Below are 72,089 nucleotides of genomic sequence, written 5' to 3'. Positions count from 1 at the left end.
ATTGGCAATTTTTCAGTTGCATGTGTTTTGTCCCTGTTAGTTGGCTTTAAAAACAAATATTTATGTCAGGAATGGTGCCAGTGGCATAAAAAATATGCACTTTCACACTCATAAGGCTGCCTCCCCATCTCTGTACTCACAGTGTTTCATCAGTTGGAAGCATCCCAGGCCAGTATTTTTTATCTTATTCTCCATAAATCTGGGTTTTGTGTCTCTGTGTGACACCAGACAGAATGCCTCTATATCAGATGTCAGCATATGCACCTAAAGTTGTCCAAAATTGGGCTTTGTAGGAAGATAAATCTATTTTACTTCTGTGGAAATCCTCATTCCATCTAAGGCAAATATCTAAACTATGTTTGCTGGTTAAACTCACAGAGGTTTAGTCTCTCTCCTTCTGTAGGCTAATGAGAGAATTTAAGTTTCTGAATTTCATGCCACAGAAGCACAGAACTCTGGAGTACCTGCCAGGGTGATCTCACAGCCACCTCAAGCTGCATTGTGGCCACAATGCTGGAGGCTGCAGAGCAAGTCAATGCCCCCTCATCATCCATGCCCTGGCTTTGCAGGGAGAGAGCTCAGGCAGGCAGCAAGGGAGCTGCCATCCTCTCCTGCAGATCTCAAGACCTTGACAGCAGGACATCAATCTCTAGAGAGAGCTTGCCTCTGTTAATCTGAGACACCCTAATTTAAATCCCTGGCATTGTGCAACACAAATGTTCAAGAACCCCATCCTTCTTCCTGCCTGTAGTTTCTTTCTTTCCTAACATTCCCTCTGGAATTGCACACTGTCACCAATATTACTTTGTTTTGTTTAAATAAGATGTAAATCAATAGGCCTGTTATTCCCTTTGTGCTCATTTGTTAGACCGTGTGGGAAGTTATGGCACACTACTGAAATCACAATCAGAAGCTGATTTGTGTCTGCAGGTTTTATCAACATATATAAAACTGACATTCAAAAGTGTGTCTCACTCTTCCATTACAAAAATTTACCTATCTTCTCCCTTCCTCCCACATCCAACAACAACAACAGGGAAGAAGTTTTCTTAGTCAAACAACATTTGATACTCCAAAGTGCAAAATGAGCTTGTGAATGATACTAATTTACCCAACCATCACAGCTCAGGCAGTTTTACTTGCCAAGCGTGACAAAGAAAATGCAATTGATCAGGGAATTGTGCAAGCAATAAAATGTTATTTTACTGTAGTTAAAGAAAATTAGCAAGAGCAGGCATAAAATAGTTACACTTATGTCTTTAAAATTACCTAAGTGAAATAAGTGAACAAAGATTGATATCAAGAAAAGGATTCTTTAAACTTGATTACTCTGATGAGCAATTTTGTTCTTCAGCCCATTTGTTTTGGATAAAATGTCTGTGTCTTCTCTGTGTTTCACTTTCCCATATTACAGAGGTACAGCAATTCCCTACACTCATTTGTGAGGACATGCTTTGGAGGATGTTAGATGTACCAGGGTCTTGCTTTTCAAAATGCATTGCTCAGCTTAACAGCCCAGTGCCCAGATTTCAAATGTCTCACCTTCATCCCCGATATAGGCTTTTCTGTTTGTCAATAAAGTGTATGCAAGGAAAGAAAAATCCAGATGCCAAAGCAAAGCCAACCACTATCAGTGAGGATGGCTGCCTCTCAGAGGCTCAGCCCATGCTTCTGTTTAGCTCAACAGGCAAAGATTCCAAGAGCACGTGTGTACAGCAGAGTAACCCTCTTGTTTGCTTCCACGTCTGTCAATACACTGTTCTGACACTGCCTATTTGTCACTCACTTCTCCTGATAACAGCTAACCACTAAATACCCCAGATACCCACATGCTGGCTACAAAACCTGTGATCTGCTGGCCTAACAGTCACACCACATCTGTATGAGTGCCTGTTCCAGAAGAAATTATTATTTAATTTAGGTGAAAAAAGTTTTGATTGCACCCAGACCTGATTTTCATGTATAATTTTAATGTATTTTTTCCTTTCCCTTCCCTTCCCTCCTCTGGTAATGATATAAATAGCAAATATCTTCCTGTTTGAAGGATAAGATTTAAAAGGTGAATCTCGCCCATGTTGTATTCCTTATCTTCACTGGACATACCCTTAAATCACTTCTGTCATTCAGATGAGTGGATTTATGCTAAGTATTACTGAATTTTCTATTTCCAAAGCCAAAGCAATTCTTCAGCATGTAATAACCAGCCTTTTTCAGCCAGAAGCCACTTTGGTGGCTGAAAGAAATTAAGTGCTTTTGTAAATATAAAGGGCAAAAAATTGAGACATGACCTCTACATTCTGATTTTCCTAAACCTGAAAGGCTGCCTGCTGACTCCAGGTTGCAGTCAGATCTCACAGCCTGGACAAATATATTCCCTTTCAATTGATTGTCTCTGAAAAAGGACAAAATGCTCAAATTCTTTAAAAACATGTATGTATGTATGTATATATATATATATATATATATATATATATACAAATAACCTCTGACAAAAAGAACTGACAGCTATTATTTTCCAGGTGTCAGCATTTCATATATGGCAGGCTGCAGGGCTCCCATTCTCTTTCAGACAAGGCAGAGAAGTTACCCCAGTATTTGTAGAAGTGTCTTTATCTCCGTGCTCACACTGTCTGATACTGTAGATCTTGGAACAGTTATGTAAAACATGATACAGCTACAATCTGTATCCCCCACACTATATATATATATATATATTTACATCTCTGGCATGTTTCCTGGCTGCTCAGTTTTGTTTTGCCTCATGAATTGCAAACACTATTCAAGGATTTGCTGCAGAGAATACAGAACTTCTTGGCCTTTATTGATGGCACAGGTGTTTCCCTTTCTGAGGGACTTTCTTGTCTATTAAAGTCTCCAATCTCTCCCCAAGAAGGAGATGCATGTAAAGGTATAGTTCAGTTCTTCAGTTTCATTCCCATTACTCTCCATACTGGACACGTTTCCTCACATGAAGATACACTGGAACACATTTCTACCCACCAGTCCTGGAAACACCTAAAGGTGAAAGGCTCTGTGCTCTGCTCACCAACAGATCTGTCATGTTATGGGAAACCATGGAAAGTGGAAAACTGCTATGTGGAGTCTGAGATGACTTAAGTTATCTTAGAGTATCTTAAGTTAAGTTTGATAAACTATCAAAGCTATCAAAGGAGAAGGGGCCCAAGCAAATTTGCAGAAGGAGGGACATCCAGCTGGACTTACAGAAGAGTGGCCAGTGCTCTACTCCCATAGTGACCCCATGGGCAAACCCCCTGTGGGGTGGCAATGGACACAAGCCAACTGGCAGCACAGAGGTTAATCCACAGGGTTAACCAGCACATCAACATGTTATCAGCATGTTATCAGCATGTTATGTGATGCCAGCACATCAGTGCCTGCTAGATATGATGCAAGTGATCTGCAGTGAGGGCTGGAGACTGTACTGGGTCAGCCTGCCTTTGTTCCCAGCAGTCAGTATGATGCTGTGCTTTGGATCTGTGGCTGAAGCAGTCCTGGTAACACATCAGTGTTTGGGCTGCTGCTGAAACAGTGCTTGCACAGTGTCAAGGCTCTCTTCTCCTTCTCTCCAAAGCGAGCAGGCTGAGTGGGCAAGAGGCTGAGAGAGGGCACAGGTAGGACTGCTGGCATGAAATGGCCAAAGGAATATTTCACACCATATGGCTGCATTCCCAGTAATAAAAGCTCAAGAAAGAAAGGACAAAGGGAAGACATTTGTTGTTACATTTTTCATGTTACTAAACAAACAATTGCGTATGCTGAAGACCTGTGTTTCTCAGAATGACCGGACATCTGTGTGCCTGTGGAAAGTCCTGAATGAATTCCTCCTTTTGCTTTGCTTGTGCACTCAGCTTTTCTTCTCCCTGTTAACATCTTGGCCCATGGGTCTTCTGACCTTCCTTGTGTTTCCCCTCTCCCCCACCCTAACCCCATGAGACAGAAGATTAAGAGAGATGTCAGGTGGGTATTTGTCTGCTGGCCAGAGTCAACCCACCCTAGGAAGAGTAGTAAAAATTGTTGAGTCTGGCCCCTTATGATCTAGGAAAATTCATACATGGGAAAGATGCTGCTGACAGATTATTAAGCAGCATGAAGCCTGAATTCTTCAACCAAGTGATCAACCATGCCAACTCTCTCTTGTCAATACTTTAACCCAAGGCACAGAAGCTGTCCCACAAGATCAATCAAACCACCACCCTAGGGTAGTAACTGCAAGGTACATAAAAGATACTCAAAGTACAGAAATCTTCTAGGAGTATTTCATTCAACCTCCTAGGAGTATTTCATTTCAAAGAGGGGAGAATGAGAAGGCTACACAGCAGGTAGTTCAATGGACTGGCAGAGGCACAAAACATAGGCAAGAATTCTTTACAGATTGCCCATTATAGACTCAAAATGCACTGCCATGAGAAAAGATAAAAGATTACCATCCAACCACAGTGAAAGGCAAGAGTATTCAATGGCAGAGTAAAATGCTGCCATTAGAGAAAAAAAGCAATCTCTAAAAAAAAATAAAAAGGCCTAAATGAGAAAAATTTAAAAACAGCTTGACTGTTAAGAAGTTGTCTGTAAAACCTTATACATGTCTAAATTACTGGGAAAAAGGATTTTTTTTTTTTTAAAGTAAAAAATACTAACTTTCCCAAACAACTTTACCTGGAAATCTGGCAGGGAAGCCAGGCTGAAAAGTCCTACTTATATCTAAAAGGAGCATGCAGGGAAGATGAATCTGAAGGAAAAAAAGCCTAATTAATTCTTCCCCAGAGTGTCCCTCCTATAGGAGCCATGAGACTCACTGACAACAAAGCCTTTCCTCATGAGGATGAGACCAGGGAACAATCCCAACCCACAGTGGGATGAAGAAATTGAAAGAATCATAAGAAATTGAGAGGATCAGATGGTTTCCAGGGTGAAGGAGCAGAGGTACAACACTGCTAAACTCTGAAGCTTGGTATTTAATCTTTGGTTTAGAAGGTTATCTGTAGAGAAGAGAGAAAAGGCGCAGCATGGGACTGTGATTTCTGAGGGCTGTGCTGATGGTGATAGCTCCTGTGCACTGAGCCTGAATGGCACAGTGAACTGAATAGAGGTAGTTTTGTCATTAATAGCACATAGATATATTGGAGAAAAGTCAGATACAACATGGCTTTTTATGGGAAAGAGGTACTTCAAAAAGCTAGAGATGCTCTGTTAAGAAATCAATGAGCATGTGGTGAGGAGTGACATGGTTATATCACACACATGAATTTCCCAAAAGCTTTTGAAAGTTTGGACACTTCACACTCTTAAAGATATTAAGCTGTCACGGAAGAAAAGAGAGAGAAATTCTACTAATTAATAATTGTTACTTTGAAAGCTGAGCAGTCAAAAATTGTGGCTGGTCAGTTCTTACAGTGGAGGGAGGCTCACCCACAGGGAGTCAGGGCTATAGCCAGCTCTGTTCACTCTTTATTCACAAATGAACTGTAGAAGTCTGTTCATCACTGTTAATGCAATTAATCTCTTTTAGTGTGGTGGCAAATACTCAGCTGCTAAAAAAGCATTCAGAAAAATCAAACATAAGACTGACCTCAAATACTTGCAGAAAGCTCTCATGGTGGAGTAATAAATGGCAGAAGAGATTCAATGTCAATAAATGCAAAGTAATGCACATGGCAAAATAATGATCCTAACTATACATATGCAATGATGGGCTCTACATTAACAATTCATGAAAGAGGTCTCAGAATAACTCTGGATAATTTCCTGAAATGTCAGCTCAATGTTCAGTAGACAGAAAGGCAAAAAAGACAGTAAGGAATAGGAGGAAGAGAATGAAAGCAAGCAGAAAATATCATTACAGCACAGCACAAAACCACTGTGCACCTACAGCTTTCCCAACCACTCCATCTCAAATCAAATGGGGCAGATCCATGAGGCACAGACACTACAGACCATCAGCTGCATCTTGAAGGACAAGTCTTTGCTTCATGCCTGGGCCATCCCAGCTGAGCTGCTTCTTTCTGCTTCCCGTGACAAAGAAACTCATCTGCTGTGTTCAAAGCAAGGGCAAAATAGTCAAATCATTAAACTTAACAGCAATTGCTCCTGGTTTTAGTGCCCTCCAGAGCTGTGTTGTAAAATATAAATCATCCACCAAAAATATAAGCATTTAAGAGTCACTTTCACTTGATGAACCTGCTATTCTCATTTAGTCCTTCATAATCATTCATGTTGAAATGGAAAAAAAAAGGGGCAAAGATCAGAGAAGATGTAATATGAATTGCAAGTTAATGGGAGAGGAGAACAAGATAGGGAAAACATTTATATGATGCATAGTTTTGAAACTGTAAGGCCTTTCCTTGTTTTAACTAACATAATGCTTAAATTACATTTTGGCACCCTTGAAGTAGTTCTGAAGTTATCTGCAAGCTATGAGTTAATCTTGTACCTTTGCTCTGACCTCCTCCTACTACAAACACTCACAAGATATTAGTTGACTGAGTGACTGAAAAGGCATAACATAAGCATAATCTGAAGTTGTCCTTTGTTGAATATATGTGACAGTAGAATGCAAACCAGAAAGCTGATCTTGAGAAATATCTTTGATCAAAGAAGATGTACCTGGACAGTCCATAAAAATTGCAACACATACAACTATATGAGATGGACCAATGAGGAAAATATCTGTTGTTGAACTCTCTAAGTGCTGTTACTAGAGATGGCAGTGTTGGTAGGCATGGTCAACCTATACACAGAAGATCATCATGGAACTGCCTCCATCAACATTGCAGAAAAATAGGGCCAGAGACAGTGAGGAAAAGGATTAAATTGTCTCTGCTACATAACAATTTGTTTTTCAGGTTTACAAATGCATTTCTTTTCACTTCATGTATGCCTTCTGTCACATGTGAGTATCAGCTCTTTTGATACTGAAAATAAGAGGGCTCTATCAGTGTGGGCAGCAGAGAAATTATTGTCGCTCTACACTCAGCACCTATAAGGCTGTAGCTCAAATCCTGTGTCCAGTTTTCAGCCCCACACCACAAGGAAGACACTGAGGTGCTGGAACATGTCTGGGGAGGGCAATGGAGCTGCTGTAGGGTCTGGAGAATGAGTTTTATGAAGAGCAGCTGAGGGAGCTGGGGATGCTTAGCTGGGAGAAAAGGCAGCTCAGGGGGACCTTACTGCTCTGTACAGTTGCCTGAAAGGAGGGGCAGTCTCTTCTCCCAAATAACAAGCAATAGGACAAGGGGAACCAGCCTTAAGTTGCACCCAAGAAGATTTAGACAGGGAATTAGGAAAAATTTATTCACAAACATGGTTGTCAAGCATTGAAACAGGCTGCTCAGGGAACTGATGGAGTCACCATCCCTGGAAGTGTTCAAAAAACACGTGGATGTAGTATTTGGGGCCATGGTTTAGAGGTAGATTTGGCAGTGCTGGGTTAACAGTTGGACTTGATGACCCTACAAGTCTTTTCCAAACTAAAATATTTTATGATTCTTTGAATCATGATTTCTGCATACCTGTCAGCCTCATTTCTACAAATTAATCTTTGTTCAGCCAAACAGTCTTTGTGTGCTTGCAATTCAGGTAGCACCATACTGCTGCACAGTTTCTGGGTTTACCTAGCCCACAGGTTTGCCTAACCCTTCAAGAAAAAAATAAAAGCTTGACTTCTGGAGACTGAGCAAATAACCTACCCTTGAATATGAGAACATTAGCACTCTATTCATTTCCACATGACATTTAAGTCTGTAATCCATGCTGTGCAGAGTCTGGGGGATCCTCCTTTCCCCATGACTCATTTTACTTCCTGCTTGGCCTCTGAATCTAATTGACTCTTCTAGTTAATTTCATTTGGATTGTCATTATGATTATGACATTTAACAAGATTCCTTTCATGTTTAATACATTTAAATAGTAAATTAAAACAAGAGCTAGCCACTACTGACATTTGCAGAATGTAGGCATTTGCAGTCATATTTTCCATGTACTATGAATTCAATTGGAGAAGAGTTTTTTGGCAGAGGAATAGTATTTTTTTTGTTTGTTTCCTTTCTTATTTACTTTCCCTTTGTAAAGAACTTATAGACAGTGCAGGAGTCTAAAGCTGAGATGACCCACATACAATTTCTTGATCTCATTAATCACTGAATTAAGTGATTGAATCTATTTGATTGCAATTACAGACTCTACCTCTCTCTCATTAATCATGGCAATAAGACCATGATTTTCAAAGTTATGTGGGTGACTGACTTTTTCTAAAATCAGTGACGAGTCTTTTCCTATGTAATTTATTTGAATAACTTTCAGTCATTGTTTTGTTTCCACACAATTCACATATAAACCTAACAGACAGAGGGGTTTAGCTATGGCTTACTGCACAGTTGTGACTCTGCACAGTTCAAGAAATCCGAGGATTTAGTCTGTGTATAGATGAGAGGCTGAAACAGAGAAAGAGAATAACTACACAAAACGCACATCCTAAAATTGCTTCCTCTCAGGAATAACATTTTGACTGCTAGATAAATTACATTGTGTTTGTACTTTTGTGGAGCAATCATGACATCCAGTGGGCATCCCCCTTACTGCAGGGTACCAGTACCTTGGCTTCACTACAGGACAGGTGATGGGTCATAAGAAGAAAATACCAAGAAAATTTCCAGGGAAATAATGTTTTCAATTCTTTTTTTTCTTTTTTATTCCTCTCTCTTTTTTTTTTTTTTTTTTTTTTGTGAATGCTTTTCAAGCATTTCTAATTATTAGTCTTGCTAATTATACTAGGCATTTTAAACAGTATTTCAAGACCTTAGGACCACAGCACAGCACAGAATGCTGCTTGGCATGCTGATCCATACAGTCCAGTAGTTTTGTCACAAGTTCAGGGTAAAGGGCAGCCAGGTTCTGCCCAGAAACTCATTCAGCCTTCACAGGACTGTAACAAGTGCTCTGTGATATTCCAGTCTGCTGTGAGTTGGATGTAATAGCTGCAGACTCTTTGAGGTATTTCTTGTCTTTCGCAAAACTACTTTTGTGAGCTTGCTAACCTTTATGAAGGGTGAGATAAAGAAGGAGGACAGAGTCCAGGCCTCAGACAAAGAGGCACCTTCATCATACACCATAATGAGGAATCCATCATATATGGTGGCTGGCATTGTTGTAACAGAGGGATCAATTAAATTGCTGTGGGTGCAATGATGAATTTAAAGGCCTTTAAACCTTAAGTTTCTGCTTTTGTAATTTGCAGCAGCATTTAATATGTGTACACATTTTTCTATCTACAGCTGTTGCTACATCCATCACTTCCTATTCATTTCCCATCCAGAAGTCCACAGTTGCTATACCTGTGCCTTTGCCAGATGTTCTGCAGCACACAGGTAGCCTTTAGCCTACTCACCATTTTTCAACAGATTTCTCCTTGGAGACAAACATGGCCAACTCACTCCCCAGTTTTTATATTATTGTTTTGGTCAAGATCAGGTGTGGAGCAAAGCACCAGACTCAGCTTGAGTCCTCAAGTCTGACTGGCACCCTTTGAAGTGACTATGACTATGCTGGGTAAAGTTATTTCTTACATACTCATCATCAGGTTTCAGCTTTGATGCTGAAGGCAAAAGGACTGGGTACACTTCCCAGATCCAGATCAAAGTAAATTCCCAGGCTTGATCCCACTGATTACTCAGGGCAGACTTTGAGTCATCTTTCTGCCATCTAGCAGATACCCAGTGTGGCTACACTGTACAGCTTCTCATTCAGAAGTTTATCTTCCCAACCAGTCTTAGGCAGTCTGCTACAAATATTATAGTGTAAATCCTGAAGAAACTGCTGGGTGCACCTGGGAGATGTTGGTAGGAATCACTGAGCACTGGCTCAAGCCAATCCCTGCAAACAAACCAGCATACAGGATACTGAGTAAGGGAAGTGACAGTGTGAACTAAAACATAAATTCCAGGTTGTCATTCCGTTAGTAACTGAGCAGCAACAGCAAGAGACACCATCCCTCCTCTCCATTCACACTGGATTAAATGACTGTACACCTTTCCAGCACACAAAAAAGCCTTTGGATGAAAATTAGAGTAACCTTTTCTTCAGCCTGCCAAGGGACTATGTAACCTTGTAATTATCCAGCTTTAGATAGAAGAGATATATTGTAATTTTGTACAAAAAAGGTCACAGGTTTATGCATCCTCTGACAGACTGCAGGAAGAGAACTATGGCAAAACCTCTCCAACAGACCTTTTAAATTTATTTTTTCCCAAGTGCATTAAATTTTAATGTCATCTTTCTGACCTGAATGTTACAGTATTTATGAACATGTGATTAACCGATACCACTGCAGAAAGCCAAAAGTGTCAAAAATTGTTTGGTTTTAATTGACTTTGGCTTCCTCTTTTAAAAAATTATCAGTATTGTACTAAGAAAAACAGATTGCAGTGCTGAGAAGGAAGACAAACTTAGATAAACTCATATTAGTGACTGACATTCAATAAAAACAGACTGTGGTTAAAAACCTACCAGCTGCCCTGTCAGTAAAACAAAGCTGTTATTTTTGTTTTACAGGCCCAGGTTTTGAGGAAGATGTACAGTACAAACACAAAGCAAAAGAGGTGTCTTGCAAGAAAGAACAATAACACAACAGAGACCACGCCTGTCATGTGGTGAGTGGGATCATCCCAGGCAGTACATACCCTATGTTGGTCCCCACCAAGTTTTGGTAGGTACCCAGCATGTGGGAGTTAGAGGGAAGCTGGAGGTGCCTACTGTGGTGGTCTGAGATGACGCAGGAGAAGCTGATGGCTCTCCAAACTCAGTACGTTTCTGTTGGCGTAGCAAGGAGCAATGAACTGTCTGCTCATAGCTTAAACTCTGTCTTCACCACAGAAGGTGGTGATCCTCTTCTAGTCCACGGTGAAGACTTCTCTTGCCTGTAAAGCTATGGTATTTCTTATTCCCCAGGAAAGAACCAAGTCCTTCCTTTACTAAGCTTGCTTCTTGTAACAGCTCGGTGTAGCCTCTTCAGATTCCTGCTGAAATGGCCCCGCCTGGAACTTTGCTTCCAGCAGCGCCAGGCTAAGGACCAACGCCACACCATTTGAAGAATAAAGTGACCTTTACCAGTGCACTCTCCTAAGTAGGAAATGGCCTGCTCTGTGCTTGTGTGAGCTGTTCAGAACATTATTCTTAGCAGATATTGACAGCAGAGGAAAAATAGCTTAAGAACACTTAAGAAAGCTGTTAAATGTGTAACTGGAGCACCAAGAAACCTCAGACAGCAAATACGTACCCCAGCCAGGCACAGACCAGAATCCAGTTTGTTTGGGAAGAGAAGCTCTTAGTGCAAGTCACATATTGGACAACTAAAGTGCTGCTATCCTTCTTCAGTCCAATTTTAAACCCTCTCATGCCACCTATGAAGTTGATGAATGTCCTGATGAGGCTGTAGATGAAACTTTGTTCAGTTACTTTTACGGATAACTGATGCCTAAGGAGATATTTCATTCAAGTTAACAATCTCTTAGTAAGAGCAACAAAAACTTTAAAATTCTGATCCTTTTGCTTTTTCTGGGACTCAGGGCCTGAGACACTGACACTTTAGAATTTGTTATAAGACTAAATTAGGTTAAAAATCTGGAAGTTTAGTTTTGCTTCTAACAGAAATGTATTCCCCATTTTAACTGTGGAGCATCCTCCTCCCCATCCCCCTCCTCCTCCTCCACAGCCCTGACCTTTTTACCCCTTCCCAGGTAGGAAACATGATGGACCAGGCATTGCCCACAGCTCTCCATGTGCTGCCCTGCAACTCCCAAAGCACAGAAAGAAGATGTTTTTAATTATCGTGGTTTGACACGGAAAGAGAATTTTTTCCGGAAGGAAGAGGTCAATTTAGATATTGACCAATTGGAGGTGAACACGCCTCTGAGAACACAGAGGAGTTAAGAGCAGAATTCCCAGGGGAACTCGCTCTCTTTGGTTCCGGTCAGCGTGCAGTGCAAACCTCCCCTGCCCAGCCACGAGCTGGGTGGGGGAGGGGAAACCCCATGGCCTGATGGAGGTAATTCCAAAGGGTGGAGGGACTGGAACCGGGCTGGCCCCTGCAGATGGAAGGGTGGAAGAAATCTGGGATGTCTCCATTTCCTCCCTCCCTGGGGTTTCTCTCCCGAGGGGGAGAGAGAAAAGAGACGGCGGCGGTCCTGTCCTGTCAGCAATTCCACCGCGAGGAAGGAGGAGCGGGGGGAGCTGCAAGGTGCCCAGTGCGTGGGAGTTGCTGGATGTCCGGGCATCGAGCCATCCCTGGGAGTTCGGACTTTTAACCCTTCCTTGAGAAATGAAAGCTTTGTGAATTTTCCTTTCCCCTCCTCAGTTTGAAAGAGAGGAAGAGGGACACCTTGGACCCTGGGATGTTAGAAGGTGGAATCCTAGATGAGAGGGGGACAAGGAGTGGCTTTTGGCTGGACTTTTCCATGTTAGCCACAACCTGAACCAAATCTTCTCCTTCAAGAGGGACTGTGTTTTGGGAGGATGCCAGTGAGTCAAGAGACCTGCTTCAGCTGGGAAAAAGACAAAAGTGGAGTGAACAGAGAAAAGGTTAGGGGGTTTGTGGTGGCGCCCCTGTCCTGGAAAGGAAAGAGAAGAGAAGAAGATCTCTGTTCTTGAGCCCTCGGCCCCAGGGGGAAAATGGGGGGGACTGTGGTCCCAAACAATGAAAAACTGAGCTGTTGTTTTCTCCCCTCTTGGCAGGGCATCCTTGAAAGGAAAAATCCTAAAAGCAGTCTGTCCATCCATGCATTGGTGGTGAGAGCACTGTGCATGGAAAGGAGAAGGGTCACCATGGCAAACTTTTTCTCCGGGTGGTGCCATGTATGACATGGAAACACAGGATGTGGCAGCTGTGTTTCTTGGGGGGTCTGTGGCACAGGAGAGACTCTGTTCCCTCGATGGACTGAGTATCGATTGTTTGGAGGGTGGAAACCTGATTGGGGTCCAGATTGTGTCTCACTGTGGTTTGTTGGAGTTGGGTGGTGGGGGGAGGAATGCTTTGCAAGGTTTTCATTTGATCTTTGTGTAGTTTTTTTTCCTTTTTTCCCCTCTTTTTTTCCTTTTGTAGTAGTAGTTTAATAAAGTTTTTTTCTGTTATTAAGCTTGGGCCTGCTTTGCTCTGTTCTAGATTCCACTTCACAGCATTCAAGGGAGGGATCACATTTTCATGGGGGCACTGGCATTGTGCCAGTGTCAAACCATGACATTAATATACTTTATTTTTCCCTTGTAGGTATTTTTAAATTACCTTTAAACAGGTTGTAGAGGTCACAGATCTTTGCAAATTGGAAGACAAATTCTTTGCAAGCGGCTTTGGAATGCTCACAGTGGTGGACTGTTTCACTCCTCTCCCATTTCTGAATCTGGAGAGGAGCATCAGTTCATGGTGGAGAACTGGGAAACTTGGGTAAGATGATTAAACTCTGAGGACCACAGAGAGAGGCAGGCCTGGACTTAGGAAAGAAGTGAGCAAGAGCAGATAAATAACCTGTGAAGAAAAAAATCTAATTGCACAACACAGTCCAGGTTTGTCATGTCTCTTTTGTCATCCACTCCCTGCTGCCCCCAACATGGTTTGTTGGGGTGAGCTGTCGAGACAGCTATGGAGAGGTAGGAGAGGAGAGTAAAGGTGTTTAAACAATATGTAAAAGGCGTCTCTTGCTTGAAAAACCTGCTCTATAGCCTCGTACTTTTGACCATTCAGCTGCCCCTCCCAAGTTCCAGAGAGAAATTAGAGTTTAAATACACTTGCAGAAGACAGCCTGGTGTGCCCCCATACTCTGACTGACATGTTCTGCCATTGTGGAGTGAGGTCCTTGCTCCTTTGCCAGGTCTGTGCAGCAGGCATTATCAGATGTTCTTCAGCCAGCATCAGCCATTTCCCACACAGCTCACAGAAGATTTAGAAAAGCTAATCAGAGCACACATTTCCAGCTCCAAAGCACCCTTGGTCAAGGGGAAAACTTCTGACCCCTGTGTTATTTAGGGAGTTTGAATATAGCACAGAAGAAAGAGCTTCTCAGGAACATCTGGTTAGAAAACATAAGTGTTGGTAACAGCCCAGTATAAAGGAAATTGAATGAGTGGGCAGGACAGTCCACATTTCCTTTTGTGTCTAATCACTAATCAGAAGGAAATTTCTCCAGCACAATTTTCTCAGAATAAACAAGATTGAGAAGAATAAGCAATCATGATAGGGACAGGCAAAAAATGTATTATACCTCAGATTGGTCTGGTTACAGGAAGAGAATTGGCCTTCTTTCTTCACTTCTGTCTGCAAACCAATTTGGTCGTTTCATGGGAGATAATTTTGCTCTCCATTACACTCTTAAGCTGGTGAAAGAATGTAAAACTAATGCCTGAAAATGGAATGTCTCACACAAGGCATTTGAGGGAGTATGAAGATGAAGGGCATGAAAGGAAACATTTTGTTTCATCTGAGTCTCAGACAAACTTTGCTGCTTGTTGCTGGTCTTGGAGCCTCTGAGAGCTTGCTTTTCAGGCTTTCTTGTCTAAACTGAACTGTGAGAAATATGTTCTTTAAAGTTTTATGTCCTCTGTTAAAACTATTCACTTTAAAAGTCTCATTCTCACATAAAAAGTCTTAATATTTTTAACAAGAATTTTTTATTTAAAAATAAGCAAGGTGTATTTGAAAAATAGTTTTGCTTTTGACTTTAAGCCTTTATAACACAAACCAAGTCTGCTAAGGTCTCCTCTGTTAAAATATGGAAAGTGTTTCTACTTTTTTTCAACAATTTAATAAAAGTTTCTCTACCCTGCTGGGTGCATTTGGAAGTAAAAAAGAAATTATATAGACTATATTATTGATCATTCCTGGTGGAACACCAGCAATGATAAATCATATGGAACTGCACAGTTCATTAGACATTGACAGGGTGAGGTACTGTCCTTCTGGAACATGTGGTGCATACAGCAAGAAGATGCATTATAAAATGCCCTATTTTTATTTAACTCTTCAGGGGTCCTTAAAATTCAAAGGAATTGGTTTCAGAAAAGTTTCACTTTCTTTTAGTTTGATTAGGCATTTGTGGAATATACACTGAAGACTGGGGAGTAACTTTGCCTTCACAGGGAGTCCACCGAAAGGCCAAGAGCTTGCTTTTCTGGAAAAAGCAAACTGCCCTGTACCTACAATCTGGTTTCCTTCACATATAAATCCCATCTCTACCAAGTCTTCAAAGAAATAATGATGAAAGTTAGAAATTCAAAATCTGATGCTAGCATTGAAAATGGACAGACAGTTTTGGTTGTTATTATTTACACATCTGATGATGTCAGCATTACTGATGTTGTACTGATGTTATTGGTACTTGCTTTTCCTGCCACTAAACGAATAGTAGAAGCAGGCACAGGCTCCCATACATCACTGCAGCCTGTGATGCCCACAAATGGATTAATCAGCTCTCATTAGTTGCTAGGTAACAATGCCTTGACCTTAGTGTCTCTTCAGCCAAAGAGGGACAGGGATGTGAGACGTTTCCCGTGTGTGCTGCATGGCCAGACAAACATTTCACCACATCTGCTGCTGGCCAAGCTGCACAGCTCATCCCCCTGCAAGCTGCACTACACTGCTAAATAAATTAGAAAACAAGATGACTGTTCACCTCATGGCATTTCTTACTGTTTCTGTCAACACATCTTGTGCTTCTCTGAGTCAGATTGGGTGAGAAATGATCAGAAGAGTAGTTGCAAGGCTCCAGAAAAAATAGAGTCACTCTTCCTGTTAACTTCTGTTTATAAATAACTATGGATCCACAATATCTGGTATTGTCTGTGTAACACAGCTGCTGTTACTGATGTGCACCATACAGCCCTTCAAGATCCCAACCAAAATCATAAATGCAGGTGAAAAATTGTCTCTGCTCTGTCAATTTACATTACAAATAGATAAACATGTAAATGGTGAAGGGAATGAAGTGAGATCCCCATTTACTTGGGTCAAGAGCAGGCAGTGAGGTACAACCAAATGAAGAGACTTGTGTGGAGACTTAGGATGAGCTTCAGGAAAGCCAAGAACTCAGTTTCTGCTTTGTTACTTCTCTATAGTCCAGAGGGAATATTCAAGGTCACCACCACTTGACCCAAAAGTTGCTTTTTCACATGGAAATTTTACATGCATTGCATGCCATTCTTGGAGTAAGACCTAGGAACAGTGTAATGGATTGTGTTTATTTCAGTTAAAACCACAGAAATTCTTATGAAAATGAATTGTCTTATTCAGGATTAAAGCCCAATCTGCTATATTAAAAACATGCAGACTTTTATTAGAATGAAGACAGACATTAAAATTCACCAAATAGATATCAACATATAAAACTAGTGCTTTACTTTTTTTTCTTTGACTAAACAGACTTTAATTCAATAGTGACATCGAGATGTCATTAAAATTGCATCAGGAAATTAATGGAGGAACATTAATAATAGGTTAAACCACCAATTAGTCAAATCACCAAATTATTGCAGCAGGAGATTGAATCATGAGATTAAAATAACAATGAATCTTTCCTTGCCAATTCTCCAGACTGAAGGGAAGTAGCATGTTTGCTTTAGCTTAAACCCACAACTAGAAGATTTGCCCAAGGCAATAAAATTAATTAATTTGGTCTCAAGGAGTTACAGAAATCAAGTTGTAGTTTATTCTGAGTGATGATTTAGTGCTAATTCAAGAGTTTTCCTTAAAGTTCACCACTGCCATGATGACAAATATTTTCTTTTTTTACCCACATTCTCAAGACATAGATTTACCAGCTTATTTAAAAGGAGAAGGTTTGATGGAAGTAAATAAGTATTTTAAACTTTGCATCGTTTTTGCTAACCCAGGAATATATTTCAGTGAAATATGCCATGCTAAATACAAGATGTGTTTTCTGAATACCTCTTTACGTGCACTTTACAGAGAGGTAGACATTCAACACGTGGCCTAATTGCAAAGAACATATTTCTTTTAAAATTCGTTATAGAAAAGGACATGGAAAAGGAAAAAGAGGAGAAAACATGATGGGTTGAAACTCTTCTGTTCTGCACCAAGGGGAAACACTCTTCACAGGTATGACTTGCAGTTAAAAGGACCTCAGGAAGAAACACTGGGGCCTGAAGCACTTTGTCAGAGAGGATCTTTCCAGACAGCAAGAGTCCAGTCAAACTGCCCAGTGTCATCAGCAGCTCCCTCTGGCTCTGCCCTCCCAGGTGTTGTTGCTATCATACTGGCATGGTAGTGTGGAGGAAGGGTTTTAGAAAGGCCTTGGGAATAGGAAACTGAGGAAAATATACATTTCTGTATGCCCCATTGTTTCGGGAAAGTTTCACTTCAGCATTTTTCTGTAATCCCCTTCTCCTCACCCCTGAGCAGTTCCCATTGGACCTGGCCCCTGGGGTGGTTCTGATGTGCCTAAACTGGACACTGTCTCTATTGTTTAGACCTTATCTCTTAATTTTGCTGTATAAAACTGTATCTGGGCAATAGCCCAGGGCCTTTGGTCCCTGCAACGCTTCAGGCAATACAATCTCTCTGGACAAGCACACCATTGGTCTCTCTTGGTCTCTTTATCTCGAATCCTAGCGGCGACTGAGGCAACGCTGCTGCTCGGACCGTGCTAACCCAGACGCTGCCTGGTGAGCCCAGGGCAGCGGGACCGCGGAAAACCCCGGCCCCGGAGGGGACAGCTAGCAGGAGGGTCCCGGGGGGCCGGGGAGGGACGGGGGACAGCGGCGAGTGACCCCCGAAAGCCACAAGGTGTCATGGACATCCTTGCACATGTCAGCCCAAAAGACTTTGTGGGCTTTGTACTTTGTCCCCTCTTTGTGGCTGTGCCAATCTTTGTGAGCAGTCGCTCGGGACCGTGCAAGGGCTCAGCCCAGCCCACCCAAACAGGCTCCTGTCCACAGCCCCCCACGAAACTGCTGAAGGCTCCTGCTGCCCAGAAATGTCTGCCCTTGTAGTTCCAGGCAGTAAATCATTTTCCCAAAAAACAAACCCCAAGGGACAGTCCCCCAACCCTTCTCTCAGGTGGTGGCAAGGAGATGCCTTATGGCACCAGTCTCTGGCAGCAGTGTGTGTCACACAAGTGGCTGGGGCCATGGAGGCATTCCTCAAATGGCATAACATGTCCAAGACAGTTGAGTGTGTCATCCCTCAGCCCACAAAACCAGGGAGCTGGGAAATGTGCAAATTTGTGCAAATGGTTCTATCAGGCTTCCAGTCACTTCTCCCAGGAAGTGAAAGCAACTTCAGTGTAAATGGCTGAAGAGCAAATTTCACCAAACCATGTCAGGAGACCGCTAGATAAACTGAAATATTCATTAAACTGTATTCTCAGAACAGCCATTTCTGGCGTGTGCCCACCATCTGCAACAGTCACACTGAATTTCAGAAGGGATTATAGGATAATAACAGATTCACCATTTTCATATAACTCATTTTGATTTTCCTTCTTTCTGCAGACAGGACCACTTGCTGGGTCTTCTTGTATCTTTTGCAAATTGCCAGCAGATTTTAATCACTGACAGTGCAAACCACAAGGAGCACAACTGCTCTCAAAAGAAGGAAGTTTCCAGGGTGGGTTTGTTTGTTTTCTTTCTATAGGTCAGATATATTTTAGATCTTGGTAATCCATGGGCAAGCGATTAAATAAGCTAATAGAGAACAAACACTCCATTGCTGTACAGAACAGTTTACTAGTGGGATTTTTAAGGCTGGAAGGCTTTACCTCAATGGAGATAGATAAAACTAAACAGATTTGATTTAGAGAAGAGAGTTAGAGTGAAACAGGAGAAAGGTTTAAAACTTTTTGGTGTGCTTAAAAATAAGGATAAAAATCTATCTCATTATCTCCTAAATATAAAAGTCTGGGAAAACAAAAAGCTAGACTGGGGAACTAAATCCAGCTACCTCTCTTTTTTTGTTTTTTACATGTCCTAACAATAATACAGCAGGGTGAAAAGATCAGGACCACTTTATACACATTGTGCTAATTACTGCAAGTACTTAAAGTTGTAATTAGCTTATTATACTGCAGAGAACCTAACATGGCATTTCTTTCAAAAAAATTTCTCTCCAGATCATTAGTGAGAAAGCTAACAACATCTGCTTCAAATAAAATCAACCAATTAGCACAGGCAACTTCGCATAGTTTGCAATCAGAGAATTATATTGTGCCAAGTGCTAATTTCAATGTGAATTCTATCTCCTTCTTATATCCCACGCTTATCTGCCAGCACAGCTGGTGTTTAACACCACTGACTTCAGTGAAGTCTCCAAAAACTTATGTTAATTTGAAGTAACCTAATCAGAAGTGTGCAATACAGACTGGGCTTGATCTCAGCTTAATTAAAACTGACCTTGTCATTTCACTGCCTATAAAACAGCAGAATCTTATCATTTATCACTCAGCTATGATAAATATGCAGCTTATGTGAGAATCAAGAAGACAAGCATTGTACCAAAGGAGCTATTTTCAGATATCAAAGCTTGGTTTTAACACACTGTAAAATGCCACTTGCCTGTGGCTGCCTGTAAATAATTCAAATAGTTCAGAAAGCCCAAAGTAAGCTCCAAAATCTCCTTCTAAAATAACCAAACAGGGCATCACTGCCAGACTTTCTCATTTTGATGCTATCAAAATTGCACATCAAAAGCTGGCTATTGTCACTGACAGTAGATGTGAAACACAGCTTGCTTTTATATGAAGTTTGCCCCTGTTCCATTTTAATGTTACAGTTTCCCAAGCAGATGACATGAAAAAGATGAACTTGAAAATGAAAAAAAGTGTATTGGCAGAGTTCAACATAGCAAAACATAGCAATCAGAAACTAACTTGAAATAACTTTCTTTTACTTCACTTTATAATTTAAATCAAATAATGAAAATTTGGTTTACTTGAGTGTGTTTATTTGCTCTCAGGTGTACGTGGTTGCCAGGATCAAACTTTAGACATCCAAAATTACAGTTTTCTGTGGAGTTAACACCAGGGAGCAAGTTTACACTGTGTGTTCTGACTCACTTCCTGAAGCACTCTACCCCTCATCCCTCACCCATCCCTTGTCTGATGTTACTTTATTCCCTGGGGACCATTCCAGCAGATTTCTGCACTGATGCTTCCATGGGTCCCAGATCTGAGCCTCCACACAGACACAGCTACAGGGCCAACTCCTGTCAGAGGCTTGTCTTATACCAGCGAAAAATTTAAGCTGATTTGTCATGTTGGCTGATATTCACTCACAGAGCAGAAAAAGTAGCAATGGAAGCACTTTTCCTGTCAGGATAACTGCATCACACGTGACAGCTTCCCTCAGCAGAACAGTAGTGACCAGTCACATGTGCAGGCATATCCAACTGCAAATGCAAGCAAACACACACACCTTAATCCTAACTTCTATGGCTCTAGCAGGAAGGTCTCCAATTAGACCTGGTCTACTTTTCTAATTATTGTGGTCCAGTCTCACCTGTTTATAAACTGCTCTCCCTGTACCATGTTCATGGTTATTTCCTGATTAGTTGTTCATGTACTTGCAGGAGGTTAAGCATAGTTTCTTCTGCTGGTAGGTATTCAGCTTTTTATTTCAGATGGCCTTTTTTTGACATTTCAGCATGTCCAGAGTCAGCCTTTCCTCCTCCTCCTCACACACATCCTGTTGTTCTTGAAGCTGCAGCTTCAGCATGGAACAAAGGCAAGCAGTCTGAGTGCCTATGCAAGGATAGGGAGAACTGTGTGTGAACAACCTTGTCATATGCTGCAACAGGAATATCTAATGAATAATAATCAGACCAAAGATACTGTAGTTTCTCTTGGCAGCATCCCAATGTTTCCTTCTTATCCTTCTGTCTCCAAGACCCTGTGAGTCTGTATGCATACTAATGCAAATGTATATTTGTGAATATATGCACACCTAGGAAACAGGTATAAATCTAAGAGAGCATGAATCTGATCTTATACATGTAAATGTATCATCCCAGGTATTCAATCCATAATAAAAGCTCCCTCTAGAACAATGACTCATATAAAGCAATTGAAAATGTATCCAACAGTTCTTTTGAGTGAGGCTGCATATTACACAGACAAGTCAAGAAGGTAACAGTTTATGACAAAACATAAATTAAATTAAATTGATCATCATGGACTCATTGTTAGGACTGGATCACTTAGAGAATAAAGCCCCAAAAAAATTCCTTCCAAGTTAGACTTCACTACATACTGTAGGCGTCAAGATAAAAGCAGAGAAACCTGGGAACCTGCTTCTAATACTCAGTAAATACTCTCACAAGTTAAGTAATAATAGAATTCTGAAAGTTACTTAATATGGCATACTGAAATATCAAAGCTACATCCTAGGCAAGCCTTTTTATAAGGTCTGCCTGGTACAAGCCTTGTATGAAAGGGCTGTGAAGCTCAGTGCTCCCAGATTTAGCTGGCTTTTAAAGAAAGCCTTACTAATTTAAGTAGAAAAATGGCTGGGGGTAACTAAGGAAACTAAGGAAACTAAGAGGTTATATTCACATTGTAACAGAAGTCATAAAAGTACAGAAATTATTGGGTAAAATAAGCTGCTGCTCCCTGGATGGAATGTGGCTGGCACACTGGAAACCTATCCCATGGTGATTCCATGTGCACACAATCTGCAACCATAGCACCTACTATAGGATGGAATGGAGCATGGAGCAGTGCAGACACCATGGCCAGGCTCTTTTGGAATCCTCGTGGGGAGAGGAACTCAGTGCTGCTGTGTAGCTGATAAACCCCATAACGCCTGTCAGCCAGGGGAGAGGAGGAGAGGTAATGCTGCCAAGGCAGCAGCTGGGGGGAAATCACTCTCCTCAGATTAGCTTGGTTCTTTATAAACTAATTGTAATATTATTACACACCTACATCCCAAAGGCACCCCCTCCAAGGTACAACCACCCCTCAATGTGCTTGTACTCTATATTTTAGTGACCGTACCTTTAAGAGCAAAGAGAGTTACACCAAGCAGTAGTAACCAAGGTAGGCATGGCTAAAGTGACTCAAGCTCCACCTAAACATGAAAAATAGTATAAAACTAAGGAGAGACTGGGGAGAAATAAGGGAAGACACCATTGCAATTGCTGGGATCTGTCAATGAGCTGAACCTGTCTCCTCCCCCATAAGGACTCCTCTTAGGTTAGAACCACACTGTCTGAATAATTTTACTGGGTATTGGAGCTTGTCTCTGCATTGCTTTGAATACATTTTTGCAGTCAGATACCATCACCTACAGATATTATCAAACCTTCACCTGTTACAATTTTCTATTAATAAAGAGTGTTATTCCATAAACTGTGAGTGTGAGTCCTTCATGACAGTCTCCAGCAGCAGGGAACATACTTGAATAATGTGGATGACCTGCTGAGGATTCTCCCTTATGCTGTTGGTGTGTGTTCCTGCAAAAGTCAGTCAGACCAGCCTCTGACCCAGCAGGACTATTCAGAGAAGGGTCTCCCTAAGAGGACACTGACAGGCTGGTCAGGCACAAGGGTCTCAGCTTTCCTGGGCCACTGACAGACAATTCAAACACTAAGGGTTGAGAAAACCTCCCTTTTTCACCTGACAACTAGAAAATGTTCTGAGAGGCTTGTACAGCCTTAATTATGTTTTAGTAAATGCCTTCTACTTCCTTTGCACTACACAATAATGGGTTGGAGCTAGAGAAGCCCAAAGGTGTTTGCTGTGATTTACCTCCTTGCACACACCATATAAACCATAGTCTTAGACTTAGCCCAGAGGGTGGTGTTCAAAACTGAAGAATAACTGCTGTGATTGGGTAAGACACTTGTTTTAAAGTTAAATAAAATATATTTTAGTTCAAGTCAACATCTCAGCCCACCATCAAGGAAAAAAAATATTTTTTCAAAGCTTTTTATAGTCTGCTAATTATTATGGGTTATACATTACTTCTTCAGGAATGGCTACATGGCTGGTTTGCAGGAAGAGAGCACAATTAGGAAAAGTTGTACTCTAGGCTAGGTAAAAATATTAAGGAGGAGAGAAGCTTAAGAAGTGTCATGGATAAAAACATGAAGAGATGTATGGGAAAATAGAAAATAAGATTTTTATTAAGGAATTCAGAGTGGAGCAATGAGGGAAAGAGATGCAGGAATGAACCAGTAGGAAATAAAAGTGGAGATGGAAAAATAGTAGCTTGGAAGGAGATGGGGGAGTAATAATTGAACAGTCATGAAAAAATTTAAAAAAAGGCTAAGGAAATCCTCATGGTTCAAAGGGCAGAAAATTAACAAAATTAACAGCTAAAATAAAAGCACCTCCAGCTTTACAATCCTTTTTCCCACCTCATCTACAATTATGGTCTCTACCTCATTGAGACTGTACACAGCAGAGCATATTTTAACAGAAACTAAAACAAATTTTGCATTTTTCTTTTCAAATGTAATTACCTTGCATAAAGACCCAAGCATCATCCTGTTGCTGGAACAAATTGGGACACTGGACCAGAGAAGTGAAAAATAACTTAAAGATCATGTGAGAACAAACCCTGCAATGGGATAAAAGTCATGAGCACAGAGGTCTCTTTCTGACAAGAACAGGAAGAGACACATGGCTGAGGGAGTAAAATTCAGGCCAACCCTCCAAAGCTGACACCACCACACCCATCTAACTCTTGACCATCCTGTTCTTCCTCTTCCCATAACTGCAGACTCTAGCAAGCAAAGAGAGCTGTCTGGATTGAGATAAAATGAAACATAATCATCCTGGTGGCACTGGCATTGTTGTTCACCTCATGTCTCTTTAATTTCTTCCTCCACATTGTGGATTGCAGAAGAGAGGAATGGCATCTTGCTAAATGCATTGTATTCTACTGCTCTGAATGTGTACTGGGAAGGAGAAATTGCTGTTAATCATACATGTGATGATTAGAGACATATTAATCCTTATTAATACAAACAATTTAATCTTTTAAAAGATTAAAAAATATGTATCCAGTTTCCAAAGAAGAATGTAGTCCAGATCCAAATAAATCTATATTTATGGTTTTTTATAAATGGATATGTAGATTCAATTTTTCCTATTCATAATGTATTTCTGGCAGTCATGAAAATCCTTTTCCAGCTTTTTAGCAAGTGTGGACTCTGCAGGTCTACATATCATATCCCTGCAGAGTGCAGAACACAGTAGATGTTTGATTACCAAGAAGCATTGTCATATACCAAAAACAAACCAAAAAACCAATGCCTCAGTAAAAAGGAGACCATATGGTTCATGGTATTGTTCAAGAGTTACTTAGTGTGTTAAGTGCCTTGAATTAATCAGATTTATTTTTATATGCATTCATTTTACATGTATTAGGTTTCAGTTTAATCTTGTCATGTACTTATGAGCCGTATGTTGAGTTTATACAGATTAATTATATGTATTAGCTTATATTTTATTTATTTTAATTTCTGCATCCATATTTCAGATGTGTGCAATCCAGAATGCCCACATTTCCCAAGAAAGTTTTTCAATATCTCTCTCTCCCCCCACCATTTTTAGAGAGTTCTTACCTTTTCATTCCATGATTGAATTCAAGTGGCTCTAGTGCCTTGCAATAACAAAAAATTAGACTGGCAATACTCACAGCTTTACAGCAATGCATCATTGACATTCAGGTATCATGACAGAATGATGGAAATCATCAGACCTATCAGCACTGAGTTCAATAACGCTACATGAAACTGTTCTTCAATGTTCTATTGGAGTCTATGTGAAAAACTGATGGGAGAAGTCTAAACCCATAGAGTCTATTCATAAATACAACTCAGTACAAGTTGAACTCTAGTACATAACTTAGAATTGAGCCTCAGTCAGTTGCTGGCACACGTTCAAGGATTTTAAAAAGTACAAAGGCAATTCTCCAAATTATGTACCTACTGACAGCTGACTTTCTTGAATTATTCAAAAGCAGGAGCTTTTGGCAATCAATGCATCAAGCTGAACAGAGATAAAACATAGAGTAGTACAGAAGTTGTAAGATTTAAAATGTATGTCACCTGAAAGTGTATTGCCCCTGTGCCAGACCAATAATGCTTTGTACAAAAAAGTGTAAGTTAATGTCAGAGTTGAGGGAATCTGTGTAACCTGTAGTGCCAGCCTGAAGATGGGCAGAGTGGTCAAACCTGACTTTCCACTAGCTACCTTTAAATTTGTTTTTGAGAAACTGGTTTCAATGATATTATTTCTCCTCCTGCATTCACAGATGGCCAGTTTTATCCTTCAAGTTCTGGCACAAAACTCCTCTTATCAGAGGCCATAACATTCTAAGAAAAAATTGTTCAGTTAAGAGACATTCATAAATCTGAGTCCCCTGCAAAATAAAGTAACATCTTGGCTTTCAGTCATACTGTGTGAGGACTGCTACAAGAGAGGTTGTACTTAAGAAGCACAGAATATTGATTGATACAACTTCATAATAAAAAAAAACCCCAATTATCATTGCCTTATAGTAACACAGTTTTGAGCATGATGTCCTGTGGCATTTGGGAAGAGTATTATTTCCTTCTAGCTGCTGCTTTGCCCCCCATTTCAAAGCTTCTCTAATATTTCATGTGAATTCATAACATCTGAACCAGATTTTGCCATTACTAAAACATAATCTCTTTCACAGTGTATATTTGCAAATTATGTGAGGGGTGTGACCCTACAGCAATTCAATTTAAAGTTTTACCCCTCTGGGACAAAAAACAATAGGCAAAGAAGTAACATTCACAGCAATATATGAACACCATACAGTAGGGATTTACTTAAAGATTTTTTTCCTTTTTCTGAAAATATTGTTACTACCATGCTCACCAAGTAAACACCTTCACTATTGGGTATATTGTCATTTATCCTAAAATTATTAAAATGCCTGCATTATAACTGTAAATAAAATCAGAAGGTAACTGTCCTAGGTTTGAAAATCACTAATCCTTTCTTTTTTATCATAAAAATGGAGTTGAGATCCATGTTCCCATCTATGTGAGGTTTTTTTCTCTCAGTCATGTGATTCACCTGCTTCCTGTCACTGCAACAAGTTAAAAAAGAGCTGTGCTAGGAGGATGAGGCAGAGCTCTCAGAGTCTGAGAGCCAGGCTTTTACAAACACACAGCAGTCCTTAAAATGCCAGCTCTCTCTTCAGTGACATCCTGTCTGCAGTGACAACTACTGCTGCAATGCTTATTCAGTAGCAACTGTGAGGCTGCCAACAGGTGTTCTGAGCCAAGGTTTCCTTTCATCTGTTGTTGCTTAATGGGAACAAAAATTATTGTAAAGGATCTGCCAACATGACAAAATGCTACAATTACCCTAAGAGTAATACCTATAGGCACTTGCAAGGGAAGCATAACTATTCTCCAGAAAAGACAACCTCAGTACATCATTTACATTTTGTTTTCTGTCATTGCTTTAATGGTTAAAGAGAAGTAGAAATATAAAAATACTTAATTTCTCTAGAAAATAAGAGTAAATGTACCACAGGGAATACCAGCCCACATATGATGTTTCCTATTTCTCCTTACTTCCTTTGTTTTAGAACTTTTTTCTCCCATGACTTATTTTCCTCATTTTCAGGAGAAAATATCATGTTTGGGAAAATACCTAAATTCTCCAAAAGTTTGGCAATACACAAATAAAGACTTTTCCAGAATTATTTCTGCAACCATGAAGATCAGGTGTACTAAGTATAACTTTACTAAATCTGTTAGGGTGTGCCAAACCCAGTAGAACAAAAGAGGCAAGGCTGCTGCATCTGCATGTCTCCAGATCCAGCCAGGATCCATGTAGTCCCAGCAGGTCCCTGCATCACACAGGTGTGCAGCACATACGTATGTAAAAATCCAACAAGCCACACACACACTTGAAATGCATCTCTCAGGCCATGCTCACTGAATTTGTCTCAGAGCCTCTGATCCCTCTAGAAGTCAGCTCTCAGCCTCTCTGGTCACTCTAGTATCTGGCCTACACTTATGGCTGCTTAAATATTTGGTCACTTAGCTATGTCACCAGCTAGACTGGCTTAGTATTTCCTGGTGATCACTCCCTCACATGCCTCATGTGCCTGTATGCTACTCCAGATGGTGGAACAGACCTACATGCACACAAAATAAAGAGCTCCTCACCCTCAAAAGCAGTAATGGGATTTGGTGAGACCAGGAGCCAGGCACGACCAGCAACCTTTTTGCATGGAACAAACCCTTTACCCCACCCTTTTCACAAATTTTTTTCCTCCCCAAATCAGCTAGATACATCCCTTTCCCCGGTTTCAATTCTTCTCCAAACTATCCCATAGAAATCCTGTCCAGTCCCAAAATACGCTTTCTGGCTTCTCATAATAAGTTTAACATTCCCAAAGGCTATCCAAAAGGTGATTCAGAAACTCTTTCTTCTGAGGCATTGTGATGGGTGTCACTCTCAGACCACAGGACAGGTCATGGTCCCAAGGAAGCTGGGGAAGGGGTTAGAAGGGTATTATAAATGTTCCACATTGTTCATTCGTGTTCCCCTGTCTGTGTGGGCACGAGGGTTTTTTTAACCATTACCCAACAAAACCGATTGCCATGTCATCAGAACACATAACGTGGGGTAAGCAACAAGAGAGAATAAATGCTGCAGGCTGAGACAGAAAAGATGTTCAATGCTGCCAGCTGTGTGATGAGCCAGTATTGATCCTACAGAAAGTACATCCATTATACAAGATGCAGTTGGCTCCATGCTGATAAGTCATTGAGGAGAAGGCAATGATATACAAGAATCAATGCAGGCCTTCTCTCTCTTTTTCCTGCATGATATCACAACAGTATTGGGCTTTCCCATTTCAACTCAGGTCTCCTTCATCCACCCACCTTTACTTCCTAAGAATGATATTTTTCCTCATGCACAATCCTCATCTTTCTTTACTTTTACTTTTCTAATGTCCTTTTTAAGATACATGCTTCAGTTTGACCTGATGTGGGAGCTAAGAACTGTACATTACTATACCTCAGTGTTATCTTCCTCTATCTGACCCCCAAGAGGTTTGTTTTTTTCATTTGTACTGCAAAATCATGTACATACTTGGACACGCTTATGGTGTGTTTGGCTCTGTATCTAAATGCTATCCACTTGCTCCCAGCAGCCTCTACTTCAGGAAAAGACATCATTACAAACATTTACAGCAAAGGTGATTCCTTCAGGGTTTGCAGAACTGGTAGGTCTGAAACAGTCTTGACTTAGCAACTCAAGAGAACAGGTAAGAATTTCAAGGTGTCTAGAGAAGGAATAACAACTAGGATAGAAGATGACATCAGAATCCAGATTTTGTTTCAGAGTGATGTAGCTTCTTGAGTAAGTTACTCTGCACTGGTCACCATGACCCTTTCCTACCAATGAGACCATACACACGTCCACTTTCACCAAAAATTCAGATACTACATCACATAGTGAGAGAGCCAGAGAATTGCTGATTCAAATGAATAGAAAATGTATAGCATCTGCCACATATGGTCTTCCCCAGTCATGTTATGGACATCTGAGTGTTCATGTGGTAGACATGAAGAAACTTTAATATTATATCTACCAACAGTCCTCTACAATTCCAGCAGATAGGTTGATATAAAGTCATAGCCAGACAGTGGATGGAAGAGGGTTGTTTGTGAGATGGACATCACCATGCCGTGAAGACTACGATGACAGCATTCCAGAGACAGACTTGGTGATATCCTAACTAGATGTTATTCTTTTGGGAAAAAGAACCCCTGAGTTTTCCTTGGGATGTTATATTTTTAAAGCTCTTTCTCCACATTTACCCCCTTTCTGAAAATTTGCTTTCTAAACAAGCTAAAATTAAACAAACTTGATCAAACACAAGTTTAAAAATTCCTAAAGCAGATCTTTCTCTCACTGTCAGCCTCAAATCCCTTTTAAACTACTTGGTGTTTCTCTCCCTTAAAACAACTTGGCTTCTCCTAAACAATATGTTTGGGGAGAGGGGACACACAGAGCTGACATTCTGTTCCCAGAACAGGCAGGAATATAGACAGGCATATTGCTTTGGTGGCTGAGAAATTTGTTCCCTCTCCATGCTCATTCTTTCATTAGTTTCCCTTCTATGACTGCCAACAACATTGCCAATTAGTGCTAATCATGGTATGGACACCTGTCCACAAGAAAGGAGGTTGAGAACAATTACACAGTCATTTTCCAAAGCACATGAAGCAGCTGTCAAACAGTAATGACTCGCAGTCACTTCTGGCACTGGCTGTATTGCAACAGGTGGCCAAAAGGTAAAATAACATTAATGCCATTATCTGCTCTCTTAGTGCTCTTTGCTGGACTTTCATTCTTCCTTTACATTCCACAGCATTTAAGCTTGCAAAGAGTAGTGTCAGCTATAATGTCTATGGATGTATATCTCATATTCTTTTACTGACCATAAAAACTTTGAAAACATGAAGAAATTTATATTTCTGTACACTTCAAGAAAGTGAATTGACAGAGATTTAAGCATTGGGAGTTTTAAAATTGAAATCAGAAGCTGTAAATTGGAATTCTATGAGTTTCACATGAGCTGATCTTCCATAATCTCTACAGTTATGCATCATCTAATATGTTCCAAGAATCTTCTTTTTATAGACAAGTTCCAGTGAGCTCAGGAGGCGCTGTTTGTGCCAAAACCTCTGCAAATCAGGATTCACATTCACTTCAAACTCAGGATGAGAAAATACAGACTGTGAAAGTAGTAGCCAAATGTGGGAAAACACGGTTTAACAATTTTCCCATCACTGTAAGGAACTGTTTGCCAAAAACTGAAAATCCACTTCTCCATAACAACACATCACAAGCTGCACATTGGAAGTGTCCCACCTCTTCTCTCAGTCCTTTGCCTCAATTGCTATACTTTATTTGACATTGACAAGTCCTGAAGATGACCAGCTCCTTATCACAATTGATTCATTGTCAGGACAGCTGGGCAGAGAGACTCAGGAACGATAAAGTGCAGGAACAGTAGAAGAAATTAGGCTGGTTCAGAAAGATTTATTGTAGCCTGTGGTAACTCCTCACTACCAGTCCTTGCTAAGTTACTGCTCTTTCCACAGACTCCATGTGTGATTTCACACACTTATTTTAAAAGTGAAATGCAAAGCCATCCCTGCAGAAATCTGAAGGCAGTCGCTCAGTAATAATCAGCAGGCTCTCAGTTATTAGCCGTGCTGCTCAGGTCTCTTGAAATTCAAGTAACAGGGTATTTCTACTGTGCATTATTCTCATGGAATGGGATCTGCAGAAGAGTGAGATGAAGAAAACCCTTCAGCAGGTTTGATTCCAGATTCTGAGGTCAGATACCTCAAGCCCAAAAGGACACAAAGGCACAGAGAGACCCCTCCTGCTCCCGGAGGCGCTGCCCGTGGTGCTGAAGCCTTTCCCTCGGTCCCGCCCTGCCCGGCGTTCTGGGTGCGGGCACCACGAGGCCGTAACTCTGCAGGAAAACCATTTCTGAAGACGTTTCCTGCCCAAACCTACCGGCCAAGGAGCTGTATGATATTGTTTTGTCCCAGCAGAATGAGAAAAACATTTCAGATAAATATTGATTCAAGAAATGTCTCACCCACTTTCTTCCTCTCTGAGACTTGATAGTCTTCCAAAAGCCTCGTTAAGTTGTGACTTTGTAATCTTCAGGTAACCCATCTGTCTGTCAAATTTGGCTTGGGGTTTTGGTCATCTTTATCACAGTGAATCTGATGATTTCAGTCCTGTTTGCTAAAGCCAGGCTGTTTGACATCTTGCCAATAGAGTTTAAACAATATTATATTCTGTACAAAAGTGTTTTGTGAAAGAATGAATCACTAAGCTTTTCATAAGGCAGATCTGATACCTACTTAATCCACAGATAAGTCAGAGTTTATGAATCACTGAGTAAGTTATACAAAGCTAACATGGTGAAAACATAGATTTTTAAATATTAACATTAATGTTATCAGTTCTCTTAAGTACAGGACAGATTATTCCATCCAATGGTATTATTTTAGAGTTTACTAACTGTACATCACAGTCTGTTTATTTTTAACGACATACTGGTACTATCACTACTCTAAAATTATTATTTGAAATTTCACATAAGATGTACATCCTAGTTGCCCACATAAAAACCACAATGTCAATGAGCATAATTGTTCCCTCTGGAAAAGAATAAGGGGAAAACAAATTATTCTGACAATTAAAAATAGGAAATCGATTCTTACAGATCAAATTTCTTGCTGGACAAATGTACCTATACAAGGTACATTTTGCATAGAAACCTACAAAAATTGATGCCCTTGGACACCATCTCAAGTGCTTGGCCATTGTTGGAGCAGGCTTGTTGAACTCAGGGATACTTCTCAGATGCTTCATACTACACACAGGCTTAAGCAGCTTTCTCAGGTAAGCTCATAGACAAGTCTAACCAAGAAAAATCAGCATTCCACGACGGCCAATGTCCCTGTTGTGCTTTCAGCAAACAGACCTCAAAATCCAGATGATACCTGAACTTTCCTAGAGGCATCTATGAATCAACCATTAAAGTAAAAAATTTCCTTCCTCTACCATGTTAGCAAAAACTTGAGTTTTTTAGTTTCTAAAGATGCTAGTCTAACTCTGTAATCAAACACCAAAATCCCTTTATCAATTGTGTTGGAAACAAGAGTTAGTTTTACCATATAAATTACTTCAATGTGTAGACACTTTTTTAAAGTATTATATCCCAGTTTGACAAAATAATAGTGAGTGCATTACTTTAATTTTCAATCAATTCAGCCAAATTAGGCAATGAAGTGGGGGGGGGGGGGGGGGGGAATGAATATTGTGTGATAGTTGAGATTACATCAGGTCTAAAACTTCCCATAATATGTTGGTTGAAGACCAAAGGAAAAGGTCTGACAAGCAGTCTGATTTGTTTCAAAAGTTCAGGTATTTCCTTTTATCTAGATCCTGCTTGGAAACAAAACATTATCAAGCAGAAATAGTAATTTCACAGTTGGCAAGGCATTCAACAGCAGCTCTTACAGCACCACAGCAGTACAGAATGTGACTCATCACTTGTCCTTAGACTGCACAGGCTCATTCTCTGACATCCAACAGCTTCTCCTTTATCTTGGTTGGGTAGGAACATTAAGGCTCTCAATTTTCCAATGTATTTCAAAGTGATTTACCTAAAGACTGAATTTAGCAAAGTAAAACTTCAGCACTTGAACTGGTTGCAATCAATCATTCAACAATGAGTGGAAAGCTTACTAGACACTAGAGACAGTGATTCTTATAGCTGGTTGCTGAAATACTTCATCCTTTTCTCTTACAGTAATGTTCAGGAAAGCCACTTGTTGGCAGGATAAAAAAAGGTCGCTGACTTCTGTTCAGGTGACAGGTTTATTTGCAGTGCAGTTATACTCCAAAAGGAAGCAGCCAGGGAGTCAGCCAACAGAGATCTAAACCACAGACACATCAACTTAAAAAAAAAGATTTGAGAAAGAAAAGGTTTTCCAATATCTTTTGTCATCAGATCATTTCACGCCAATTGATTTTCTTTGTCCTTTGAGAGAGATTTTCTCTGATACTGGGTATTTTCACATGCAAATATGGCTACCACTGAAATTGCAAGAGAATGTCCTTCTTCTAAGGAGGATGTGTTCATTTGATCTCTTTTTAGGCCAGCTTTTAGAATGAAGACATAAAAGCAAGTGTTTCTTACAAACGACCATCAAAGGGAGTTGTTGGAAAGCTCAGATAAAAACCTCCGTGTTACCAGGAGAGGTAAAGTAAGACAAATTCCGTCCTGGGATCCTTCAGGCTGAAGACACACAGTTCTCCAACAAGATCTAAATCTGCAAAATATATAAAACCCAATGTCAAAAAAAAAAATGTTTAAAAGTTTAGATCACAAGGGGAGTAATGACACTTCACCTGTTCAATAGCAGCTCCACTCTGTACAACCAGAGCACAAATATGATTCTGCTGGGAAAGTCTGAAGCAATAGCACAGCTCATCTGCATAGTAATGTGTGCTTGGCACAAGTCAGCTCCTTCAAGTTGAAGCTACTCAATAAGGCCCAACATTAATTTAAGGGCAACATTCCATTTGTCAATAAAGGTCACAAGATTTGATCATTCTGCATCTGCACATTTGTTTGGGAAAAAAATTAATTTTCTCAGTGAAAAAACAAAGAATATTTTAATCATTAGCAGCATTGCCCTGGTAATAAAAATGTGATGCTTTTCACCTAACCTCATCCCCAGCTGAGAAATTTATTTTAGTTCCTCCTAGGGATGCAATAAGTTCTTTATTGTAAAAAAAACTATGAATCTTAAATTGATTATATGAACCAGAAGGATTGCTGTGAGCTTCTAGTTTGCACTAAAACTCAGAAGCTGAGAAAAGATCATTTGGACCATTACATGACTTTAACAAAGTAGAACAGACCAAACTGAAGGGGAAAAATCTATCCTGATCTTCAAGTTTGCCTGTGAAGAGCCCTGAAATTATAGCATACTGCAGCAAAAGATGCCTTTCTTCTTGAAATTACTGCAAGCTGACCTTATTAAGAATATAAGAAACACTTCAGAAAAAAAAGTCACTCCACAAAATAATAACACACAGTACAGAAAATTAGGGGGAAAAAACAGTTACAATCACATTCTAACCACATTTTCTTCTTTGATACAACAAATAACTTCCATTTTCAACAATGGGAGTTACATACAACAAATGGAAAATAGGCCCCAGTCTGCTCAGAAATTGGTGTGAATGGAAAACACAGATTACAGGCAACAATAAAATATATTTCTACTGATAGCTCACTTTTCTTCTGTTGTTCTCATTCAGAGTCAGGGAATATGTCCATGTATCTCTTTCCTCTTCTTTCTTTTTGGGACATATTTTCCAATTTTTATATATTGAAATTCAAACTCAAAACATTTGGTGCCTTGAAAATTCTGATCTTGAAGAATTTTTGGATAGAAGGTGGAAAGTGTGTGTTTTTTACAGTGAAGCAGTGAAAAAGCATTGAGGAAATAGTCAAAGTCATTATCAGAATACTTCAGCTTACTGTTTATGCTTCCAGAAGCAAACATATAAAATGAAAGCAAAGTGTCTTGATACAATGTAGCAACAATTTCAACAAAACTTTCATCAAATATTTTAATTCCATTTAAAAATTCTACATGCAGGTTCACAGCATTAGGCAGCACTATCATGCATAGAGTTTATAATGTGTTCTAAAGGGGTACAATTGAAATAAAAATCTACAGAATATCCTTGGATCTTTCCTGTTCCAGAGAGAGAACCCTGCAGTCAGAAACATGTCATCTTTCTCCCTAGGGAGATTTCAAAGTCTGGACAGAGCAACTCAGAAAAAAAGGCAGCTCTTTATGGATGACTGTATGTAAGCCAAGCTCTCCCCTGTGCTTGCTTGAGTTCTTTTATTATTGTGGTTTTTTTTTTATCTGAAGCACAGCTATCCCCAGAAGTCACTTCACAGCATAGTCAAGGAGACATCTACTCCCCATGTCAGAAATCCCCAGTTCCTCTGCTCTGATGAAGTTGAAGCTTTGTCTCTGCACAGTAAATATCAGATGAGACACACCAGAGCCCAGCTAGCAGAGCTGAGACTTCTTTCTGACCTAAAAAGACATAATTTTTCTAATGTGAATACAATTTTTACTTTTTCCCTAGTCCTATACCTGTTTCATCTTTGCATGTAGCCAATTAGCCATCTCAAGTCTAATGAACACCTTTCCAAGTCTTTGAATAAAATTCCTTTTGTTTTAAATTTTTAAAAAATAAATAATTTAAATTGCAAAAAAATTTGAAAATATTCCAATTCATTTTAGGATTTTTTTCAGAAGCAACCTGAAATGTTGAACCCCAAGTCAATATTATAGTGTCTTGGAGTGTGTTATTTTTAATGACTTAAAATTAAAAGTACCAAAAATCTCACAAGATTTAACCTTTTGCTTCTCATCAAAACATTCAGACATTTCCTGCCTTGTATGGTGTTAGACTAGACTGAACAGTCAAATCTTTTCTGATCACACTTTCCACCCTGCACTATTCCATGTCATCTTGTTATGACATGCCTGTGACCAATAATGTGATGAGGGAAAAAGGAGAAAGAATTAATCAGCTAACAGGACAAATTAGTACAGAATAAGTGAAAAGTACATAGAGAAATCTGTAACAGAACAAAAATAATTAAAGAGAAGGCTTTTTGGAAAGTTAGACATGAAGAACAATTTCTAATTCTGAAATTTTCCTGTTTCAACATTTCATTTCTACTCCCTTGGGGCTGTCCACACAATTGCTTAGAAACCATACTTATTTATGCATAACTTGGATCTTAGTTCAATAAATCAAAATTATTTTATTCCAGTCATAACCATTTAATATAATGGATGAAACTATTCCAAACGCCTGTTCAGAGAAATATAAGAAAAATTATTTGTCACTTATGCTTTTGCCATCAACTTGAAAAGAGCTATGAGGGCTTTTGAAATTTTATGACTGCCTTTAAAAAGATGGCATTAGTGAGCCCATATATCACACATAAATTGTTACCCCAATCATCTTCTAAGGTGAAGTTTTGAATATAGCTCCAAACTGGGATTTACAATAAAGTCTGCACATTACAGAGATTAGTGGAGTAGAAAATAATGAGGAAGACACTTGCCCTTACAGAAGGTTTTCAATTGCATGGCAAAGTGGCTTGATGCATTGGAAAAAACTTTTGAAATATCACCAAGTGCAGAAGGCAGATCCCACTGAATGTGGGAACTAGACAGGAACTTAGAGGTGATACATGGGAGTTGTCAGACTGAGTATTGTGAAGGGTTGCTTCAGGCCCTGAAACCAAAAAGAGGGGACATCACACACTAGAGCAGGGATTTTGCTGCTCTACAGGGAGTTGGCCAGTTGGGAATATTATGGGTCAGTTGTCCAAAATTATATGGAGCACATTCTAAGATAGGGATAAAACCCAAAAAGGCTTGAGAGAAAAGCTTGTGTTATAAGCCTTAAGGTCTCAAAATATATCTTATGAATGACAAAAAAGAGAAGAGGAGGATGAAACAAAGAACAGACCTGGTAGAGAGTAACAAATATGTTGACTAGAGTAAAGGTCAGACAAATGAAGTAAGATCTTATTTGCTGGCACCAAGAGGTAATTAACAGAACAGTTTCTCTTCATAATGAGATGTGGTCATTTGCATATTATATCTTGAAATTAGAAGTGTGCTGAACAGCCAAGGTGGTGCTTTCTAGTCTTGGCAATCACACTTGAACAGGAAAAGCAGAACTGACTGTCATGGTTTAACTCCAGATGACAACTAAGCAGCACACATCTCCTCATCCACTCTTCTCCAGTGGGATGGGGGAGAGAACCAGAAGGGTAGTAGTGAGGAAACTCATGGGTCAAAATAAAGACATTTTAAATAAGCAAAAGACACTTGTGCAAGTAAAGAAAAACAAGGTTTTCACTCCCTACTTCCCATGAGCATGCAAATATAAAGACCTCTTCAAGAAAGTAGGGCTCCATCACTCATAGGAGTGGCTTGTGAAGGCAAACACCATCACCAAAAATATCCCTCCCCACTTCCTTCTTCTTCTTCTTCTTCCAGTTGTATATGCTAAGCATGACATCACAGGATAAAAAATATCTCTTTAGTTACTGGGAGTCAATCCCATCTGTGTCCCCTCTCTGACCCTCTTTCCCTTCCTCTTTCAGGACAAGACTCCTCTGACCACATGAACCATCTGCTTGAGCTGCACCACATTTCTGCCTGTAAAGAGAGCTGATGTGTAGACTACCACGATGTGTAGTCTCAACAGCTGGGTTTGATTCAATGAATTCCATGCCTTGTGACATCTAGGTTATGTTTTTAGATTTGTCTTCAAACACTGCCCCAGGGCCGGGGGAGTGCAAATACCACTGGCACAAAATAACACAGGGAAGGAAGAGTAATTCTAAAACACCCTTATAACAAATAATTACCCCAGCCATACCTGTTTTTATTTAGGAATACTGATTTCCTGCTTACCTTTCCTAAAAGAAAGAGTGAGAAGTTCTAATCTGGCTCCTCTGTGATGGCAAATTTGGCTTGCACATAGGTACCTCTGTTTCTACATCAAAGAATAATAATGATTTTTACTTTTTTAAACCAGAACTATGCAAACAAATGTTCACAGTCATATGTAGCATTTGTCCAAGAGCCAAGTATATTAGCACCCTCATCCTGTGACCTTCAGTGAAAATGAAAATGCTCACCACCTTACAACAGATGCCAATCAGCTCAGCAATACCCACACCATTTTTATCACATTACTACATTAAACATGGAGTAGCATTTAGTAGAAACAGAAATTTTGTGAGGAGTGTTTAAGTTGAAGCTGGGGGGTTATTTTTAAAAACAATAAAAATGCCAGTGATCCAAGGATACAAAGATATGTGGCACGATGCCCATGTCTCAGCCAAGGAAACAGGAACAGATGACACCAAATATGCTCTAGGCTGTTAGTTAGAGGAGCATGCCAACAGTGCAATGTGTTACTACACAGGAAGCCTGAGTTCAGAAGCAACAAGAGCTTGTTGAAACTGCAGCTGAAATGGTGTTCTGCAGAAAATAGCTTTTTCACAAAGCAGACTTAAAAAAACACACACAAAAAAAAAGGCACCACAATTTTAATTTAAAATACATTAGGGGAAAAAATCTGTTTCTATACAGAAAATAAATAGGTTTTGATGGTTTGCCAAAAATGAAAGGGATGGCTGAGTGTTGCATTTATTTGCTTCCTGGCTTGGAGATTTTTTTTGTCAGTGATGCTACAGGAATTCAAAATGTTATCATTTTTCTGCTTTTTATTTTTGCTAAGTTTCTGCCCTGGAAATTTGCTTTCATCACCCTTCAACAGGATGCAGTTAATTTTCAAACAGCTGTAGCAACATTCACCTGGGTGGCTCTTTTCTCCTGTTACTGAATATGACAGGACTACACAGCATTTAAGCCAGCAACAGCACCAAAGGCAAAATGCTGCGTATTGTTTTTCTTCAAACTTGCAATCATGGACAATTCCACATGGAATTACAAACAAAGCAGTCTTTAATTAACTACCATTGAAATATACCCTCCTCCCATGAGCTGCTTTCAGAACAACAAAGTAAAAAAAGCTCCAAAACTGCATTTTCATGCTATTTTATAAACCTGCCTTTCAGAAATGGTGCACCTCCTGCCTCTAGGTATAGATTGTGTTTTCTGGGTCTTGTAAAACATTCTGCCATTCCCAATTCCTCCAGAGGAGTGGCAGCTTGCAGCACCTTTATAAAAGCTGGCAAGATGAATTTAGCCCCTGGAGTCTGTGAGCTGAGCTGGCTGGAGCCGGGCACACGGGGTGGGGAACAGGCAAGGGCAGCAGCTCAGGCCATGCACTCACAAGAGATGCATCAGCTCAGCCACAGCCACACGCCTGTGCCTAACGCATGGGGGTTGGCACATGCACAGGCTTCTCTGCTTCAGTCTGTGAAGAAAGCCCTGAAAAGAAGAGATGTGGGTTGCAAAACCCAGCCTGATCCTACTGTCATCCCATCTATAGGTCTCCAGCTCCTGGGGTGGCTTTGCAGGGCAGCTGTAGGGCAGTTTATTTGAAAACTGTTGTCTGAGAGTGATGATCCCCCCATCACACAGCCCCCTGATTATCAGGCTAGCCCAGAGATCCGAGGCTTTGAGGGGAGGAATATCAGGAGATGGCAAAGATTTCCAAAAGAGGCTCTTACCCCAGATATGTTGGTTCAGCTCTCTTTATTCTGTGTTGTCCATGTGGAGAGCGGGGCAAAAGAGAACAAACAGGAAATGTCAGGGGTCTGTATAGACTTTGGACAGGGTGGGTTTCCCTGGCTCTCCACCAACCCCATTGGGGCAGGAAGGAGGGGTCCAGGGTTATCTGATCAGAGTCACAGGGTCCCGGGGAAGGGGGCACAGAGTGCCCATGAGCTCGCTGTAACATGAGAGTTTGTTTAATTGTATGGTAGCATTTGTTGTGCCTGCTGTGGAAATAACAAAGACACATTTAGATTAGGAGGCTGCATTTTCTTAAAATAAATTTATTAATGATACTGATTTCATAACCCTCATAGTATGATAAAAGTTAAGCACTTACTGGCCTAAGTGCAGATGATAGAAAATTAATTTGTACAAAACATGGATGGTGCAACTAAGCAACAGTTGTATCTAGTTAATATTCACACTGAAACATCAGAAATAAGATACTAAAAAAGCTTTTTGACTTTCAAAGGCAATTTAGGGGAGAAAAAAATCATTGCAAAATCAATCTGTTTTCAGTGTCTGATTAAGTTACCATTTCCAGGGGCAGCATTTTCAAGATTAAACTTTAAAATGCCATCAGGAGCCCAGTCACAACAGACATATGATCCCAGGATTGTAGCTTCCCTGCCCCAGTAAGGGCTTTAAATCACCAGTGTGTAGATTTCCTGTAGGATGCTAAGTGATAAGGAGCATTAAGGAAAGGCTTAGGCAGTTTGGGGTCAGTTGCCTGCTCTTCCAGGAGAAATTGCTTGAACCTCTGTGGTACCTTTTGACTGTGCCTAGGGCTACCTTGCAATCCTTTGCAATACCAAGTATCCTTCTTTTGATCCATTAAGTCTATGGGCTCCTAAAATGGCCTCTATATTTAGGTTGACTCCTCCAGGATTGGGGATGCCAGGCACTCACAGCTCCTCTGCTGCTCCTGAGACAAGTGGCAATCTGCAGTGAAACAACAATCTGTGGTGATCCTTCTATGGAAGGATTCAAATAATGGACTTTTCCAGTGTAATCAGATGATGGGAAATTTTTTTGTGTCCTTCTGTGATGTTATCAGGCATTAGATGAAGATACAACTGAAAACTGACTGAGCTTTTAAGCTGAGAATGTGGAGCTCTGAATTCTCACAAATATAGTTATTGCATATTTATAAGATAGCTTTAAAGAGTGAGTCAACAAAATCTATCCCTGGTGTGCTTATTATAATGGACTGATTTTTAAAAATGGGTTGAGAGACAACCTGAGGACTGGAAAGTGTATTGTATAGAAATGAATAGGTCTGTTTAGACAAGTAGATACAAGGTGCATTTGTGGTGATTTCCTTCTATTTGGGCCCAGGCAGGTTTTCTTTCCACAAAGAGGCCTATATTCTTTTATTCTCTGCATCATTCAAGTAGTCGTGAACCCAACTTGTCCTTAGTATTGTGTGACAGCCTGCTGAGGAAATGGCCCCAAAATAATGAGGGATGGGATTCAGTGAAATATTGTTCATATTTTTACTGCCACACAGATCTACACAAAGACTCCACAATAGCAGCAGCATTCTGCTGATCTACTGATTTTCTTCTGTGTAGACCCCGCAGAGGCACAATAACAAGAGCAGAATAATGAAGAAGCCATATAAAGCTTTGTGACTGTGCTTGTTCTGACTGTTTCTTTAAATAAGACAGACCATGAGAACATAATGTGTCCATACAGTGAGGCATTTCATCTCCTCACGAAAAATAATTCATGAAGGGAGCACTTCAAATCTATTAAAATATTCCCACTTCCTCTTCCACCAGCTTCCATTAAGAATAGCAAGAAAGGTTAAAGATTTAATGGATGTTGAGGTTGAACTTGCTGTCCTTTTCAGACCCTCCTGGCCAGAGCCAATGGCCACCACTCACACTGTGCATTACCACTGCCTGAATAAGCTTCCTATGTTTTGCCTGATTTTTTGATAAACAAAGACTTTCAGTCTCTAAGGCTCTGCAGCTCAAGGCAAGATCTTGTTTTCAATAGCAAAAATATACCTTGATTTATTCTCCTCTTTTAAAAGTTGTATTTCCAGATTTTGCAGAACTGGGTAAAGCTCTCAGGAATACACCTGCACTGAATAGAGGTATTCTTCCATCTCTCACCAAGGCATCAGATTCCATTGGAATGTGACTTTTTTGATGCTGACAAAAATGTCAGTATTTTCAGGACTCTGAACATTTAGATATGGAATTTAAAAGCTGGATATCACACCAGTGAGCTCAGGCTCCACAGGACTCAACAAACTGCTGTCACATTATCTGAGTCACCCTGGGAGGTCACTGCCACAGAATAAGGAGTATAGCAGCTCCCAGAGCCCCGTTCAGGGCAGCGTTTTCTGGACTTTAAAATTCATGGTAATTCAATCTGGAGCAAATCCCAAAAGCAGAAATCTTCCTATTATTCCCTAAAAATGCATCAAAGAAGAGACACATCTATAAGGCATTTAGATTTTATAAATTGGCATCTTTCAACAAAGGCATGCTTTGTCAGGAAATTCCTGGCCAGCTCTAATCAGGAATGCATCTGGGAACCAAACATTTTGTCAGATGTATGGGCAAGATGGATTTAGCCAAGAAAGGAAAGGGATGTGATCACTGATCCAGAAGATCAAAGGACATGGAAAATCAGAAGAGGATAGAACCAGCCAGGAAAATTCTTTACTTGCAATTAAAGTAGTTTAACACCAGATCTGATGAGAAGCACCGTGTTTAGCGGTGAAAATCACAGTTCTGGACAAAAGGGGCTGCATTACTGGGAGCAGAGAAATAAGCAACCATAATCACAGTGCACAACTGATAACACACTTTGGGGTCAGAGGCAATGGGGAAAAAGTAGGGACTGGGACCTCTCCTTTTCTACTTCCAATTCAGTGATTAAATACCAGCACATGAGAGTATTTATCCTCAAGAAACTTAAGTTTGTTTTCAAATAAAGTTTCAAATAAACAAACCAGACTCTGTGGGTCCTGGGGAGCAGCCACAGTTCAGCTGGACAGTAAATTTAATTTCTCAAAAGTAGTGTTGTTAAAAAATTAGAAAAACAGAAGCTGAGATCCCCAGAGCACATTTACAAGAAGGCAGTGTCAACAGGCAATAGTTCTATAATTCCTCAGAGCAGGGGCATTTTGAACTATATGTCCTATTTTTCCCGCCACTAAATGGTTATGAAATCTGGCATAAGGCTGAAGATGCAATTTCAAACCCCCTCAAGCAAAGAAGGAACTGAACTTGGCTAGGTTACTGCCTGCTTGGGTGCCTGTCTGGGTCACTGCCCTACTAGCCAAGTTATTGTACAACAGAGAGAATTTTGGTCTTTACTGCTCCAGTGGCATCCCAGCTCTGGGGCTTCAGCCATCCTCTCAATAAATTTGGCTCCAAAACAACAATCTTCCCCAGCACTCACTCCACCTGCCCCACACCACCAGTTCCACACTATACTTTCACTCAGTACCTCCCTGCTCCCTCTGCCTGAACCCAAACCACACCCAGAAGCTGGTTACAGCAGTCTCTACCCTGGAGATAAACCCTTCCGTGGAAGTACTTACCTGAGCCAAATATTTCCATGCAGATGTTAATTGACAGAAACCAGTCACTATAAACCAGTGACACTGTCATCAATTCACAGACTAGAGAATAGCAGTCTGTAATTCTCCCCATCCCACTTGGATTACCAGCCAAACACTAGGAAGAGGGGAGAGAAAAAAAAACTTTATTTAAGAGAAAATAGTTCTTGCTTAAATGTTTTCCCACATGGAACATCTGATGCATCAGAACTGCTAACACATCTGCAAGTTAAAATTGTTTCCTCTAAAATGTAAACATAGAATTTTCTGTCTAAATTGATCATTTAGTCATCAGATGCTATGAAGGCTTGAGGGAGCATACAGAGATAGGGATGTAGTGTGCATTTTTCTTACTTTTACCCCCTAATCTTCAGATTTATGCAAAGTCTTTCATTACATGCTCTGTAGCTGGAATGTCCAGTCTCTGAAGTGCAAGGAGTAGTCTATTTTTCAACTAGCAATTTAGCAATTCTGATGCTTCAGGATCTTCTCATTATTTTCCAGTACCAAGTCTCTTGTTTTGAGACCTCTGTGACAAAGGGAGCTTTGTTCTGAACAGGATATGCATAATTGTAATATGTGTGTACAGTAAACCAGTAGCTGCAGAGTCTGTGCCATTGGAGAGGCAGGGATTTACACAAGCTTTTTGTGAAACCAGAATGAAGGAAGAATTTCACTGTAGAAATAAAGCTGAACCTGCACAGCCATGCAGGATTCAATTGAGTCTTGGAAGAGAAATGCCTCATGAATATTTGTAATTAAGAGAGTGCAGTATGAGTCCTCTAGACATTGTGGTCGCATAATCTGAGCTGGACCCAGTTTGAGGAAGTAAGTACATACTCACTTGCTGCCTCCTGGAAATTACTGTCTCTGAGAGACAGAGTAAAATCAATTATTCACATCTCCTCTGCCACTGTTACCCACACTGCTACCAGCAGACATGGAAAACAGAGAAGGTTAGAGCTTCATTTTAACAGATTCCTATAGACTACCTTTGTCTGTCACTGGATAGAAAAGTTTTAAAAAAGAAAAACCACTCTTCTACTTTCAAAAACAGACAATTAATGTTTAATGCATCCTCATGATGTCCTGTTTCCATTTATCACACCTCCTTTCAACAACACTGCACTTCCTTTAACCCATGCAATTGTCACTTGAGCCAGTCTGGGGAACAAATATGTTAACAGTTTGTTAATTGTGGTTAATTCCTTATAGGTGTTCAATATCAAGCCACAGACCCTTTTCTGAATGCAAGGGGGTTTGTTACTCATCTGTGTACTGCACCTATGGCCTGGCCAAACACTGGCACTGGCAGTGAGCTGAGAATGAAACATTATTGGAGACTCATCTCTTCTGTTCCCGTCAGCAACATTTCTGTCCCAGTTCTTCCAATTCCTATTAGCACCCATCATCCTGTCACCTCCTAGACTTCACTTCTCCAGGGGGCTGATAAAAGCAAGGGAAGTCATAACAGGGATAAGACTTTTGAAGCAGATCTCTAACAATGAGGACAGGTATTGAGACACCAAAGATTAACCAACCACACATAAAATAAATGCTACCTGGAAGAAAGGAAATGAGCATAAGAGGTGTGATGGGGAGTGTGGGAGATGCAGCACAGACAGCTGTCTGCTGATGTTCTAATTGCAGCTCTCCCTGGCCTCTTCCAGGGGGAGAAGACACAAGGTCTGACAGTGCACACCATCAATGTTTCAGAGAGAAGGAAAACTGTGTAAGACAGTGCCAAGCAGAGACACAATCCATCCCTGGAAAGCCTGTGCCTGAAAAACAGTGTACAGGTGTTTCTCAGCAGAGCTGGGGCCTCTTGTGGGTCTGCAAAGGGTGTCTGAGAAACTGCTGGGAGAAGTAATGGCTCCTTGTTTCATCTGTCATGGGTCACCAAAGGGAGCTAAGCTGTGCACAAAGCCAACTCCCAAAGCACACAGTCTGGGACGAGGCTCCCTCCAGCTTCCAGCACGTCAAAGGAAACCATCACATAGGGAGAGAAGGAGCCACCAGACCCTTGCTGCTGCCAAGCTGGGGTGGCCCTTCCTGCAGTCTCTCCTCTGATGGCAGCCACTGCAGCCAGCCCTGCCCAGGGACATGCCAGATGTGCCCAAGCAGGAGCAGAGGTGCCAGGGGGCTCTGGGAGCTCAGGTGCAGCAGCCAGGGCTGTCCAGCCCAGAGCTGCTCAGCAGGAGAGGCTCAACCAGGGCTGTACCCAGCACCTGCAATCAAACCTGCTGCAGTCACCTTTCAGCACACATGAAAGGAAGCCAGTGCTGCTGACATTTGCTTATTCACAGCTGGAGGAGTTTGATCAAAAGACAAGAAATGCTGTTTAGTTTTGCTTTCTATTCCCTTCAGTGATATTCTTCTTACTTTAAAAATATATGTCATTGCAAAGATTTATATTTAATACTTTTCTTGTCAGAGATGGAAGGAGAAATGAACTGCTGAGAAGCAAGAAACTTCTTCTTGGGGATGGGGATTTATCCAGGAATGAAGAATTTGGGGACTAGGTCCATTATGAACTACTTTAACTAGACCTGAAGCCACTGCTCTGCTCACTCAGTGCAGGGTTCACTCCATGCACCAGACTTTTTTCTACAAGACTGTGGGGAAGAATTAGTTCCGATTTCAGAGGAAACCATTTGAAGGGGAAGAAGGAAAAATGTTCAATCTGTCTTTAAACAAATTTACCAGGAGAACTGTTTCAGTAGAAGGACATTGGATATTTCTCCTGTATACTACCTGAGAACCATTACTTACCATTGGTCTGCTGCTAATGAAATACATGTAGCAGTGCATTAAACTAGCAGTGATTTTAAGAAATATGTCAATAAAAGTAAACTTTTTTAATTTCTGCTATGCACCTGAAGATCCACTCCAGTTCTTCCTTTCACCCTTGAGATTAATTATGGCACAGCATGTAACAAAGTATGTCCCACCCAGCAAAGACTGCTAGAGGACATACTATAGCTTGCTTTTCTTTGTTTATATCTTTCCATTCATTCCACTTGCAAACATTTTTGCAAACTTTTTCCCATTTTGGATTTCATCTCAACTCTACACTCATGAGACAATGTATCAGTCCCTCCTGGTAATTTCATTTCAGTTTCATCCACATTTATGAGAACATGGTGTGGAGGAGATTATCCAGAAATCTCCGGCTCTCACCTCGGGCAAGGCTGGTCATGTTTGTCACAGCCTACCTGTGAAGCCCAGCTAAGCCTCTCCTGGCTCTTCAGAACAGCACAGTTCCTCAGGTACACTGATGCCCAACGACATCTGTGGTCTATTTCAGACACTTCTGCCCTAAAACATATTTCCCACCAGCCTTGTTTTGACTCACACATACAAGTTTGCTACTGAGCCAATGCTCTCTGGCAGCACAATACCCAGAAACAGATAGTGCAAGCAATAAAAGAGTTATGGAAGCCTTCAGAAGAGAAGCTTTGGAAAAAAGATCCACAGATATTGTACATTTTACAGAACTGATGAAGGTTATGTCTTTTAGTGAGATACCTTAGACTTAAAATGCAGACTGGGTAACCTTCTGAGGTCCCTGTCTGGTTATTATGAATATAGTATCTACCAAGCAGGATTCTCTCTGCAGGATTGTTGCAAATTTTATTTTATTATGCTTCTGGTCTAGTTTAATAGACAACTTGCATCTACAAAAACATGTATGAAAAAACTCAAAGTGGCTAGGGCTCATAAAATTAAAAAGCTGCAGTGTCATGGTTTCCTTCTGATCCTCAGCAGCAGCACATACTGAGTGACAAAGCAAAAAAATTAATGGGAGAATTAATCTGTACATCCATTTAAAAATGCAAACAAATCTCAGTCTTGCTTTGGGTCATCCTGCCTTTTCTTATGGACTATTGCCACCAAGATGCTGATTCTTTCCATCTGCTTGTGTAAAAAGAAAAAAAAAAAGTTGTAATGTGGTATTAAAAACCACCACAAACTGGGTCATTTACTGAACAGGAAGGGAAAAAGCACATCTCGTTCCCTGAGGATGCTGCATAGGTATGTGACCTGCTTTGCTCAGCCAGCTTTTACAAAACACTGAGTGACACCCCTTCTCTTCTCCGGGCCATCCAGAGGACTTTTATCTCTGCAATTCTCCCCTGCTGCAGTGGGAATAAAAGCAACTGAGTGGCTCAGAGTCAGAATCCAAAGCTGAGATGGGCAAAGCACAGCCTAAAGCAACTTCACCTCTGCTTGCCTTCTGCCTCTGTGAACGCAGCCATCAAAGCAGCCCAAACACGGCCACCCGGCGGTGGCGGTGGCACAGAGTGGCATGTGTGGCTCTGAACCCAACAAGAATGTGTCATCCCAGGGACTAAATGAAAGGAAAACAGGGAAAAGATGCTCATCATCCTGCAGACTTGTGTTCCCTGAGCACTCAGCCACCTGCTTCTGGGGTCTCCCAGAGAGCCCTTGGGTTTCTGCTTTGGGGCTTTTTCTTGTGGAAAGGTGACTCAAAAGTAAAATGAGGGCAGTGTGGGAAGGACCACATGCTGAATCAGCCCTGGCCATCTCCTTCATCTGGGCTCTTCTATCAGCTTTTTGGTCTCTCCTGTCAGCTTCTTAGTGTCTCCTGGACACATCCAGACCCTCAGAGGGAGGAGAGCTCAAACCCCTTGTTTTCCACCAACTCCTGGGGCAGTTCTTCCTCCAGGAGGAGAAAGGCAGAGAAAGCTGAATCCCAACAATCCAGGGAAAAGGAGCTGCTGCCAAGAGTCCATGGGGAAGCAGGGGACAGAAGAGGTACCTCTCCCATTACACCAGCTCTGTCTCCTCACTATCAGTATCACCTTTCTCCTCTCCCGGCACCCTGCTCTCACCAGGGGAAAAGAGCATGAAAGAATTTGAAGCATAGCATGCTGACTACCTTGGGAAACATGAATCAAAACAAAAAAAATGGGGGATTTCCCCACTCTCAGGGAAAATTCAGCCTCTCCCTGGAGAATTGAGGCCAAGAGAAAGGAGTAGGGCTGGGAGCAAGTAGGAGAGATTTGGACACAGCCAGAGAAACACAGAGAAGTGAGTAAAACCACACCACTTTCCTTCAGCTAAAATCTTCTCCTGACCAGCAAATGTCCCCAGGATCCAGGGAACAGAGCGTGGGTGTATCCTGGCTGCTGCACTGCCCTGCAGAGAGCAGGGAGCTCCCAGTGATTACACGTCTCTTGCCAGAGCAACAAGGAGCCGCGATGGTGAGACACCGCTGCTCCTTCTAATGGACACCCACCTTGAACTGCACCTGCCCTCTGCTTCTGCTGGGGCTTAGAGCTGCTTGTGGATGCTGTACCAGCCTGGGCATCATCAGAGCACAGCTCACAAAATTCCTGCAGGAGGGCTGGCTTGCTCTGCTGGCAAATTGTCATTGCATTGCAAGATTAAACTCTGAGTCTTTCTCTGGCCTTTCCTTGGCTCAGCTCCCGATCTTTTATCAGTGCTTCAGTCTACAAGAATTACATGCTTGTGACCAGTATAAGATTGCAGATTCAAAGTCTACATTTCCCCCTTTTTCCTCTGTTCTTATTTTTCTGTATTCTTTATGCAAAGTAAAGTTTTATTTCTATTCTCCATCATTTAGCCAGACAGTATTAATTGCCCTGTTCTTCAGAATAAGTGACAGCCAGAAATAAAACTACCACCTTGCTATTTCACTTGTGTTAAGACTTTAACACAGAACAGACCAGTGATTGAATCTTGTCTAGTATTAAACCCTCTCTTTATTTCTAGAAGCTTTCAACTTCTACTTCTCCACCATTCTTTTTTTCTCTTTACTGTTTTCTTCTTTTGTTTCCTTCACAAATTCAGGAATTCATCAGTCTCCCAAATCCATGAGAAACTTGTATCAGTCAGCACTGGAGCCTTGCAGAGTGTGAAGAGCAAGCACCACCAGAGCCACACACTACTGTACCTTAATGCCAAGTTCTCTAGAGCCTGCAAGACCTGCCCACCTCAGTCTAGAGCCAGGGCACTGCAGGTGTGAATCATCCAGGCCTTTGGCCAGCCCATCTGGGTCTTACACACACACATCCCCCTCAAACCAGCATCTCAGATCTCAGAAATAATGCATCTTCAGGTTCCCAGAATCCTCCTCAGTGAAGCACAGAAGACCAGAGAACCCCAAGGGCACATGAGAATTCCCAGTCCTCAGCTTCACTAGGGCACTAAGCTGCAGTGGCCCAGGGACTCGGGCATTTCCAAGCACCACTTGCCAAAGTCCAACAGGCTTCTACTAGAAGCTGCCATGAACAAAATGAGAATTTATGATGGTACCTATATTCCCCATCTTTGGTCATTTGGAAAAATGCTACACTGGAAGATTTGTTACTAGACTTTCTTCTAACCAGTAACTCTTGTGTTTTGCTCTCACTTATTTTTCCTCTGACTCTTTCATGTATCCAGAGTCCCCTCTAACAGTAGACAAAGTAGGCTTTCAATGGCCCAGCAGATTGCTGGATATCTCATCAGGCATATGGTCCATAGATACACTTCGGCTTTGCATTTCTTCTGCTTCTACAGCCTTCCTGCTTTAGAGGAGGATCAGAGTCCATTGGTTGGCAGGAGTACTTACAGGGACTTCTCCCACCTGCAGCCCTCTCAGACCCAGCTGATTCCAAAATGCCTTCTGAAATCTCTCATGATATTTCCAGCCTCTCTTACCCCTGACCTGAAATACCAACTGATGATCCCAACTGTACACAAAGTCTTCAAATCCCCAGTGGTTTTGCCCTGCAAAATCCATCCTTTTGTCACTGCAAGATTTTTTTTTACCTGTATTTCTTCAAAGCAAATGTAAGTTGTTCCTTTCAATTTTTCATTGGGACAGCAACCATATGGGTGTGTCATGGATGGAGCACCTGCATGACCATTATAGGATTTCCTGTAATACCCCAGTTATCCTCCCACCAGACATTACAGTAGAATGTTCTCCAGGGCAATATCTTAGCTGCAGTATTTATTTTAGATCTGTCATTTTCTTTTTTCAATCCCAGCCATGAAACTGGAACTAAGTATAATAAAGATTATTTCAATGCCACTGAAAGAGCCCAATTCTGCTCGTACATGCACATTTCTGCACATGCTGCAATGCAGAGCCCACAGCACTTGGAACACAAAGACACTCCGTGGGTACAATCCAGGTTAGATCAGCAGCTCCCACACAGTGCCCAGCACATCAGCCCCCAGCCACAGTGCTCTGAGGAAGGGAAGCTCTCAGACTGTGTTTGTAGACACTGATGAGTATAAACCAATATTGAAGAATTAAACATTCACAGTGTCCCATACAAAACAGACTGAGGAATGCACTTCCTTACCCTCTTGCATCTCCTTTGTTACTTTTAACTAAGAACTACAACAGTTAAATAGAAATCCTATGGGACATGCTGGGTTGGAAACTCACCTGGTTTTTGTGCTTCTTGTGCCACCCACTGGAATGGGGTGAAAACAAGAGTGAAAAAAAAACATTCAGGAGATTTCAAATCCAGCACATTTTACTATGTCTCATGCATTAAAATAACAATAGTTTGAAATATGCTCTAACTTAGAAGCTGGAGTTATTTTAGTCAGTTCTCATTAATTCAAAATATCTGAAAAGAAGAACCCAAGTTTGATAATCTCCTGACCAAGTGCCTGTAAGACACTAAAGCAGTTTATCTTTCAGGACAAAGTCAAAGACAGCTCTATGATGTATCAGTATTGGTGAATTCTCTAGACTCTAATGACACTGTACAGAGTGCAGATAATACCTAATTTAACATAGTCCATCCACCTCCAGCCACTGGCAGGTGAGAAAAGTAGGTCTGGTGAAGCTCTTAATCTTATGTGAACAAGGAGGTTACTCAACTATGGGACTACAAGTTCTTGTCTAGTCAGGCAAAATGAAGGCTGAGGAAGAATATGCCTCTCTCCAAATACCTCTTGGGCATATATTCCAAGGGAGTATAGCCTCTAGGGTGGTGTTCACAGTGATTAATAAACTATTATAAAATTATTAAGGAATTAATTTAAGCTGAAGACCCAGGAAAATATGAGTGTCACAGCACGGATCAAAGCCCTCCAGTGGGATAGAAAATGACAGCTTTCCTTTTTTTCATAAAAAAGAGCTTGAACCATATCTGTTATATGATAGGTTGTTTGTAACAGTGAGGCATCACACACAGGAACACAGCCTCACATCTCTGCATTTTCACTGAGGAGCTGTATCTATCTCCTAGAAAGACTGCAAAAAACAGGAAGAGCTCAGTGTGACAGCACCATTAAAAAAGCAGCATCTGGGTTTTGGTCATGGCTTTTTTTACCCTAAAAATGAGTGTGGGACAAAATACAACAGAACCTGTATTTGAGACTCTCTCTAATATAATCTCCAAAAGGCCATTTGGAGTAACTAGCCATTTAAAGTACCCATTAGGCTTCCAGCGCAATTTTATTTGACTTTTTAATGAAAGAACAATGTGTATAAAGCAAGTTGTTTCAGCTGATAACTTGTGTGACTGCTTAACACAACCCTCTACATAACCTACCCAGATGATTGTCCAAAATGTAAATTTCCTTGCAGAGATATATGTCTCAAGTGCATTTTCTGATTTTGAAGTTTCTTTTTGCAAAGTCTGAATACTTACATTTTTTAGTAAACACATCAGGTAAGATGTTTCAAATACCTAACCAGGAAACCAGTTATTCCCAGAGATTAAAAAAAAATAGTTAGTGATTACTGAATATATATTCCTCTTACTCATAGAAAACGTAAGGAACTATATAAAGTTTTTTTAGTCTTTAAAGATAACATATTAGACATTGCTGGAAACCATTGTTGTTCCTTTCCTACATTTGGGGAATCATTAGGACTTTAATAGATCTTTTTCTAGTTCCTACTGTACTACAAAGAGAGTTTTATGTGTTTGTGTGTGTGTGTTTATTATGACACAAAAATGCAATAAGTATTCATAATAAAAAAATACAGCTGAAGCAGCTGCATCTTCTTCTTTGCCAGAAAGTTTGCCACTTACTTAAACCATGTGGGGAGCAAGGAATACATACTTGAGGTGCAGAAGGACGAAATGCAGGGCCTCCAGCACCTTCCCAGCCACAGATTCCACAGGAGCTAAACCTACCTTTGAATGAATAACTTTCAATACATTACTTTCCAGACTGAAAATTAGATCTCTTTTTTCCCCTCAGGGATTATTTGGGTGTATTAACTTATCCACCATCACACAGAGATGCCACACAAAAACCAAATGCTGTAGGCAGGAAGCATCTCCACTTCATAGATGCTTGACAACAACCATAAACTACAGTAACAGGTATCACCACGATTTACTGACTGTAATTAAATGCCAGGGCAAGTGCTCCAGTATATTTGTCATGTGTCCCATCACCCAAATGAAGGGTCACACTGGCTGCATGCCACTGAAGCTCTGTCTGCCTCACCTTGCAGTGTGAGGGCAGCAAACTGATGGTACTGGGGGCCTGATAGCCACACTACAGGTGTTTGTAGGAGGGTTCATCTCGTCAGGCATCATAGTCATATAGACTGAGCACACCTGAGCCAGCAGAGACATTCCCTATGCCAGTGGAAATCAGGAATCCATGTTCTGGAACTTCTCCCAGGTGCAAACTGCAGCACAGCAAGGCACAAATTGGAATATTTGCTTCAGAAACACTCTGCTTCTCCAAAATTAAATACTAATGTAAGCCCACTCTAAAGCTCTTTCTCCCCAAAAGTGCTCATCCCCAAAGTAACTGAACTGCTCTTACTGAATAAATTTATTCAATAGGAGCACTAAATTTCACTGTCTGAACCAAAATACAGATTCACACCAATCCACCTTCATACATTTGTCTTCTGAGCTCAAGTTAAATGAAAAAATTGGGAAAACCTAGAAGGACCCAAATCTTAAAGTCCTTGTTACACTATAGATCTGCCTCTCAGTTAATCTTATCAGGATCATTTCATTTAACATGTAGCCCTGCCACTGCTGCCAAACTAGGTAAGTATGTAGATTAATTCAAATGAAGAAATGTGGGAGCACGCTGTACATGTGACTCATCCACATGCATAATTAGAGATATTAGGCTAATAAATGTTATTTTGAAATATATAAAATAACTGTAAAAACAGTTTTTAAACCTTCAGCTGAGAATGGTTATTAAAATTAAAGAAAAAGAAGTCGAGGGAGGCTCTATTGTTCATTTCAAGCTCCTTAGAAAAGAAAAACATCAATTCATTCACCTGAATCTGTTTTCAGCCTATTTGTTTCAGCAGCTCAGGTCAGCAATCTCTCCCTCAGAAGTAAGCTCAGAAGATTCCTCGGGAGCTCTTTTGATAAAGGCCTGTCCTGTGCAATGGGAAAGCTCTGTCAGCTCCCACATGTGACAGTGCTGTCACACAATGTTCTCTATTTTCTTCATGCACGTAAGATCTTGTGTTGCTGAGACCAGTCACGGATGCCAGTACCTCAAGAAGAGGAAAAAAACACATAACACTTTACCTCAAGCAGCCTAGAACATGCTGGGGTTGTTTCATCATCATCATCATCACAATCATCATAATTTTTGCTGTTGTTGTTGCCATTATTAAATTCAACCATGGCTGTCAAATAAAAGGAATTGCAGGAAGATTTTGGGCACTCTTTAAGAAATAAAATTACATTGCTCATTCTGCTGCTTAAGCTTGCTGTCGAATAGAGTGGGATTTTAGGAAGTGCTACAGTGACCATCTAGAACAGCATGTTTAAAATGTATTTCAGCAGATCCCAGAGTCAAGAAACCACAGGCTAACACTGAGTGACTTGAAAAGATAGAGAGCCTTGCCAGGAGGGAGACCCTGAGTTCACCTGCCAACACATGCACCTGCCAAGAATAATAGAAACGATAATAAAAATAAAAATGCAAAAACATGAAAGTTACACTGTGTTGACAGGGCTTCGGTAAAATTTCAAACAGAGGGGCTCTATCACTAAGTCTTCCCACTGAGCAACATTTATAGTTATTACTTTCTTGCTGCTGGCAGCAAGCCTTTATAGACGTTTTGAGAATACATCCAATATAGGAAGTGGCCTGTTGTTTTTTCTTTCTTCCAGCTACATTATTGATATTTCAGGAGAGTAATTGAACTTCTCAGCACCAACTTGTTTTCTCCATGAACTACTATCCCCTGTAGATACACATTTTTTCAGGGCATATGTTAAAGTAACTATAAATCCTATGCCTAAATGGAACTTGTATTTTATCAGCTTTTGTAGAAGAAAAAATGGTACCCTGGCTGTAAAATGTGACAGCATTTAAACTGTGCTGTATTTCATCCCTTTCTCAAATATACACACTCTCACAAACATTTCATTAAAGTCTTTCTTTAAAAAAGAGGTTAAAAAAACACATATAGTCACCAAATCATTGTTCCACCCCACTCCTGCCAACAGTTTTCCTCAATTTGCTATTAATGTGTGTCTTGGTTCGACAAGACAGGAGTCTGTGAAAGAGGGCAAAGCCTCCTGTGCAATGGAGAACGGCAAACCCCCCTCCCTCTGAATTACGAGGATCTTTAAATTAAAAGGCTCTCAGGCAAAGATATGGGAGTGGGAGTAACAATTCTTTACTAGGAGAAAACTAGACAACAATTTAAAAAGGCAAATGCAATCGGTACAAACAAAACCAGTGAAAGGAAAAAAAAAAAAAAAAGTCCAGAACCTGCGGGGTGCCAGTATCAGTTCTACTGGGACAATTTGCTTCCCTTGCAGTGGCTGGTGAATTGTAGCTGCAGTGGTGATCTCTAGAAGGGTATAGTTTCCCTCTGAAGATCTGGTGGCAGTGGGGCCGGTCTTCTTCTGCGCCGGGGTTGCCTCTGAGCTCCGCTGCCGTCGCCTCTGCGCGCCGGCTGCTTCGCTGCGAGTGCCGCCGAAGAGAGAGCGAGAGAGAGCTGCTTTCCCCGGGAATCCCGCGCAGAGAGAGAGAGAGAGCTGCTTCTCTCGGAGTCCCGCGAAGAAGAGGGAGAGAGCTGCCTCTCTCGGAGTCTCGCGAAGAAGAGGGAGAGAGCTGCTTCTCTCCTCTGGGTGGGACCCCCTTCATTGAATCAGTCGAAGGTGTATACACAAACCATTGTCTCTGAGAGAGATAACAAAAAACCTGTCCAACCGGTTCGCCTTCGACAGATGGCAAATGGAATACAAGCTTATCTTACAACCCAGGACATTATCCACCCCTTATTCTATTTCTATCTGCACACCATGAAATCTTACACCCAGTTCTCTCTTAAGACCAAGTTTCTCTGTGGTACACAGCGGGTCTCCCCATCTTCCTGCATTACCCACCAAGTGTAACCAGGTCCTTGAGCAAAGACAATCCCACGAATGGGTTGGTCTTTGCCTGAGGTGGGATTAATCCAAACAGTTTTCCCTAAAATACCTTTCATATGTATTACAGGGACCTTATCTCCATCTACTGCGTGTAAGGGTTCTGACTGAGCAGGGCCAGCTCGACTGACAGACCCCCGGGTGTTGACCATCCAGGTTGCTTTTGCCAGGTTAATTTCCCAGTTTCTAAATGTTTCCCCACCAAGTGCCTTCAGGGTAGTCTTAAGGAGTCCGTTGCACCGTTCAACTTTGCCGGCAGCTGGAGCATGATAGGGAATATGATATATCCATTCGATACCATGTTCTCTGGCCCAGGTGTTGATAAGGCTGTTCTTGAAATGGGTGCCGTTGTCAGACTCAATTCTCTCAGGGGTGCCGTGTCTCCACAGGACTTGCTTTTCTAAGCCTAAGATGGTGTTCCGGGCAGTGGCATGAGGTACAGGGAAAGTCTCCAGCCATCCAGTGGTGGCTTCCACCATGGTCAGCACGTAGCGCTTGCCTTGGCGTGTCTGGGGCAGTGTGATATAGTCAATCTGCCAGGCCTCTCCATACTTGTACTTGGACTACCGCCCACCATACCATAGGGGCTTCACTCTCTTGGCCTGTTTGATGGCAGCACACGTCTCACAGTCATGGATAACCTGGGAAACACTGTCCATGGTTAGATCCACCCCTCGGTCTCGTGCCCACTTGTAGGTGGCATCTCTGCCCTGATGACTTGAGGCATCATGAGCCCATCGAGCCAGGAACAACTCCCCCTTATGGTGCCAATCTAAGTCTATCTTTGACACCTCTATTTTTGCTGCCTGATCTACCTGCTCGTTGTTTCGGTGCTCCTCATTAGCCCGACTTTTGGGGACATGGGCATCTACATGACGGACTTTCACCGTCAGCTTTTCCACCCGAGAGGCAATGTCTTTCCATATATCAGCAGCTCAGATTGGCTTTCTTCTACGTTGCCAGTTGGCCTTCCTCCACCTTCCCAGCCAGCCCCACAGAGCATTGGCTACCATCCATGAATCAGTATAAAGGTAGAGCTTTGGCCACTTCTCCCTTTCAGCAATGTCTAGAGCCAGCTGAACGGCCTTGAGTTCGGCGAGTTGGCTCGATCCACCTTCTCCTTCGGTAGCTTGTGCAACTTGGCGTGTGGGGCTCCATACGGCTGCTTTCCACTTCCGGTTCATCCCTACAATGTGACAGGAACCATCAGTGAAAAGAGCGTAGCAGGTCTCTTCTGCTGGTAGTTGGTTGTATGGTGGAGCCTCTTCAGCTCTTGTCACTTGTACCTGCTCCTCATCATCAGTGAGACCAAAGTTTTCACCTTCTGGCCAGTTCGTAATTATTTCTAAAATCCCAGGGCGATTCAGGTTTCCAATACGGGCGCGTTGAGTGATGAGGGCAATCCATTTGCTCCATGTTGCGTCAGTGGCATGGTGGGTAGTAGGAACCTTTCCTTTAAACATCCACCCCAGCACCGGTAGTCGGGGTGCCAGGAGGAGTTGTGTTTTTGTGCCAATTACCTCCGAGGCGGCTTGAACTCCTTCAAAGGCAGCCAAGATTTCCTTCTCTGTGGGAGTGTAGTTGGCTTCAGACTCTCTGTAACTTCGGCTCCAGAATCCCAGTGGTCGGCCTCGAGTCTCCCCAGGCACTTTCTGCCAAAGGCTCCAGGACAACCCATGGTTCCCGGCTGCAGAGTAGAGCACATTCTTGACCTCTGGTCCCGTTCTGACTGGGCCAAGGGCTACAGCATGAGCGATCTCCTGCTTGATCTGGGTGAAGGCTTGTTGCTGCTCAGGGCCCCAGTGGAAATCATTCTTCTTTCGGGTAACCAGATAAAGAGGGCTCACAATCTGGCTATACTCAGGAATGTGCATTCTCCAGAAACCTATGGCACTCAGGAAAGCTTGTGTTTCTTTTTTGCTGGTTGGTGGGGACATAGCTGTGATCTTGTTGATGACCTCAGTGGGAATCTGGCGCCGTCCATCTTGCCATTTCACTCCCAGGAACTGGATCTCTCGGGCAGGTCCTTTGACTTTGCTCTTCTTGATGGCAAAGCCAGCTTCTAGTAGTATCTGGATGATCCTCTCACCTTTCTCAAACACTTCTGCCGCTGTGCTTCCCCACACAATGATGTCATCAATGTATTGCAGGTGTTCTGGAGCCTCACCCTTTTCCAGTGCAGCCTGGATCAGTCCATGGCAGATGGTGGGGCTGTGTTTCCACCCCTGGGGCAGTCGGTTCCAGGTGTACTGCACGCCCCTCCAGGTGAAAGCAAACTGAGGCCTGCATTCTGCTGCCAGAGGAATGGAGAAAAACGCATTAGCAATATCAATGGTGGCATACCACTTTGCTGCCTTGGTCTCCAGCTCGTACTGGAGTTCCAGCATGTCCGGCACAGCAGCGCTCAGCGGTGGAGTCACTTCATTTAAGCCACGATAGTCCACAGTCAATCTCCATTCTTTGTCAGATTTGCGCACAGGCCAGATGGGGCTGTTGAAGGGTGAGTGGGTTTTGCTGACCACCCCTTGGCTCTCCAGCTCCCGAATCATTTTGTGGATGGGGATCACGGCATCTCGATCCGTCCGATACTGCCGGCGGTGCACTGTCGAGGTCGCAATTGGCACGCGTTGTTCTTCCACCCTTAGGAGTCCTACTGCAGAGGGGTTTTCTGACAGTCCAGGCAAGGTGTTCAATTGCTTAATGTCTTCTGCCTCTACAGCGGCTATTCTAAAAGCCCACCTGAGTCCCTTTGGGTCTTTGTAATATCTGTTCCGGAGGAAGTCTATGCCTAGGATACACGGAGCATCTGGGCCAGTCACTATAGGGTGTTTCTTCCACTCCTTCCCAGTCAGGCTCACCTCAGCTTCCACCAGAGTCAATTGTTGTGATCCCCCTGTCACACCAGCAATGGAAACAGGCTCTGCCCCCACATGTCCCGATGGTATCAGAGTACACTGTGCACCAGTATCAACTAAAGCATCATATTTTTGTGGCTCTGATGTGCCAGGCCATCGGATCCACACTGTCCAGAAGATCCGGTTTTCCCGTGCCTCTCCCTGGCTAGAGACAGGGCCCCTCTAACACTGGTTATCATTCCTTCCCTGGGCATACATACTAGAGGTCCCTTCAAGGGGGTCTGACAGATCGTACCCACAAGCTTGGTCACGGGAGGTTGAGGCTACCTTCACTTTGGTGGAACTCCCCCGGTTAGAGTTTCCCTCCTTGAGTTGACGGACCCGTGCTGCCAGGACAGAAGTGGGTTTCCCATCCCACCTCCCCATGTCTTCCCCATGGTCACGCAGGAAGAACCACAGATTAGCCCTTGGGGTGTACCCTCTCTCTCTAGCTGGGGATTGTTGGGTGCTGATTCTGGGGCCTGTGACTCTCACGGGTGCTGTATTAACCTTCCTTATCTCTTCCCTCATCTCCTCTTTAAACTCCTTAATCACAGCTGAGATATGAGCCTGCATTGGGCCATTAATCATACTCTCATAATTCCTAAGTTTGTTGGCAACAGAACCTATTGTCTCCCGGTGGGTGTCAGCATTGATCGTTGCAATGAAGGTGGCGTATTGAGATGGCCCAAGATTTGCCAGACTCCACAGCATTTGTCCCGTACACCTGACCTTGTCAGGATCATTATTGTGTCGTCCATCCCTCCTAAAGAGTACCTCCAATACTGCCACTTCTCTCAGCTGTTGGATCCCTTCCTCGAGGGTCTTCCAGCGCATTCTATGATGGTGCTCTTGCATTCTCTCTCTGTGGATAAACCTCTCCCTGACACTCATTAAGAGCCGCTCTCAGAGAGAAAGGGACCCTGGTTCCCTTACAAAAACCTGATTTATACCTGAGTCCTGGGTCAAGGGTCCCAAGTTCCTTGCCTCACCACCGTCCAGCTGCACGCCTGTACCCATAAGATCCCAAACCCGGAGTAGCCAGGTAGCATAAGCCTCACGCCCTCGTCGCACAATGTCTTTATGCAGATTGCGAAGACTTTCGTACGTCAGGGACTCGGTGATGATAGCAATCTCTGGCTCCCCTGTGGGTTGTGAGGTTCCTCCATTCCTGTCCCTATCTGCAGGGTGCTCTGCTTTCACCTTAGACTTCCTTGTTTCTACCGGGGCCACTGCTGCTGACCGTGACTGCCTTTGTGGTTCAGCTGGAACCTGGACAGTTGTAACATCTGTGGGTTCCACAGCTGTACTATTAGACTGTCCCTCCTCAAGGCAAAGGGCCGGTTTCTCACCAGCTGGGGAAATGCACTCCTTCAGCATCTCTCGTATCTCCTTAACCAGAACCCTCACCCAATCTGGGCGGTTCATTTCTGAGGTGGGCTGTGGGGCAGGGTCAGGCTCTGGAGCAGCAGCATCTCGAGTCTGTGGTGTAGGTGTGAGGGTAGTTATCCAGGTTAATCTTCCCTTATTTCTGAATGCTAAATATAACAGGACTATCAGCAACACCACCCATTGTATGGTATCATTAGCACTTATAAAGGATCTTAACCCTTTGAGAACTGGTGGAGCAGACCTAAAAAGATGGTTAAAAGGTTGAGAGAAAGTTTGCCCAGGTGCTATTTCCTCGCAGTAGGTACCGTTATTAAAGTAACCCCAAAAACATACAGTTAACGTGTGATAGCTATGAATCCATGTACCTGCCTTCCAGAGGAAATTAAAGATCCATGAATTCCTCACCCAATTAACCCAGAAGCCAAACTTGATAACAGACACCGTAGCTTTAGTTATAGGACCCATTTTTAGATAAGGGTCTGCAAATGGGAAAAGTATAGCTACGATCACATGCCACCCAAACCAAGGTAAACTAGACCACATGGTGATGCTGAAGATGTTTTTACACACAACAAAACCAAATTACTTAACAACTGTTAATCCTTTTTCCCTCTCAATGCCCTCGGGCCCCACGTTGGGCGCCAAATTCTGTCTTGGTTCGACAAGACAGGAGTCTGTGAAAGAGGGCAAAGCCTCCTGTGCAATGGAGAACGGCAAACCCCCCTCCCTCTGAATTACGAGGATCTTTAAATTAAAAGGCTCTCAGGCAAAGATATGGGAGTGGGAGTAACAATTCTTTACTAGGAGAAAACTAGACAACAATTTAAAAAGGCAAATGCAATCGGTACAAACAAAACCAGTGAAAGGAAAAAAAAAAAAAAAAGTCCAGAACCTGCGGGGTGCCAGTATCAGTTCTACTGGGACAATTTGCTTCCCTTGCAGTGGCTGGTGAATTGTAGCTGCAGTGGTGATCTCTAGAAGGGTATAGTTTCCCTCTGAAGATCTGGTGGCAGTGGGGCCGGTCTTCTTCTGCGCCGGGGTTGCCTCTGAGCTCCGCTGCCGTCGCCTCTGCGCGCCGGCTGCTTCGCTGCGAGTGCCGCCGAAGAGAGAGCGAGAGAGAGCTGCTTCCCCAGGAATCCCGCGAAGAGAGAGAGAGAGAGCTGCTTTCCCCGGGAATCCCGCGCAGAGAGAGAGAGAGAGCTGCTTCTCTCGGAGTCCCGCGAAGAAGAGGGAGAGAGCTGCCTCTCTCGGAGTCCCGCGAAGAAGAGGGAGAGAGCTGCTTCTCCCCTCTGGGTGGGACCCCCTTCATTGAATCAGTCGAAGGTGTATACACAAACCATTGTCTCTGAGAGAGATAACAAAAAACCTGTCCAACCGGTTCGCCTTCGACAGATGGCAAATGGAATACAAGCTTATCTTACAACCCAGGACAATGTGTTTTACCATACATCAAATTAATACTCAAATATCTATTCATAATAAAGTTAAATTAGATGACAAAAAAAAACAAAAGGGAAGCCTGGAGACTCACAGAGATGTCTCTCCACTCTCATCACACAGCACCCAGCAAGTCTCTCCTGCTGTGTCAGGCTTCAGTGGGCAGAGGACAGTATCAGAAGGCTCTCTTTGTGATCCTCCCATCAGGTACTGATTCACAGTCAGCTTTTTGCCCCAAAAGCTACATATTTAAAATGGAAAAGTCAAAGGATCAGCTTCCCTACTGCTGGTTAGGGAATGGAAACCCTTTCCCTCACAATGAAAATTAGGAGATGGGATTCTGCTGGAAAAAATTTTGCAACTTTCCAATTAGGTCAATTTGTTACCTGCTATGGCTGAAGCACGGCAGCGTGCAGTATCACCACATGGTGCCTTCATTTCAGTCCTCTCTACAGACCCAGATGCCCCCACCACAGATGTGGTGACAGGGAACCCTGCCTGGTAGCAAATGAGTAGACTACAGGTGGCAAAGGAAGGAAACTGTACCAGGAATGCAGCCTTGGCTGGATTATCCCCACGAGGCACATTGTGGTGGTACTCACACACACACACACACAAAGAATGCTTAAGCCCCCATTTCTCCAGAGCCCTGGCAGCAGGTCAGCTGTCAGCAAAAGGGAGAAGCACAGAACAGGGGCTTGGCATCTCCCAGGACATGGCAGGAAACAGCAGTCATGGTTTCCTGAACCCAGTGACAATGGGTTAGAGAAAAGAAGATGAATTTTCAGAGCTTTTGATTGTGTTCCTCAGCTTTACAGCTAGAATCCACATCAGTGGGGGATTTTACATCTACTGTGCATATGCAGATTATGAAAAACCTGGTGTTCTCAAATGGGAGTGGTGATGAGGACCTGCCACTCAGTGGGGTGAAAGCACAGCCAGGGCAGGCAGGGCAAGAGTTTGGGGTGGCCTGAGCTAGAGCTCGAGGGGTTTGGGATCTGGATAAGGACAGATTCAGCAAGCAGAAAGCAGCAGTGAAAAATGGAGGTTGCTGCTAAAGGCTTGTTGTTTCCTTAGGAAGCAGAGGAATGGTGTTCACGCACTTAAAAAAATTATGTGTGAGTAGAGTAGGGCAGAGGAATCCTTGGTAGAAAGTGTGCAAGAAAAATGACATCATGGTATAAAAGAAAGAAGATATAATAGAAAGAAGAAGAAGCTCACAAAGCAAAAAAAATGCTAGTTTTCTTTCATATTTTAAAGTGCCCTACATTTTCCAGGTAAAAGAAAGATACATAAAAATGAGAAAATTTGTCTAGTAACAATTTGTCTTCTAGTAGTTCATCTCTCCTCCCCAAAAACACACCTTACCACTGACCAAAGGGCTTTCTGAAAGTCCTCCTTGCCAAATATACAATCACAGAAGAGGTCTAAATGCAGTCCAATCAGATATCTTTGGTCAAGCTAGTGCCAAAAGAAAATTGTAGCATGGACCAATCTTATCTAGCGTGATCATTTTGAGGGCTGATTAAGCAATAATTTCATGTCAGTTTTAAAAAAAGGAATCTTCCATTAGGTTGATATGTCCAAACATATGCATTTAAATAAATGTCACGAGTTTTACAAATCAGAATGTCCTGGTTTCGGCTGGGATAGAATTACTTTTCTTCCCAGTAGCTGGTCCAGGGCTGTGTTTGGGATTTAGGATGAGAAGAATGCTGATAACACACTGATGTTTTGGTTGTTGCTGGGCAGTGTTTACACTCAGTTAAGGGCTTTTCCTCCTCTCACCCCACCCTGCCAGCAAGGAGGCTGCAGGGCTGGGAGGAGGCACAGCCAGGACAGCTGACCCCAGCTGGACAAAGGGATATTCCACACCATAAAATGTCATGCCTGCTGTATGGATTAGGGTGAAAGGTGGCTGAGGGTGGCTGCTCAGGTAATGAATGGAGATCACTGAGTAGGTGGTGAACAATTTCACTGTGCATCACTTGCTTTTGTAATGTAATTATTTTATCTGTAGAAGGAGGGGTAAGAGTATTCTTTTTCTATCCATTTCTGTGCTATTAAACTTCCTTTATCTCACCTCAGTATTTTTTTCCCCAATTCAGTCCCCCATTCTGCTGGGGAGACAAGTGAGCAAGCAGCTGTGTGGGATTTAACTGCATGTAAACCACAAACACAATTTTTCAGAAATCCTGGCCAGAAAGCATAATACAAATGCTCTGTTTATTATCTGTTGCTCTTTTTAAAGGACTCATTTGGCATTTACTTTCCCTTTTCATGGGTTAATGTTAAGCAACTATGGAAAAAATATTTAAATTTATGTTTCAAAAAGCTTTATAAATCTTATTTTTAGTTTATACATGCAAAAGAAGAGTTTGTACACCTGCCCACTCTTGGAGTGATACGGCCAAATTTTAGTTAACAGGAAACAGGAAACTGGTCAGAGAAATAAATCTGAGACAAGGAGATAGCAGAAACTATCTAATGACAAACATAAGAACATTCTGAAATACTCACAGATTTACTTTGAGCAGATAGTAAGGCTGAATACTTTTAATAAATTATTCATTCTTAATTACATATTCATCTGCTGTAGAAATCTACTGTGATCAGTAATCTCTTTCCTTGAAGTCAATTAGTACCTTGTTAAGTCGGCTTCTGCTACAGTGGAGACCTGACCTTGCATGTCCTGAGGATTGTGACAGTCAGAGAAAAGCTCAGTTATGTTTTGTCATTTTACTCAGCCAGCACCTGCCAGGAAGCATAAATATAGAAAAAACACTCAGAATTTCAAGGGAGGGGACTAAACAAACAAACTAATTAATATTTGATGAGGAAATGAAAACATAGGAAGTTGTGAGTATGAAATCTCATTTCCATCTGAGACTCTGAGAGCAAAGGACATGAAGCCTGCCTGAATCCCCATAAATCTCAAGGACTGCAATCAGACTCGAGCATGGCCAGAGCACAAGGGGAACCCTTGCACCCTCTGCACCCCTTTCATAAACATCCTTCCCATTTCCAGGAGGGATACTGAAAAGGTGCCTGGAACAAAGCAGTACCAGCCAGGGGTCCAGGCTTCACCAAGGGGTGACTTGATCATGCTTTAAAGTACATCATCATACTCTCTTCCATTGAAGCAATGAGAAAACCTAAGACAAGATTTCTTTATTCTTTGCTTTTGAAAGATTTAATCTAGCTACACATCTCCCAAACCTGCTGGAATGCATCTTGAGAAGGACAAGGAAGATCATCAGAGGAAAGGAAAACCTCTCCATCCGAAGACATGTTGAGAGAGCTGGGGTTGTTCACCTTGGAAAAGGGAAGGCTTCAGATCTGCAACCTTCCAATACCTGGAGGTTGCTTATAAAAAGGAAGGAGAGGGCACTTTTCTTTTTTTCTATTTTCTTACACTGGTTTTAAACTGAAAAAGAACAGGTTTAGTTTGGATGTTAAGAAGACATTCTGTACTCAGAGGATGGTGAGACACCACTGGCACAGGTTGCCTAGAGAGGCTGTGGATGCCTCCTCATCCCTGGAAGTGTTCAAGGCCAGGCTGGATGGGACCCTGAGCAATCTGATCTTGTGAGTGGCATCCCTGCCCACAGTGGGGATCTTGGAATAGAAGAACTTTAAGATCCCTTCCAACCCTAACCAGTCTGTGATTCTATGAATCTGTGATAAACCCAGTACTGGCCCCTGTTCCTCCTTTGCATGAGGTTGGTGTCCAGGGAGCACTTGGCTTGTGAATTATTCCTGGCTGAAGCGTGCTCAGGTCACACATGCAACAGAGCAGAGCAGCAGACAGGAGCTCATGACCAGGTGAGACAAGCCTATGCCTCACAAGGTGTGCCACCACCAGCCCTCACCCACCTGCTTTTGCAGGCTGTAACAGCCACCAGCTGCAGAACTGACCCTTGCATGCTGGGCAGAACCTCAGAAATAATCATATGTGACCAAAACCCAAAAACAGCAAATAGAAAATCTTAAGGCCACCTGCAGACTTCCATAACATAAGTCATAATACAGTTCTGAGTCTTCAGTCATCACTCTTTTGTATATTCCAAACAATAATGCTGTTTCTAAATTAATTGTGGCAACCAAATGTCAAATTTCCTTTGGTTGAGAGAATAGACACCTTACTTGAGCAAATAAGTGCTTCAATCACAGAATGATGGCAGTTTTGGGGATCATGCTTCAGGATCTGAAGCAGAACCCAGAGCTTTCTTGTTTCTCTGTAGTGTCTTTTGAATAAATTCTAGAGGAAGGTTTCTTTCCCTTTAAGGTGATCTGAAAGTTATTAAGGCCCATTCTGAGCTCCCTCCTATATGAAAAGAAAAAAATCATTGCTATTTCATTAGGTTAAACACGGTATAAAGGAGAGCAGAGTCAATTCCTTAGCTTTGTGAGTGTCAGACAACTTCACGTTTGAGGGGCATGAAATTAATGATTAATTAGTTCACTCACTCATTCCTTACACGGGGAACCAGGTACCTAAGTCCCTGCAGTGCACAGTATAATGAAACAGCTCCTGCTCTGCCCAGTGCCAGACTGCAGAGCACTCAAGGACTTACTGCCTCCATTTCCCTGCAAGGACTCTGAGGCTGAGCTGCCCTATTGGTCTGTAAGAAAGCTGCCAAACAGCCCATCAAAACATGTGACAGCTGCTACTCTATCTTGGCATCAGCCAAGAAAAAGACAAAAAGCTTAAGAAAAGCCCTTGCACATGCAAAGGATAGTTGTGCTATGCTGCACCTACCAAACCTGCCAAGGAAAAGCTGCTGTTTCACTGTATTACTGTAAATCTCCCAAGGCTTTTAGGGAATTCCATTGCCCATTTTCACATCCTGGCTTATTGGGATAGCTGAGAACTGCAATGCTGGTTTGGGAGATAATTGTAACTGTCTCTAGACAGTGTTTTTTAAAGGCTGAGAAGTGTCAGCTTGAAAATTTTCAGGTGCTGATTTAAGGGGAAATATCTTCTGGCAAACTGGTTTTATTCTCTTCCACTAAATAAGGGAGCTCTGTGCTGAGGTAATGGTTCTGAAAGCTTTCCAAAAATCCTTTCACTTATTCCCTCCCAGCCTTTCTTTAGATATATAGCATTCAATCTGAAAAACTTCTGTATGAGAAATTTGTGCTTTCAGGTGCAGCATAATTCACAGTAAGAAAATTTATATTTTCTGTTGAACTAGCAGTCCTTTAAAAGCTGATCAGAATATAGGAAGTTAGAACAAATATGAAAGAAGACCAAATACATATGATGGAAAAGTATTGCCTATAGGAGATTTACTACTTCTACCATCTCATAAAAGAAAGTGTATATATTTCTTCTTTTCTACAAACTCACCATAATAATTTTTCTTATTATTTTTATGAGGCAAGTCCTCTACCATTTTCACGGTATAAAAAACAGTCAAAACACAATATCATTTGGTTATATGTTTTAACAGCACTGACATTTAATAGAATCTTTTCTAAAATAGTTTTTATCCAATATCCCTGTTGTTATCTTGTTCAAACACTGCCCATCCCTCCATTTGAATAAAAGGTCCTGAGACCTCTTTATCTTCCATTAATCTCTTTCATTCAGATGAAACATATCTTTTTCTGCCATTTTAAGTACCACTCCAACCACACCTCCAGGCTCCCCCTCCATTCAGTCCAAATCCAAATCTTAATCCTACTTCCCATCGTAGGTCTGGACTAAGACCCCACCTCTGACCACAACACGAATGTTCTGTGAGCACAAATCTCTTGGCTCCCCTGACTTTCCTTTGGGTGTCCATTTCCAACCCCATTCACAGCCACATCTGCAGGCTCTCTCTTTTTCTGAGCCCTAACTTTAACCCTTAATCTACTTTCCATCTCAGGCTGTTTGTGGCATGTGACCCACGAGGGTCTAGTTTCCATTAAAATTACCAATTTAGTATTGAATTTATGTCCAGTAATCCAGCTATAAATATTCACCATCTCAGTTGTGGCTTCCCTTCTAGAGGGTCATGTTTATTCAACTTGTGAGCTGAGAAAATTTTTTACTATTGTATCATTAATTATGAACAAACTCTGGCTTAACTTGAGCAATTAATAAAACTCAGTCTTGGCCATCTGTGAAATTCTGCTAATAAGCATCATGTCAAGCAATTATCCTTTAGACTAGCTAATCTAGGAGATTCTGTTGTGGCTGCAACTCTTAAAACATTTTAAAATACACAGCAACATACTAACCACAGGCCAAAAACTCTAGTGGAGGTACACCAATTTATGCTTGCATAAATTGCTCTAATTTTACCAAGGAGAAATTTGAGAGAAACTTCAGAATCTTGGCAGCCATATAATAATTAAGTCATGGCAGTATTCACAGTTGTCTGAAGGTGAATAAAAAGTAATAAAGAGAGAGTTTTAAAGACATGTTACTTAACCTTAAAAAGTTATTGTTTCTAAGGTTAGAAAATTACTTCTGCTACCTATATTGCAGTGGAAAAAACAAGGGAGAAACCAAATACCTGAGTCAACATAAAACAAGCAAAAATAATCTTCATTGAAAATACAGGAATTTCCAACTTTAAGAATAAAAATTGGATTATATGTAGCAGAAGCTGCCTTAGGGAATGTCAAAAACTGTCTAAAATTGTTTTACCTGTTTGGGCAAATAGTCAGGTGTGAAGGCTTTCTGGTTTCAAGCTGGCCACTGCCTCAGCCAGCCCTGAGGTATACAGAGGCTGGCTGGGATGTTCTTGCAGCACAAGAGGAATTCATGGATCGTGTGTGCTGGGTGTGCACACAGGTCTGTACCTGACACCCATCTGCACCACAACCTTAAGTAAAGACCAAACCTGATTTTCATATTTATGAATGATTCATAATGATTCATTTATGAGTCCCATAGGTCTTGCCACAATAAGTGCTCTGCTACTATCAGCAGCCCTGTATGTTTATTTTCTAGTTCTCCATTTTCTGCCATTGGCTGAATAGCCCAAAGTCCCATATTGCTCTTTTCCTTACTTAGTAGAATTTAATTTTTTTTAATATTAATACATGATATAGCTATCTTATATGGCTATAAGACTGTTTTATATGACAGTTCATGTCCTCACAACTCTTTATTTGCTTTCTTTGCATCTTTGAAAAGAAAAAAAACAAGAATAGAAAGGTTGGAAATCATGATCTGAAATAACAGTCAAGAAATCAGGTTTCTTTTCTGATGAGGTTATGAAATAACTGTAGATTATAAGAGTAAATTAAATTAGCATTGACATTATCTGACTCCAGCTCTAAAGTCTCTTGAAATCTCCATCAGTCCTGCCTTTTTTTTTTAATTTGAACAATATAATTTAATTTCATTTATCATCAAAATCTTCACTGTATCAATGACAGAAAACAGTGCAACTAGAATCCCTTTTGGGAATTCCCTTTCTGAGACACACAAACACTTTTTAATGACACTAATTCATGCACTTTTTTGATAGATCAGTACTCACCAGTGCCATTTAGGCTAACAGCTAATTTTAAGGAAATTCCCAGAGTTGAAATAATCGTCATAAAGACTCATGTTCTTAAATTCTTTGGATACTTTTGAAAATCCTTGCCTTAATTTTCATTCCTGCAGTGTCGCAGTGACATCCAGTGGTCAGTAGGATAACTCTTAAATTGGGCTCCGACCCCACCAAAATTCGAGGGCATCCTTGCCAGTGTATACCATAAGCTGATTCATTTCTGTGAGTTTTCACAGAACTGGTGCTTCATAAAGCACTGACTCGGCATTCCAAAAAGCCAGAAGGACTGTCAGAGGAAAAAGGAAAGCTCCCCACATTTCTTTATTATGGAACACTCTCATTCCACAATTCCCTATTTCCAGGATTCCTGATGAGCTGCAAATTATTTAGGGCTGCCCCCAAATTTACATCCTCCCTAAGTCCTGATAAAAAGAGCAATTAATCTGATGTCTGTAGTGTAGTAGCTGCCCGAAGGTCTACCCTAACAGACTTAGACTAAAGCAGGACTCAGATCCTGAGGTTCTGCACCAAACACTGGTTAAAAAGAAAAGAAACACAACATGAAAACCAATCCATCAATATCAGCTGCAAGACTAGGAGTCACTGTGTGTGTGGGAGAGAGATAATAATATCAAAAAGCCCCAAACAGTGGGAGAAAGAATCCCACAAAGGAATTCTCTTAAAACAATCACATATAGGGGTAGTAAAGGCTTCAGTTTACACCCCACTTTGGGACTTTACCACTGCATCTTCAGAAGAGACAAGCAGGAAAAAATAACCTGGAGGTGAGAGGGGGCTCTAGTTGTCAAAGACATGATAAAAAAGGTGATAATAATAAAACCCACAGTGCCATGTCAGAAGTCAACAAAGATGTCCTAGGGGACAAGTGAAGGCAGCATTTAAACTCCAGCTGGCAAAGTCAGACAGCTCATATCAAACCATACTGCTCATGTTAAGCTCTCCTCCTTCTCCCAGGTGGAAAGCAGAAGCCAGAGGCACTTCACAGCATAAAAAAAAAAAAAAAAGAAGCAGATATCAGTGTGAAATGAGAGAAACTGAAGCTACTAGACATACTGACACTACCAGAGATAGGTTTTCTTTTTCATGATAGTCATAACAGCACAACCTTTCCTACACTCAGTGCTTATGTTACTGTGGGAAATATTTGCATTTATTCATTTTTTAATTCTTTTTTCTGAAATCTTGTTTAGTGACAAAGCTGGGATGAGTCATTTAGTTTAGAAGACATTCCACACAGGGGGCAGGAGGAGAGATGAGCAAAGGCTTAGGAAAAAATGTCAAGGAGACTTCATAGCAGGGATCAAGAAAGTGGAGTGGGATAGAAGGAGGGACAGGCTAGAGATATGATCTCTGCTGTTGAAGGAAGAGGAAGGAAACAGTTGTGATGGTAGATAGAGATTTAAGCTTTCGGGAAAGAGAGGAGTGAAAAAGAAAGGCAGGGTGGGCACCTTTAACAGTCAAAAATATCATGATAGGAAAAATAAATCCACACAGATGGAGGAAGAATGGAGGGAACGAGGGAAATCAGTGTGGAAGCAGGAAGTGCAAAGACGAGACAGTATAACTTTGAGAAGAAAAGAAGAACTTATCCTTAAAAATGTATATTACTTCAGAACATGAATAGAGTAAGAAACATGGAAACACAGCACCAAAAATACCCAGTTTCATACGGATTTTATAGAGTATATGATGTTAGAGAAAGATTGAGTAAGGAATCCTAGTTAGAACTACAAAATGGTTGAGTTTGGGAGTGACCTCGGGGGGTGACGTGGCTCAACCACCTAAAGACACCTGCCCAGGACCATGTACAGACAGCTTTTGGATATCTCCAGGGAGGAAGATCTCACAGCCTCCCTGGGCAACATCTGCTCAGTCTCCTTTGCAGTAAAACAAATAGTTCCTGATGTGCAGAGAGAGCCTCCTGTGTTTCAGTGTTGCTTGTTGCCTCTGGCCCTGTCACTGGGCCCCACTAAATAGTGCCTGGCCCCATTCTCTTTGTAACCTCCTTTCTACACATTGAGATTCCCCAGTGAGACTTTGTTCTCTAACTGAACTGTCCCATCTCTCCCTGTGTCCCCCCATATGTCCTTGTGTCCCCTACATGGAGCCCTGAGCTGGACACAGCACTCCAGGTGTGGCCCACCAGTGCTGAGAGAGGAGGATCTCATCTCTCAACCTGCTGTCAATGCTCTGCTACAGCAGACAAGGATCCTTCTCACCCTCCTTGCAGCAAGGACACATTGGAGGCTGATGTTCCAGGACCCTGCAAGTTCTTTTCTGTCAGACTTATTTCCAGCTGAGCAGCCCCCACAAATATTGGTGCCTTGGATTGTTCTTCCCCAGGTAAAGGACTGCATTTCTCCTTGTTGAACTTCATGAGGTTCCTGTCATCCCATTTCTTCATCTGATGAGGCCTCTCTGGATAGCAGCACCTACCAGCCACTCCCCCCAGCTTTGTGTCATTCAAACTTGCTGAGGGCACAACCTCCCCCATCATTAACAAAGATCTTAAACAGGACTGGTCCCAGTATTGACCCCTGGATAACACTGATGGTTACTGACCCCCAATTTCATGTCACTGATCATCACCCTCTGGGCCCATCCACTCAGCCAGTTTATAATGCTCCTCACTGCCTCCTCAGCCAACCCATATTTCACCAGCTTGTCTGTGAGGATCTTATGGGAGACCTTACTGAAATTAAGGTCAGCAACATCCACTGCCTTCCCCTAAACCAGAAGTTTACAAAGCTGGTCAAGCAGGAGTTATTATTGCATTCCCAGCAGTGTTACAATATGCTCTGTGACTAGTTTAGTCAATGATAATATGAACATATTAATAATTATTCTCCTCACAATGGTCCTATATTAATTAACATTTGAATATATGCCTTAAGAGCTCCAGAATAATGCTGTTACTCTAGTTATGTAAGAAATTATTGATTCTGTTTCCAAATGTTCTTTATAGCTTGGCTTTATAAATCGTTCAAGTATCAAATCCTTAGAACAGCTGTAAAGTAAGATAGATACATACATAAAATAAAATGAGGATGTAAAACATACTTCTCAGACTTCTCTTAAATAAATGCACTTCTAATAACTAAACAGTGAAACTCAAGGTTTTATAATCACATCTTTAATTTTAGAATGTAGTATTACCTATCCTTTCTCAAATTAATCTTAACTTTCTATGAGAACATTCAAAGGTGTCAATATTGTCAGTATAATTATCAGGCTGTAAAATAGTTATATTGGAATATCAGGGAAAGTAAAAATTACAGAGGAGAAAGACTGTGTAGTGGGTCATATAGTGGTTCTCTTTCTAGATTCCTACAGATTTCCTCAAAAGATTTTCTCATCCATTTTCAAAGCTGAACAAAAGATTAATGTCAGAAAAAGTGGAGAAAGCCTGGTGTTGAAGCTCTTTAACTAAACTAACAGAGGAAAACTCCTTTTGAGAGCTGCAGTCAGTTTGGGAGATATAATGAATTTTTACTGCAGTTCCTGGAAGGAAAATTTCTGTGAGCAACATTATTTTCAGCTCCTGTACTTTGAAGAATTACTGCTTTTCTCTTCATTCAGTAAATTCCTGTCATCAGCTTTCTCTTCCTGTCAGCTTCACTCACTGCCATGACAACACGTAAGGTCTTCACGGGGGAGCTATGTCAGGTGTAGAGGTTCTCCTCTAGCACATCTCTTCTCTGTGCCTTGATAAAGGATTTCCACAGGAAATCACTAATTCTTATCACCCTGGATCCCAATTAAAGGGGTTTATAATTGTTGGACTGAAGAAATACAGAGGTTAAACTGTGTTAAGGGGTTTGAAAAAACAGACATGTCAGATATCTGCAAGAGGATATTTCTTTGATGAAATATATGATTAACTTTCATTGCCTTATACATCTCACTGCAGCCTTTAGAATTGCAGAGAAGAAGAAGGTGTTTTCCTAAAACAAGGTGAGCACTCCTTGTGCACAGAGGATTGCCCAGAAGAGGTAAGAGTCAGGCTAAATGACTTGCTGC

This window comes from Lonchura striata, chromosome 2 (genome assembly GCF_046129695.1).
Source record: "Lonchura striata isolate bLonStr1 chromosome 2, bLonStr1.mat, whole genome shotgun sequence".
NCBI lineage: Eukaryota > Metazoa > Chordata > Aves > Passeriformes > Estrildidae > Lonchura > Lonchura striata.
The sequence above is the reverse complement of the archived record's forward strand: the minus strand, read 5'-3'. Positions refer to the sequence as shown.